Source organism: Hordeum vulgare, chromosome 2H (genome assembly GCF_904849725.1).
Source record: "Hordeum vulgare subsp. vulgare chromosome 2H, MorexV3_pseudomolecules_assembly, whole genome shotgun sequence".
NCBI classification, from domain to species: Eukaryota; Viridiplantae; Streptophyta; class Magnoliopsida; order Poales; family Poaceae; genus Hordeum; species Hordeum vulgare.
In genome coordinates, this window is record NC_058519.1 from 527,805,576 (window position 1) to 527,877,664 (window position 72,089).

Here is a 72,089-nt window from a genome sequence, read left to right on the forward strand (position 1 = left end):
CATTCACATTGATATCTATTGATGAGCATCTCCACAGCTCATTGATATGCCTAGTTGATGTGACCATCTTCTCCTTGTTTTTCTTGCAACCTCCACCACACTCCACACCACTTATAGTGCTAAAACCATGGCTCACGCTCATGTATTGCGTGAGAGTTGAAAAAGTTTGAGAAAGTAAAGGTGTGAAAACAATTACTTGGCCAATACCGGGGTTGTGCATGATTTAAATTCGTTGTGCAATGATGATATAGCATAGCCACACTATATGATTTTGTAGGGACAACTTTCTTTTGGCCTTGTTATTTTGATAGTTCATGATTACTTTGCAAGTTTGCTTGAAGTATTATTGTTTCCACGTCAATAGCAAGCTATTGTTTTGAATCTAATGGATCTGAACATTCACGTCACATAAGAGGAGTTACAAAGGACAGCTATGTTAGGTAGCATGAAAGCATCAAAAAATCATTCTTTATCACTTCCCTACTCGAGGACGAGCAGGAGTTAAGCTTGGGGATGCTTGATACGTCTCAAACGTATCTATAATTTTTCATGGTTTCACGCTGTTATCTTATCAACTTTGGATGTTTTGTTTACCTTTTATATCTTTTTTGGGACTAACTTATTAATTCAGTGCCAAGTGCCAGTTCCTGTTTCTTCTGTGTTTTTGACTCTTTTCGGATCTGATTTTGGAACAGAGTCCAAACGGAATAAAATCCCCAAAATGATTTTTTCCAGAACGGAATAAGATCGGGAGGCTTGAGGGCCAAGCAAGTGGGCCCACAGGGAGCCCACAAGCCCTGTTGCCGTGGCCAGGGGGGAGGCCGGCAACCAAGCTTGTGGCCCCCCTGGCGCTCCCCTGTCCTTGGTCTTTGGCCTATAAATTCCCTAAAAATCCAGAAAAAATAAGGGCGTCCACGAAAACACTTTTCCGCCGCCGCAAGCTTCCGTTTCCGCGAGATCTCATGTGGAGACCCTTCCTGGTGCCCTGCCGGAGGGGACTTTGGAGTTGGAGGGCTTCTTCATCAACATTATCGCCCCTCCAATGACTCGTGATTAGTTCACTTCAGACCTACGGGTCCGTAGTTAGTAGTTAGATGGCTTCTTCTCTCTCTTGAATCTTCAATACAAAGTTCTCCATGATCTTCATGGAGATCTATCGGATGTAATCCTCTTTGGCGGTGTGTTTGTCGAGTTACGATGAGTTGTGGATTTGTGATCAGATTATCTATGATATATATTTGAGTCTTTGCTGATTTCTTATATGCATGATTCGATATCCTTGTAAGTCTCTCTGAGTCTTGGGTTTTGTTTGGCCAACTAGATCTATGATTCTTGCAATGGGAGATGTGCTTGGTTTTGGGTTCATACCGTGTGGTGACCTTTCCCAGTGACAGTAGGGGCAGCAAGGCACACATCATGTTGTTGCCATCAAGGGTAACAAGATGGGCTTTGTCGTAGATATGAGATTGTCCATCTACATCATGTCATCTTGCTTAAGGCGTTACTCTGTTCTTTGGAGTTAATACAGTAGATGCATGCTGGATAGCGGTCGACGTGTGGAGTAATAGTAGTAGATGCAGAAAGTATTGGTCTACTTGTTTTGTACGTGATGCCTATAGATATAATCATTGCCATAGAAAATGTCACGACTTTGCGTGGTTCTATCAATTGCTCGACAGTAATTCGTTCACCCACCGCCTACTTGCTTTCATGAGAGAAGCCACTAGTGAACACTATGGCCCCCGGGTCTAATCACACCAATCGTTTCCACCTTCGCTTTTACTTTGCTTTGTTACTTTGTTGCTTTCAGTTCTCACTTGGCAAACAATCTATAAGGGATTGACAACCCCTTCATAGCGTTGGGAGCAAGCTCTTTGTGTTTGTGCAGGTACTTGTGATACTCCTTCACGGGATCGATACCTTGGTTCTCAAAACTGAGGGAAATACTTACCACCGCTGTGCTACATCACCCTTTCCGCTTCAAGGGAACACCAACGCAAGGCTCCAAGGCCACGGGGGAATCCTTTGCATATTTGCCTAGGAAGTCCCTAAAGGCTTAGCCGTAGCAGAAGGATTCCTGGTGCCGTTGCTGGGGAGAATCAAGACAAGAACAGTCTCCCATCAGCACGCTTGTTTCTGGCGCTGTTGGAAGGTCTTTTGTTGCAGTAGAAAAAGCCTAGCCTTTTGCCGGGTGTTTTGTTTCGTTATTGCCGCCATAGTTACCGGCTACCGGTGTTTGATTCCATAATGATCGCTCCTAACACATTCGGGGTTGTTATGGGGACCCCCTTGATAAATCGTGTTGTGTTAAGACTTGTCCGGCAGGACCCAACATTGGTGTTAATTTGCTAATCACTTAATAATAATCTGCATAGGGAATAGCTACGCCAAGGAATTAATCAACAACCCGGGCCAGTGCTCCTCGTCAGTGTTGGTCCAAATTGAGCACACTATGGGGCCACCACAGGGCAACCTGAGGTTTGGTATACCTGTAGTGTGACTCATCCGTCGTGTCATGAGACTGAGATACGCGGCTCTTATCGGGGTCGTCGACACGACGGGAGGTCGTGGTAGTTGCTACTGCAACTAAAGACCTTCCAACGGCGCCAGAAATAGGAGTGTTGCTTGATAGTCCTCAGCAACGGCACCAGGAATCCTTCAGCTGCGGCTACGCCTTAAGGGACTTCCAAGGCAAGTATGCAAAGGATTTCCCCCGTTGTTAGAGCATATATCTCCATATGTGGTTTTGGTAATTGATGACAATTCCTATGGACTAATGATTGCCTTAAGTTATATTTATAGGATTTGTCCATAGGCACTTCTTGAAGTCCATCTGTTGGGTTCAAGGAGTTTATATGATGACCAAGATGTTATTCAAGGTATTATCCAAAGAATGGTCATAGAAACACTAGGTTGATCAAGATCTCAGACAAAGAGTAAATCAAGATGATCAGCACACAAAGCGTATAAGATGTACCGAGAGGGATCAAGTGATCCCATGGTATGGTAAGCATTGTCCATTGCGTGTTTGTGTACTAACCCATGGCCTTTGTGAGACTCCTATGTGGGGGTTAGGTGTGCTTCCATTGGGCTTGCGTCAAAAGGAAGATCTCATACAACCCATGAAGGATGACGTCAAGTGGTGATCGTCATCAAGATTGTGGTGTGCAAGTTCAAGTGGATCAACACGAATATATCATTGAAACTATTGTCAATGATCATATGTTGATAAGGACAACCTCATGTGCTAACAAGGACAAGATCAAGATAACTATTCCTGAGCACTACATGCTTGATTCTTGTGGATGTTCACATGGTGGCCATGACAAGATCAAGATAAGCATTCTTGAGCACTTCATGCTTGATTCTTGTGGATGTTCACATGGTGGACAAATGGAGATGAATATATAAGCAAGGCTTTCCGCATTGTGTATGGGAAAGCTACTTGAAGACTTGATCATGTCTTGCTTTCAACTTGAGCCAAGAAGGAACAACAACATCAAGCTCAGGTGAAAGGGCTAACTCAAAGGTATCAGTTCCTTTGACGTTAGTGGTGCGGAGTGATGATCAGCGAATAAAAGTATACACTCAAGTATGGATCATCATTACTCTTTTATGATTCTTGAGTCCTTAGGGATCCCGCACTATTAAGAGGGGATCACAGGTTTTGCGATGAACTTGCTCAAACTACATCTTCACTTTCTTCTCAGACCACATCTCCACTGCTTTGCTGTTATCTGAAAACAGAACCAGTGCCTCGGACATCAGGCTCTCTCCGGACGTCCGAGGGCCGGACGACCGACTGCCTCGGAAATCCGGAATCCTATACCAGAGAAATTAGAGCCATATAACTCGGACTTCCGGCTCCCTCCGGATGTCCGAGGCCCGGATATCCGACCAACTTCGGAATTCCGGAACTTTGCACCACAGAAACACGAGCTCTTTAACTCGGATTTACGGCTCCCTCCGGACGTCCGAGGGCCTGACGTCCGACCCCCGTCGGAAATCCGGAACCTACCACCAGTAGAAGTTGAGTCGTATAACTCGGATTTCCGGCCTCCCGCCGGACGTCTGGTTGCTGTTCATTTCACAGTATTTTCAGCGATATCTACATGCCTCGGACGACCGACCCCTGTCGGATATCCGACACCTCGCGGACGCCCGGACTTCCCGAAACTGTCGGACGTCCGGACCGTGTGTGACTTAAAGTGTCCCCAGTATTTTCAGTGATACCTACAGGCCTCGGACGACCGACCCCTGTTGGACGTCCGACCCCTCGCGGATGCCTGGACTTCCGACAACTGTCGGACGTCCGGACCGTGTGTGTCTTAAAGTACCTCCAACGGCTGGATTTCACTCCACACTATAAATACCCCCTACCACTTCGTGAGATGGTAGCTCAACACAACATTATCCTCATAAGAACACACTTCTACCTCACACACATTTGCTCACTCCAAATCTTAGATCCCAGGAGCATTTGTGAGCCCCTTTGATAGTTGTTCCAATCAAAAGATAGATCGTCTCCCTCTCCTTCTCTCAACCCAAGCTATTTGTGATTTGAGCAAGTTTTGAGCATTCCCCGTGATCTTGTTACTCTTGGAGGTTGGAGACTCCTAGGCGGTAGGAGTTCTTCGGAGAGGAATCAATCCGTGTGATTTCCCCCGGAAAAGTTTGTGAGGGTTTGGAAGCCACCTCAAAGGCTTACCACTAGTGGTTGAGAAACACCTTCGTGGTGTTATCTCAAAGCGAGAATTGGGTGAGCCTTCGTGGCGTTGGTGTGCCTTCGTGGTAACATCCACCTCTCTAACGGTGACTAGCTTCCCTCCAAGGAAGTGAACATCGGGATACATCTTCGTCTCAGTGACCTTGGTTATCCTTAACCCTAACTCCTTACTTGTGGGTTACTTGTGTTATTTGAGCATACATACATTGCATATTGGTTGTGCTCATTATATTGTGTTGGCTATTTCTTGTACAAGATTAATCATTCAAGCATACCCTCTATATCCACACGTTCATGCTTGCAGCCCTTGATATATCGTGTGATATAGTGTGATCTACTATCTTGTGTTGTTCACCTACTTGTCGTGTGACATAGCTCAAGTAAGTTTGTGTAACTTACTTGTGCTTGTTAGTAACTGCATTGTGCCCATCTTGGTAGATCGTGTTGTTGATACACGTTGCAGTGCCTAGTGAATTTAGGATTTGTGCTTGACAAGTACCCTCTTAGTTTATTTCCGCATTATGTTCAAGCCAACTCTGAAGAAGTTTTTAAATAGCCTATTCACCCCCCTCTAGGCGTCATCAAGGTATTTTCAATTGGTATCAGAGCTAGGTCTCTCTTTAATTAGGTTTCACAACCTAGAGAGTATCGATGTCGACTATTGGATTAGTGCACAATGGCGTCTTTGACTTTGATGGCACAAATTATACGCTATGGAGAATTCGTATGCTTCATCACTTTCGGGCCATGGGCCCAAATACTTTACAAATTGTTCTTGTAGGGATTGCCGACAAGAAGGATGATGCATCTCCATCTACTAATGAAATGTATCTTGATTGTGAGGCTTTTCTTGCCATTCATCGAACCATAAGTCCTGAAGTGTTCAAGTCTATCTCGACTTGCAAGTCAGCTCATGAAGTTTGGACTAAACTTGAAGATATATATGGTGGGTCCAATCTTGATGAAGATGGTATTATGATGAAGGAGTTGGTGCATGAGCTATTCACTCTTTTCGATCTTAAAGAGTCCACCCCTACTTCCATATCCGATTGCTTGCACACCTCAGCATCTTCAATCTCACAAGGTAATGACATGGTGAGTGAAGAAATATATGTTGATGAAAATGTCATAGCCTCTATGGACACGAGCATATCTAGCACCACACATAGTGTAAATTATTGTGCTGATAGGTCATGCATTTCACCTAAAGATTCCTCGACAAATGTCTGTGGTGATATGCCTGCTCCCTCGTGTCCTCTTGATCAAAATATCTTGTTTCTCCCTAGTTGCTCTATGACTAATCATTTAGGGGAAATCAATAAATATGAAGTACTTTTGACTAATGAAGAATCTGATTCACCAAAAGAATCATCATCAACTCCTCCAGTTCACATGTGCCTCATGGAAAGAGGTAATAATGAGGTATCATCTTCCCTGTGCAATAACGATGATATTTGCGATGAGGATGATAATGATGACTTGACTGAAAATATCTATGTGATCAGTAAAGTTCTTCATAAAGCTAAAAATAACGCTCTTCAAAGGTTCCAATATGTTCTTGCTTACTTTGAAAATTGTAATGATTCACTTAATCATGAACAAGCTAAAAGTGAACAACTTGAACATGAACTTGAGAAGAGTCATCAAGCATGTAGAGACTTAAGATCTTCAAAAGGAGAGATTGAAGTTGCTCATGATAAACTTAAAAGGGATTTTGAGGTCCTTCTCCTTGGATGCAAGAATGTCAAGGGAGAGCTCGTCAAAACCTCTAAGATATTTGAGGAGCTTCAATCTACTCATGAGAAGTCTCTAATAGCTACTTACTCCTCTCATATTGTTGATGATACTTGTACATCTAACCCTATCTCTTTTGAAGTATCAACATTGAAGGAGAATGTTGAGCTACGTGCTCAACTTGATTTACTAACTAGCAATTATGGGAAGTTGGAAGAAAACCATGTAATGCTCACAAGCTTTCATGCCGATCTTCTAACATCCCATAATGTGCAAAAGTTAGCTCATGAGGCTATCATCACCAAGGTAACATCAAGCGAGCCTCATGTGGACAATGGCACTACTTCTAGTCAAAGTACTATATTTCCATGTGCTAGTCCTCGTAATTCATCTACTCATAATGTTGCTACCTCGTGTGAAGAATTACTTTCCTTGCCTTGTTGCTCTAACATTGAAGCTTACACTTCCTCTAGTACTTGCATTGATACTAACCGTGCAGAGGAAATCGAAGAACTCAAGGCCCAAGTCACTTCTTTGAAGAAAGACTTGGAACAGGGTCATGAAGGGATGTCCACACTCAACAACGTCCTGTGTGAGCAAACATCTCTGAATGACAAAAATGATGTTGGAGTAAACTCAAACAAGAACAAGAGGGGACTAGAACAAGTCAAGAATTTGGCCAAAATCATTTGCTTCAAGTGCAAAGTTAAAGGGCACCATGTTAGATCTAGCCCTCTGAAGACGAAGTCTCAAAGTCACAAGCAACAAGGGAAGCGGCCACAAAATCAATCACATATTCAACTACAAGTTGAAGGAAGGCCTCTTCCCAATAAGACCCAAGCCAACAGTCCCCGAGGTGAGAAATCAACTGGGAAGAAAGCAAAGGGTAGATGTTGCTACTTATGTCGTGAGAAGGGTCACGTCGCTTCATCTTGCACAAGAGGTAACTTATCCAACCCAATCACTATTGATGATATCTATTCCCTTGGGAAGGATAAGGTTGGAAATGTGTTTGCCAAGTTTGTTGGTACTCAAAATGGTGTCAAGAAAAGAACCATTTGGGTTGCCAAGCCTATTGTGATTAACCTCTTAGGACCCAACGTAGTTGGGGACCGATAAGCTCAAACTTGATCAATAGGTGACTATGGATGACATTAGAGACTTGGATATATAATGAAGAACTAAGGGGTATTCATCATTCATATTATCTCAAGCCAAGTCATGTGGATTATCAAGTTTCTATCTTATATCCAATGTGCCTCCTTACGGTAACTTATACTTAAACTGTTTACATTGTTAAGTGCTTGCCCCTTTGCATTTTGTGGTTTTGTACCTTGCATGCGTTTGTGTATGTTGTGCTTCCAACTTGCTTATCTTGAGTAATCGAGTATGTGTATGTTGGTTTGCACATCATGTACATGTGAGTCTTGTATTGAGCCTATTTGCATCTTGTCTGTATTTTTGTTGGCTCTTGTGAGAGATTAATGGATTATCCCATTGTGGGGGAGTGATGTGCTTTGCACACCTCACAATCCTATAAATGTGTATACATGGGGAATACCACTTAGTTTTGATGCTTCAAGATTATCTAGTGTCTATGTGGTATGTCTTAGTCATGAGAAATTCAAATCCTATATGGTCCATTAAGTATCTCTTGTTGGTTTTAATTTGCCACTTGTTAATGTTATTGGTTTATCACATTATGGGGGAGTAATATGCTATGTGCATATTAAAAACCTAGAAAATGTGTACATTTGACATATTGTCACTTAGTGTTGATATTGTAAATTATCATGTTCCTAGGTGGCATGTTAGCTCTACAAGTGTCATTTGCTTGCGTTTTATGGGTAAAGATGATCTTGGATATATTTGTGATCTACCAATGAGTATCATTTCAAAAATACTTCTTGTCCTTGACAATTGGTATTCCCATCATGTGATTGGAATTGCTAATCATCTTTACATTGGATTTTGTGTTTCGTTTGTCTTCCTTGCCTCTTATGAATCTATTTTTAACATGTCTAGTGTTTTTATAGATATAGAGAAAGTGATGATCCCATCGTGTGCGTTTTGTATTCAAATGAAAATTCTATATAATGCACGTCCCTTGGGGGAGCTATCCTATTCTCTTTAAAACACTCTCTTTATTCACCCATCATAAAATCATTTGATCCCCATCAAGTGTGTGTTGATGGGAGGCAAGTCTTGCTCTTTATTATGCTTTGTGCCATCATGAAAATGTGTAGAGGGCTTTGTTTGTTGGAACCTAGCTCTCTCTTGGAAACTAGATACCTCGTGTTTGTTTTCCTTCAATTGGGTTCTTGTTGTCTTCTATTTGGCATGTGTCAATGGATATCTCATTCCTTGAGGTATCTTTTAATTGATATCCTTCAAGTGATAGTTCTTTTGTTTTAGGATCTTATTATCACTTGATACCTTGTCTTTTGATGACTTATCAACTTTGTGTTGAGTTGATTTTTGAGAGTCTTGAGCATGCGCATCTAGCTACTATATACAACTTCTCTTGCTTGCTTTCCTTCTTTGACCCAGTACATAGGGGAAACTCCACCTTGTCATAAATTGGCTAAAGTGTGCATGAAATTCAAATTCATATCTATATGCACATATGTATGTGGAGTTTGTCCTATGTATTGCTGGTTTTCTAACTCTTTGGTCCCAATGAGTTTGGGCACCATTTTGTTTGTTTTGTTGTTCCAGGAACAACTGGAGATGCATCTTATTTCTACATCTTGATGCACTCTTTGGCAGTGAAGATTATTTTTTCCTCATCCTTGTCTTGATGAGGGTTTTGTCATTTTCAATTAGTATCCCTCCTCTTGACAAGGTTCTTACTTCCTATCTTCACAATGGGTTGTCACAAGCGTTGGTTCTTATTTTGTTCATTAGTAAGCTTGTGAACCCATTTTCTAGTATGTGTGTGTGGAATGATATGTCTTGCACTTTGCATCTCCTTTCATCAAGACTATGTCAATGAGTAATGCTCATCCTTATCTTAGTCTTCTCAAGTGCTTTGCCATGACTCATACACATTACTTTGTTTGAGCCTATTCTTAAGTTGCTTCTATTACATGTTGCTCAACCATTTGTTTTGTGCAATTGATATGCTTATTGTCTCATCTATCCTCTTGCACTCGTTGTGTGTCTTATAAATTTTGGAGGAGCAACGATCCTATTTTGTGCACCTGTGTCAAATACAAAAATCTCATATTAGTGCACAAATCATGGGGAGCTTCTCTAGTTTTTGATAAAGCACTATGTTACCTTTATGATAATATCTTTTATTCATGTGGTTTGAAGGACCATATGATTGTTTGTTCCATATGGAATCCTTTGATTGCTTGCCTCTATCTTTGTATGTCTTTGTGGCATACGATCCTTTTATTTGCAATCTTTGGGTCCTCAATATGGTTTGTTTTCCTCCAACTACTTATCATTGTATTTGTGTACTTTTCTGCACTCATTTGCTGAGAAGCACACACTTTTTGGAGGACCACCTACTATATTTGCTTTCTAAACTTTTCGTCCATTTTGGCAATCGATGCCAATGGGGGAGAAGTTTAGAGAGTTTACTTTGGATATGTTTAGAGGGTTTTGCTTTTATTGCGTAAGCATTTACATCTTGCTCACATGCATTATTACATTGTATGTGTGCGCTTGGTTATGCTTATTTCCTTATATAAACTCTCTTGAAGTGGTTGTCTTCAATTACCAAAATAGGGGAGATTGTTAGAGCATATATCTCCATATGTGGTTTTGGTAATTGATGACAATTCCTATGGAATAATGATTGCCTTAAGTTATATTTATAGGATTTGTCCATAGGCACTTCTTGAAGTCCATCTGTTGGGTTCAAGGAGTTTATATGATGACCAAGATGTTATTCAAGGTATTATCCAAAGAATGGTCATAGAAACACTAGGTTGATCAAGATCTCAGACAAAGAGTAAATCAAGATGATCAGCACACAAAGCGTATAAGATGTACCGAGAGGGATCAAGTGATCCCATGGTATGGTAAGCATTGTCCATTACGTGTTTGTGTACTAACCCATGGCCTTTGTGATACTCCTATGTGGGGGTTAGGTGTGCTTCCATTGGGCTTGCATCAAAAGGAAGATCTCATACAACCCATGAAGGATGACGTCAAGTGGTGATCGTCATCAAGATTGTGGTGTGCAAGTTCAAGTGGATCAGCACGAATATATCATTGAAACTATTGTCAATGATCATATGTTGATAAGGACAACCTCATGTGCTAACAAGGACAAGATCAAGATAAGCATTCCTGAGCACTACATGCTTGATTCTTGTGGATGTTCACATGGTGGACAGGACAAGATCAAGATAAGCATTCTTGAGAACTTCATGCTTGATTCTTGTGGATGTTCACATGGTGGACAAATGAAGATGAATACATAAGCAAGGCTTTCCGCATTGTGTATGGGAAAGCTACTTGAAGACTTGATCATGTCTTGCTTTCAACTTGAGCCAAGAAGGAACAACAACATCAAGCTCAGGTGAAAGGGCTAACTCAAAGGTATCAGTTCCTTTGACGTTAGTGGTGCGGAGTGATGATCAGCGAATAAAAGTATACACTCAAGTATGGATCATCATTACTCTTTTATGATTCTTGAGTCCTTAGGGATCCCGCACTATTAAGAGGGGATCACAGGTTTTGCGATGAACTTGCTCAAACTACATCTTCACTTTCTTCTCAGACCACATCTCCACTGCTTTGCTGTTATCTAAAAACAGAACCAGTGCCTCGGACATCAGGCTCTCTCCGGACGTCCGAGGGCCGGACGACCGACTGCCTCGGAAATCCGGAATCCTATACCAGAGAAATTAGAGCCATATAACTCGGACTTCTGGCTCCCTCCGGATGTCCGAGGCCCGGATATCCGACTAGCTTCGGAATTCCGGAACTTTGCACCAGAGAAACACGAGCTCTATAACTCGGATTTCCGGCTCCCTCCGGGCATCCGAGGGCCGGACGTCCGACCCCCGTCGGAAATCCGGAACCTACCACCAGTAGAAGTTGAGTCGTATAACTCGGATTTCCAGCCTCCCGCCGGACGTCTGGTCGCTGTTCATTTCAGAGTATTTTCAGTGATATCTACAGGCCTCGGACGACCGACCCCTGTGGGATATTCGACCCCTCGCAGACGCCCGGACCCTGTGTGACTTAAAGTGTCCCCAGTATTTTCAGTGATATCTACAGGCCTCAGACGACCGACCCTTGTTGGACGTCCGACCCCTCGCGGACGCCTGGACTTCTGACAACCGTTGGACGTCCGGACCGTGTGTGTCTCAAAGTACCTCCAACGGCTGGATTTCACTCCACACTATAAATACCCCCTCCCACTTCGTGAGATGGTAGCTCAACACAACATTATCCTCATAAGAACACACTTCTACCTCACACACATTTTCTCACTCCAAATCTTAGATCCCAAGAGCATCCCAAGAGTATTTCCCTCAGTTTGAGAACCAAGGTATCAATCCAGTGGAGGAGTATCTCAAGATCCTGCACAAACACAAAAGCTTGCTCCCAACGCTATGAAGGGGTTGTCAATCCCTTATAGATTGTTTGCCAAGTTAAAACTGAAAGCAACAAAGTAACAAAGCAAAGTAAAAGCGGAGGTGTAAACGATGGATGTGAATAGACCCGGGGGCCGTAGTGTTTACTAGTGGCTTCTCTCCTGAAAGCAAGTAGACGGTGGGTGAACAAATTGCTGTCGAGCAATTGATAGAACTGCACAAAGTCGTGACGATATCTATGCAATGATTATATCTATAGGCATCACGTCCAAAACAAGTAGACCGATACTTTCTGCATCTACTACTATTAGTCCACACGTCGACCGCTATCCAGCATGCATCTAGTGTATTAAGTCCATAAGAACAGAGTAACGCCTTAAGCAAGATGACATGATATAGAGGGATAATCTCAAACCAATGATAAAAACCCCATCTTTTTACCCTTGATGGCAACTACTTGATGTGTGCCTTGCTGCCCCTACTGTCACTGGGAAAGGTCACCACATGGTAGAACCCAAAACCAAGCACTTCTCCCATTGCAAGAATCATAGATCTAGTTGGCCAAACAAAACCCAAGACTCGGAGAGACTTACAAGGATATCAAATCATGCATATAAGAAATCAGCAAAGGCTCAAATATATATCATAGATAATCTGATCACAAATCCACAATTCATCGGATCTCGACAAAAACACCGCCAAAGAAGATTACATCAGATAGATCTCCATGAAGATCATGGAGAACTTTGTATTGAAGATCCAAGAGAGAGAAGAAGCCATCTAGCTACTAACTACGGACCCGTAGGTCTGAAGTGAACTACTCACGAGTCATTGGAGGGGCGATGATGATGATGAAGAAGCCCTCCAACTCCAAAGTCCCCTCCGGCAGGGCGCCGGGATGGGTCTCCAGATGAGATCTCACGGAAACGGAAGCTTGCGGCGGTGGAAAAGTATTTTCGAGGCTCCCCTGATTTTTTGATGAATATTTGGGAATATATAGGCCAAGGATCTAGGTCAGGGGGCGGCCAAGGAGGCCACAAGCCCTCACACCGCCGCCTCCCCACTGGTGGTGGAGTGGGAGCTTGTGGGCTCCCTGGAGCCCACGTGGCTTGGCCCAGAGGCCCCCTGATCTTCTTCCGTTCGGGAAAAAGTCATTTCGGGGTTTTTATTCCGTTTGGACTTCGTTCGAAAATCAGATCTGAAAAGAGCCAAAAATACAGAAAAAACAGGAACTGGCACTTGGCACTGAATTAATAAGTTAGTCACAGAAAAGATATAAAAAGGTACATAAAACTTCCAAAGAAGACAAGATAACAGCGTGAAACCATAAAAAATTATAGATACGTTTGAGACGTATCACTAGTCTTGTCTTACCTTAGCAACATATCTTGCGTATAGGAATCCCGGTGAAGCTTTGGTTCTCCCCAGAGTTGAGGTTTTCCTCTAAGGAATCTGACGAGGTCACGAGATTCATGATAGAGGATTACTTTGCGGCCCGTGATCGTTTGTGATGGACTAGTTGGAGCACCCCTGCAGGGTTTAATCTTTTGGAAAGCCATGCCCACGGTTATGTGGCAACTTGGAATATTTGTTAACATCCGGTTATAGATAACTTGAACATAATCTAATAAAATTGCCAACTATGTGCGTAACCGTGACTGTCTCCTTCGAAGACCTCTCTTCGATCGGGGACACGGTGGGGTTATGATTGACATAAGTAGGTGTTCAGGATCACTTAGTGATCAGCTAATCATCGATCGCTAGTATAGACCACCTTCAATACTTGCTCTACGTAAGTTAGCCACCATATATGCTTAGAACGCTACAACCTAAATACTCCACCTTCCTTACCTAATAACTTGACTAGTTCTGGCACCAAGGTCGTAGATTGCTGAGTCCCCGTGGCTCACAGATTCCTTCACAACACCAACAGGTTCCGGTACCCCCAAGACAGGTGATCCCGACGGCACGCAGCTGGCGTGGCAGTACGATGAGGAGAACGACCGCCTATACGTGAACTATCCAGAAGACTGAGGCGTGGTCGTGATCATGGGAAGCATGGAGGGTAGCATAATCATTTCTCATGTTTTGTAGTCCGTAGCGGAACTACCTTGTTTGGTTGCGTGATGTAAACTCTGATATTATGTATGAGATGGCAGTTGAATACCTAATTGTCATTCTGTTATTATGTATGTGCTATGTTACCGTGCTTGCGAAATGCTTAGATGCGCTTCTTTCCTCTTTGGGGCCTCGTTACCCTAAATCGGAAAGGACCGCATCTTAGTCGTTACAAGTTGGTAATTAGAGCCTTACAACCATAGGAGCCTTTGTGTGATCGTACTTGGCCGAGTCGGGTCTAGTAAAATGTTTTGAGTCTTAGTTATATCGGAGAGTAGGATTCTTTTTTCTCCTCTTCCATGCTTTGGTGAGGTTCCTGACTTAGGAAATATTAATTCTACTCCTCTTCTCGCTCAAATTTTTTTTAGGATCACGCGGGTATTTTTGAAATCTATATGATTTCGATGTGATGGAGTTCTGTCTTGGTACCTCCTGTCTGCCTTGATTTCTTCCGGGGAGTTGAGCTCCAGGGGATTCTTGTGCACATCGCCATCATTCAGATTTCTGAGTATCTGAGAACGAAGGATGTTCGTTATTGCTTCAATACTAGTAGTGGCGAGATAACCCTGATGTCCCTAGTACTGGTGCAGATTGTTCGGGAGTACTGCCATACTTTGTATCGTTGTGATCACGAGGGTCTATTGTAGATGAAGGTCCGAGATTCTGGTTATGTGTTGAGGATGTGATACAGGTGACGGGTTAGTATAGGAGTTGTGTGATATTACTCCTTGTATCCGTGTACCAGATTGCATGACCAGATATTTCGGGAATTCATAGGTGGGATATCAAGTAGTAACTTATAGGACAATCTTCCTATAGATGCATGGTGTGAGGTTGGGATTCGATATTTAGTGGGTATGTTTGTTCACGGTCGTCTTACAGCGGTTCTCGTTGTGTCTTAAAGAGTCCTTGTAGCTCGCTACGACTCGGGGATACTTCACAAGTCGTGTGCACTACCTTGCACAAGATGGCTACTGTAAATTCGAGCCCGTGCGATCTTATCCACGAAGATATCGGATGAAATCTTGATCATATGTTTGTTCCGAGCAGTTCTAGCTCATACTTGTTTGCAAGTGGTCTTAATCAGAATTTTGTTGACCGTCACTTTGAGGAAGCATTCTTACTATTTTGTTCTAGTGCAATTGCTATTATTCCTGTTCAGATATTCCTGTCATTTTGATTCAGCTATATCTTCAATTTATTCTCTGGGCTAATGTGTTGTCCGTCTTTAAAATGCTCCACCAACTTGTCAGAATCCAGGGCGTGAGGATGTGCCGCCACCACCTCCTCCTCCGGAGAATCCTCTTCCGCAGCCGCCTCCTCCTGTAGAGGCTTGGCAAGCGGTGATGGCTGCTACAAATGCAAACACTCAGATGCTGCTACAGTTGTTGCAAGAGAGGGCTAATCAGCAGCAAGGAAATTTCCAGCATGGTGGCAATCAGTTTGCTAATCTGAGTCAGTTCCTATCAAATCAGCCGAAGACTTTCACTTCCCGTGACCATCCGTTTTATGTTGAGGATTGGATCCGCGACATGAACAAGCATTTTGAGTGCAGCAATGTTCGTCCTGAGGATTTCGTCAAGTTTGCTACATTCCATCTGAAGGGGCAAGCACCTATGTGGTGGCAACAGTTGAAGGATTCCAGGGGTGCTAGAGTGATCACTTGGGATGAGTCCTTTCGTGACTTCAGATCCCACTACATTCCGTCCATCTTCATGGAGGAAATGCATGAGAAGTTCAGGCGCTTGAAGCAGGGTGGTAACTCCGTGTACAAGTACAACGTCGAGTTCCACGAGCTAGCCCGATACGCCTTGTAGGATATCCCTGATCAGAAGAGCAAGATTTATCAGTTCAGAGGTGGCTTGAAATAAGATTTGCAGTTAGCTCTCGCTTTGCACGATCCTGAGGAGTTCGATAAGTTCTACAACTTAGCTCTCAGGGCTGAGAAAGCTTTGCTCAGGGTGGAGAATTCTAAGAAGCGCTTTAGAGATTCCAGCTCCTCTTCCTCTACTCAGGTGGTTCAGAAGCAACAGAAGTTTTGGGTGTCCCCTCCTCCTCCTCGGCACACACAGTAGTTCAAGTATTCTGGTGGCCGTGGTTCTTCCCACCCACCCAACCCAGTCTTTTAGCAGAGATTCCAGCAACAGAAGCAAGGGCCTCCTCAGACACAGTTTCGTCAGCCAGCAGAGGTTACTTGTCACAAGTGTGGGCAGAAAGATCAGTATGCCAACAAGTGCACTTCTCAGCTCCGTCTGCCGCCTCTTCCTCCAGGCAAACCTCCAAGCAATGCTCTCGTGAAGTTCAACCCCAGGTCAGCTCGAGTCAACATGGTGAATGCGGTTGAGGCAGAAAACTCGTTAGATGTGATCATGGGTAACCTCCTCGTCAATGATATTCCTGCTAAAGTGTTGTTTGATTCTGGTGCATCGTATTCTTTCTTGTCATATCCTTCTGCGGCAAAGCATGATTTCCATCTTCAAGAGTTGGCTAAGTCTTTGGACATTGTTTCTCCGGGTATGCTTATGAGTTCTGGCTTCTCCGTATGTCTTGGGAAATTCCGACATTGATTTGATACTTGGTATGGACTGGCTGGCCATGAACAAGGCATCGATTGATTGTGAAGCTAAAGAAGTGAATCTTACTCACTCTTCGGAGGACATGATTATATTCGCGGCGTGCGATGATACAATCCGTCTGTTCTCGTTGAATGAAAAGGGTGAGATTAATCCTATTTCGCAAGTCCCAGTGGTCTGCGAATATGAAGATGTGTTTCCAGAAGAGCTGCCAGGAATGCCTAAGCACCGAGAAGTTGAATTTGTCATTGAGCTTGAAGCAAGTACTGAGCCTGTGTGCAAACGACCATACAAATTGGGACGAGAAGAGTTGAAGGAACTTAAGAGGCAACTCGATGAGCACGAGCGTTTGGGTTTGATAAGACTGAGCACGTCTCCGTGGGGCTGTGGAGTTCTATTTGTCAAGAAGAAGGATGGCATAGACCGACTGTGTGTCGATTACCGTCCATTGAACAATAAGACAATCAGGAACAAGTATCCATTTCCGAACATAACTGAGTTGTTCGAACAGTTGAAAGGGCTAAGATCTTCTCCAAGCTCGATCTCAGAATGGGCTATCATCAAATTCGCATTCGCGAAGAGGATATTCCGAAGACTGCTTTCAGGACTAGTTTTGGCTCGTATGAGTATACGGTCATGTCTTTTGGTATGGCAAATGCTCCTCCGACATTTTGTCGATTGATGAACTACATATTCTCTCCGTTCAAGAATGACTTCGTCTTGCTCTATCTCGACGACATTCTGGTCTTTTCTGAAACTGAGGAAGAACATGAAGAACATCTCAGATTAGTGCTTGATAAGCTGAGGGAGTACAAATTGTATGCCAAGTTTTCCAAGTGTGAGTTCTGGCTGAAAGAAGTCGTCTATCTTGGTCACATTATCTCTACCGAGGGCATCAAAGTTGACCGTCGAAGGTGCAGGCCATTGTTGAATGGGAGCCTCCGCAGAATGTGAAGCAGCTTCGAAGCTTTCTCGGGCTTGCAAGCTATTGTAGAAGGTTCGTTGAGAACTTCTCCAAGATTGCTAAGCCGCTCTCAAGTCTTCTTCAGAAAGGTGTGAAGTATGCTTGGTCTCCAGAGTTTCAGTTGGCCTTCAACACACTCAAAGAGAAGCTCTCCTCTACTCCAGTCTTGGTTCCTCCAGATGATTCCAAGCCATACCAGGTGTTCTGCGATGCCTCTCTTCAGGGCCTTGGTGCAGTTCTGATGCAAGAGAAGAAAGTGGTTGCTTATACCTCCAGGCAGTTGAAGCCAGTGGAGAAGAATGATCCTGTGCATGATCTTGAGCTAGCAGCTGTGGTACACGCTCTGATGACTTGGAGACACCTCTTGTTGGAACGAAAGGTTGAAGTGTTTATCGATCACAAGAGTCTCAAGTACATCTTCACTCAGCCTAACCTGAATCTCCGGCAAACTCGTTGGGTGGAAATGCTCCAAGATTTTAATCCGAGTGTTGAGTACACGCCAGGCAAAGCTAATGTCACGGCAGATGCATTGAGCAGGAAAGCTTACTGCAACAGTCTTATTCTGAAACCTCTCCAGCCTGACCTTTGTGAGTCTTTCAGGAAGCTCAACCTTCAGTTAGTACCTCAGGGATTTCTTGCAAACCTTCAGATCTCTCCTACCTTGGAAGATCAGGTCCGAGCAGCACAACTTCTTGATGTAATGGTGAAGAAAGTCAAGATTGGCATGGCAAAGGGTCTTCCCAAATATAAGTGCTTCAGTGTTGATGCGAGAGACACGTTGTTGTTTGAGGATCGTCTTGTCGTTCTGAAAGGTGATCTCAGAAAGGTAATCATGGAAGAAGCTCATAACTCCTTGCTCTCAATACATCCAGGAGGCTCCAAGATGTATCAAGACTTGAAATAGACCTTCTGGTGGACTCGCATGAAGCGTGAGATTGCTCAGTTCGTAAATGAATGTGATGTATGTTGAAGGGTGAAAGCAGAGTATCAACGTCCAGCAGGTCTTTTGCATCCTTTGCCCATTCCTGAGTGGAAGTTCGACCATATTGAGATGGATTTCGTCACCGGGTTTCCGAAGCCCAAGAAGGGTAATGATGCCATCATCGTCGTCATCGACAAGTTGAGTAAAGTGGCTCATTTTCTTCCAGTCAAGGAATCCATTTCGGCAGCTCAACTTGCAGAGTTGTACACTTCCAGGATTGTGTCTTTGCACGGCGTCCTATGATGATTTCTTCGGATCGCGGAAGTATCTTCACTTCCAAGTTCTAGGACTCTTTGCAGTCTGCGATGGGCACGAAGATACGCTTCAATACAACTTTTCATCCTCAGACTAGTGGTCAAGTGGAGCGAGTTAATCAAGTTCTTGAGGATATGATGAGAGCCTGTGTTATCTCTTTTGCATGAAGTGGGAGGATTGTCTGCCTTTTGCTGAGTTCTCGTATAACAAAAGTTATCAAGCTAGTTCTGGCAAAGCTCCGTTTGAAATTCTCTATGGCAGGAAGTGTCGTACCCCGCTCAACTGGTCCGAGACCGGCGAGCGTCAGATTCTTGGGAATGACTTGATAGAAGAAGCTGAGGAGATGTGTCGGGTCATTCGGAACAATCTCAGAGTAGCTCAGTCCCTTCAGAAGAGCTATTATGGTAGCAAGCATCGTGACATGTCTTATGAGCTCGATGACTTCGTCTATCTCAAGGTGTCGCCTATGAAGGGTACGCAGCGCTTTGGCATCAAAGGCAATCTTGCGCCTCGTTTCGTGGGCCTGTTCAGAATTGTTGGCAAGAGAGGCGACTTTGCGTATCAGCTTGAGCTCCCGTCAAACTTTGCAAATGTGCATGATGTGTTCCATGTCTTTCAGCTCTGGAGGTGCTTCAAGACCCCCGAGCGCACTTTTCATCTTCAAGACATCGACCTTCAAACCGACCTATCTTATCGTGAGCATCCAGTTGCGGTTCTCGGGGCGACTGAGCGCAAGACCCACAACAAGACTGTCAAATTTCTCAAAGTGCAGTGGTCACACCATTCCGATAAAGTGGCTACTTGGGAACGCGAGGACCACCTCCGTTCTGAATTTCCGGATTTCTTTCAGTCTTAGATCTCGGGCCAAGATCTTTTCGTAGTGTGGGAGAGTTTGTAATGCCCCAAGAGTGTATCTTTCCCTATTTGGAACCTTATCTATGTGGGTCCACCTTGTCATGGATATGAGAGCTCAATGCATATGATTTCATGTGTGTCACCTTGTTTTGTTTTCCCTTTGCATGCATGCATCCCATCCATCCCATGTCTTGTGTTTGTGCCTTTGTGAATCCACGTGTGTTTGTGGTGTGATGAATATGTCATGTGATGATAGTGTATGTGAGTGATGGAGTCGTGTAATTGCTAGTAGGAAACTATGTGGTTTGCATAGGCTTCAAAACCCTCTTCCTCTCTTTTATCTCATGGTAATGTTTCTCTTGCCCTATCCCTATTTCAAAAATGTCCATGATTTAGTATATTTTGTGGTGATTGTGACGATGTGTAGTTGCTGTTTTGAACCAAGTTTTAAAGGTGCAAATATTCACAAAACAGATCAAACACATTCTGTTTTTGTAAATATTTAGTTGCTCCAAAAATCCCTTTTCTATTTTTGTTAAATAGGTCATAATTCCTTATGACCAGGGGTAGGTTTGCTTTATTTTTAGCTTCTTCAGATTTGCCTAGGTAATATTTTTCCTTTCTCCGTTTGTTTCTAAATAGAAACCTCCAGGAGTCTTTTCTCTTACCAGGCACTAGATGGGCCACCTCCTTCCTCCCGAGGCCCATCACTCCTCGCTGTCCCCCAACTAGAGCCCAAGCGGCACGACTACCTTCTTCCTGACGCCGTCCCCCCAGTGCACACGCTTTCCGTCAGCAGCAGAGAGAGAGTGAGCACGCTATGAGGGCTCACGGACGTCGAGGCCCTCTTATAGCCTCGACGTGCGTGCGTCCTTTCCCTAGGGTTCCTCCCTTTCCCCTCCTAGCGTCGCCACCTCCCTCCATCTCTCCTTCCTCCCAAGGTAAGCTTCTGTAGATCGGTAGCAGAGAGAGATCAGAAGAGCGTCGCCTTCGTCCACCGCGCGTTTGTCGTCTCCGGCGCCGGCCACCATGTCCGGGAGCTTGGGGAAGGTGCCCGCGCTCCATTCCCGTCGTCGTTGAGGTCGGGGAGCGACCACAGCGACGGGCAGGAGCTCGTCTTCGGCGCTAACCCGACGATCTCCTTCCTCTACGTCAGTTCTGCTTCAGGCCATCGTCAAGGCGTCTTCGTTCTTCTCCAAGCGATTCCTTCTTCGCGATCGGCCCCCTTCTCCATCCCCTAGGTGAGCTAACTCTCCTCCTCCCTTCCACCTCGTTAGATCGGCCTAGGGCTCGTCGCCGTGCCTCTGTCCCAAGAGGAGTTCGACAGATGTGTGCATGTGTGTTCTGTGTAGTGCGTGCTCGGGCTTACGCATAGTAGTAGTGCCGTAGTGGTAGGTTAGTTAGTCCCCGCGGCGCAGCAGCAGCAGGGGATGCTCTGGTGGCGTTGCTGCCGTCGATGTCTCTGTGTGTTAAGAGCAGAGCATCTTGTTGCTCGTGGTAGATTACCTAGTAGTACCCCTCTATTTAGTCAAGTCTTCGAGGCGTAGCGTAATGGTACATATCGTGTGTGTTGATGTGAGGGCGTGTGTTCGAGTCCCAGTTTTGCCCCCCTTTTTAATTCCTGTTTCTCGGCACAGTAGCATGCAGTAGCTGCAGTTGCTCTATAACCTGCTTATCCCCTTGTTGCTGTTGAGCAAAGAGGTGCAGTAGAGTGGTGTTGCTGTTGTGTGTGTTAGATGGGGGGTCCAGGGTCCGAATCCCTCCCCTGTCCTTTTATTTTTTTTGTTGCAATGCTTCTCAGTTTTTCTTTGCTTGATTATACAGATGCTGTGGTAGGATTAGTCCTTTTGTGGTATTATTTTTTTAGCTCACATCAGCATGTTGTCCATAGTGTAGTTGCTAGTATGTTTGAGATGCATGTGTAGGTAGAATGCACTTGTGTTTTGTGAGCGAGATGCCATGGTAGATATGTGTGGTGAAGGTTTGTATGTATTTTTATGTGTGTTCTAGCTCTTGTAGATGTGTGTGGTGTGTATCCATGTGCATGGTGATGAACTTGTGCACTATGTTGTGCAAGTATGTGATGTGAGTGTGTGTGTGTGGGTTCCCCCCTCACCTACCTTGTGTATATGTAGGTGCTCTTGTCATGAGTGTGTGGTGACCCACACATGCCCAAGGATTGGTGAGCCTTGGATGTGTACATGTGCTAGCTTGTGTGTGTAGGAGTAGAATGCATGATGTGGGTGTAGTTAGTTGTGTGTTCTATTTAGCATGTGTAGGTGCTTATATGCATGTGCTTGATGCATGTGAGTGTGTGGTGGTGTGCTAAGGCACATGAGCATGAGGTCTACCCCTCATGTGCACCATTGGTGTTGTGGACATGTGCAAGAGCATGTACAAGTGATGAGCTAGTGGAAGCACATGTGATGATGCACTATTCACTCCATGTGATTCCATGTAGGTTTTCTTTTCAAGTTTGTGCCCAATTATTCTATGCAAGTGCCTATGTATTATATATGTTTTTGGGGTATAATCATCCCCGAAATCCATTGGTGAAGTCAGTTTTGCCTTTGGAACACTTTTTGGGAATGTCATATTTCAGGTTTGTTCTATGTTTGGAGCTTGGTTCCATGAGATGTGGTGAGCCCAAGAGGTTGATTCCTTGTTGTGGCATTAGAGGGTGACCCCCTCTACCACATGTTAGTTTTGTTTCATGCTTAGTAGTTCCTATGTGAAAGTTGTGCCTAGTAAAAGTGGGCATGTGGCTGAAATTCCAGTTTAGTGAAAATCTGTGATTTTCACTAAGTCTGAGAATCTGCTTATATTTTCTTCTCCTGTTGTTGTGCTTGTAGAGGTCCATGTGTTGGGAATCAGCCCCTGCTATCAACTGGAAAGTTGTAGCTTTTGTGTTTGTCTAGCTCTCTATAAATTTTCATTCCATTTGGAGTCATGTAGATATTGTTTTGGGTGCTGTCAAAATGCTTCAGAGCATAAACAGCTAGTGAGAATCTGGAATTTTCACTAAGTCCCTGAAAACTGATATTTTTGGCCAAGTTAGCAGATGTGTAATTTTTTGTGTGAAACTCCTTTGTATTATATTTTTGCTTGTGCTTGTAGTAATTTTGAATAGCTTCTGCCACATATCCTATTTGGCATATTTGGGTGGCTGTAGGTGCTTTGCATGTAGCCCTCAAACTGCTATGATGCTGTTTATGGCAGATTGTATAGTTTTGATGTTTTGATGCTTGTGAGTGCACAGATGATGTTATGGTGATATTTCTCTGCACCACCCCATCCATTCTTGTTTGTTTTATGTCTTGGCAACCTGGGAATACCAGAAGTATGCCATTAAAGTGTGTTGTGATGATTTTGAGACGTAGGACTTCATTTCTTGTTTCGTTGTTTCCCGTTGATCCGTAGCTCCGTTCATAACGTTCTTTATATGTTTTTGCATCGTTTTCGCGTGACGCATCTGTTCATGTAATCCTCATGCATGTCAAGATAGCTGAGAGTTTAGTTCTGTCCAGGAACTTATATTTTCTTCTCATGCTTGTTCTAGTGACTAGAATAGAGATGCATGTTCATTTTCATCTCATGCATCATGTGCTTGTTGCATCTTGTTGTGCTGTTGTTCATTGGATGCTATTTTTATGTTGGTTAGCACCGGGATCGGAGAACGAGTACGTGGATCCGGGAGAGTACGCGCAGGACTAACAAGAGCAGTTCCAAGCTGAGGACATCACACGCAAGATGATATGACCTTGATTCCATCTCTAGACTTGTTATGCTAGATTCACGTTTCCTTCGTCATATGCTCGCTGCCTACCACTGAAATAATTGCCTCGTGATATTGCCATGAAACCCAAAAACTTTTCCCTTCCTAGCGAATCTTGAATGGCTAAGTAGGCTTTGCTCAGCTACTAATGTTAGCGTTGCTAGTTGCAGGTGCAATTGTCTCATGTGATAACATGAGTTTGATATCATCATATTAATTCTGTTATTTAATTAATGCACCTATATACTTGGTAAATAACGGAACGCCTAGCCTTTTGCCGGGTGTTTTGATCCATTATTGCCGCTATAGTTACCGGCTACCGGTGTTTGATTCCATAATGATCGCTCCTAACACGTTCGGGGTTGTTATGGGGACCCCCTTGATAAATCGTGTAGTGTTAAGACTTGTACGGCAGGACCGAACATTGGTGTTAATTTGCTAATCACTTAATAATAATCTGCATAGGGAATAGCTATCCCTAGGAATTAATCAACAACCCGGGCCAGTGCTCCTCATGAGTGTTGGTCCAAATTGAGCAGACTATGGGGCCACCACAAGGCAACCTGAGGTTTGGTATACCTGTAGTGTGACTCATCCGCCGTGTCGTGAGACTGAGATACACGGCTCTTATCGGGGTCATCTTCACGATGGGAGGTCTTGCTAGTCTTGTCTTACCTTAGCGATATATCTTGCGTATAGGAATTCCGGTGAAGCTTTGGTTCTCCCCAGAGTTGAGGTTTTCCTCTAAGGAATCCGACGAGATCACGAGATTCGTGATAGAGGATTACTTTGCGGCCCGTGATCGTTTGTGATGGACTAGTTGGAGCACCCCTGCAGGGTTTAATCTTTCGGAAAGCCGTGCCCGCAGTTATGTGGCAACTTGGAATATTTGTTAACATCCGGTTATAGATAACTTGAACATAATCTAATAAAATTGCCAACTATGTGCGTAACCGTGACTATCTCCTTCAAAGACCTCTCTTTGATCGGGAACACGGTGGGGTTATGATTGACGTAAGTAGGTGTTCAGTATCACTTAGTGATCAACTAATCATCGATCGCTAGTATAGACCACCTTCAATACTTGCTCTACGTAAGTTAGCCACCATATATGCTTAGAACGCTGCAACCTAAATACTCCACCTTCGTTACCTAATAACTTGACTAGTTCTGGCACCGAGGTCATAGATTGTTGAGTCCCCGTGGCTCACAGATTCCTTCACAACACCAACAGGTTCAGGTACCCCCGAGACAGGTGATCCCGACGGCACGCAGCTGGCGTGGCAGTATGATGAGGAGAACGACCGCTTGTACGTGAACTATCCAGAAGACTGAGGCGTGGTCGTGATCGTGGGCAAGCATGCAGGGTATAATAGTCATTTCTCATGTTTTGTAGTCCGTAGCGGAACTACCTTGTTTGGTTGCGTGATGTAAACTCTGATATTATATATGAGATGGCAGTGGAATCCCTAATTGTCATTCTGTTATTATGTATGTGCTATGTTACCGTGCTTGCGAAACGCTTAGATGCGCTTCTTTCCTCTTTGGGGCCTCATTTCCCTAAATCGGAAAGGACCGCATCTTAGTCGTTATAGTAGCTCTTCACTCGGAGAAGTTTTTTAACTTAGGCGAATCTGGTTCACGGCTAAGCTCTTGAGTTAGAGGGTAGCTCTTCACTCGGAGAAGTTTTTTAACTTTGGAGAATATTGTTCGCGGCTAAGCCCCCGAGTGAGAGGGTAGCTCTTCACTCGGAGAAGTTTTTTAACTTAGGCGAATCTGGTTCGTGGATAAGCCCCCGAGTGAGAGGGTAGCTCTTCACGAGAAGTTTTTTAACTTAGGCGAATCTGGTTCTTGGCTAAGCCCCCAAGTGAGAGGGTAGCTCTTCACTTGGAGACGTTTTTTTAACTTAGGCGAATCTGGTTCGCGGCTAAGCCCCCGAGTGAGAGGGTAGCTCTTCACTCGGAGAAGTTTTTTAACTTAGATGGATCTGGTTCGCGGCTAAGCCCCCGAGTGAGAGGGTAGCTCTTCACTTGGAGACGTTTTTTTAACTTAGGCGAATCTGGTTTGCGGCTAAGCCCCCGAGTGAGAGGGTAGCTCTTCACTCGGAGAAGTTTTTTAACTTAGATGGATCTGGTTCGCGGCTAAGCCCCCGAGTGAGAGGGTAGCTCTTCACTCGGAGAAGTTTTTCAACTTACGCAAATCTGGTTTGCGGCTAAGCCCCCGAGTGAGAGGGTAGCTCTTCATTCGGAGAAGTTTTTTTTAACTTAGGCGAATTTGGTTCACGGCTAAGCCCCCGAGCAAGAGGGTAGCTCTTCACTCGGATAAGTTTTTTAACTTAGGCGAATCTGGTTCGCGGCTAAGCCCCCGAGTGAGAGTGTAGCTCTTCACTCGGAGAAGTTTTTTTTAACTTAGGCGAATCTGTTTTGCGGCTAAGCCCCCGAGTGAGAGGGTAGCTCTTAACTCGGAGAAGTTTTTTAACTTAGGGGAATCTGGTTCGCGGCTAAGCCCCTGAGTGAGAGGGTAGCTCTTCACTCAGAGTAGGTTTTTGAACTTAGGCGAATCTGGTTCGCGGCTAAGCCCCCGAGGGAGAGGGTAGCTCTTCACTTGGAGAAGTTTTTTTTAACTTAGGCGAATATGCTTCGCGGCTAAGCCCCCGAGTGAGAGGGTAGCTCTTCACTCGGAGAAGTTTTTTTAACTTAGGCGAATCTGGGTCGCGGCTAAGCCCCCGAGTGAGAGGGTAGCTCTTTACTCGGAGAAGTTTTCTAGACCGGAGTCAACAAATATATTGCAGTAATCAAAGCTTCTGGCAAGTAAATTGCTTTAGGGAATCTTGTTCATTACATCAAAACAGTCATAAACCAGGCATAGAAACGCTTAATCAAGTCTCCATTCCATGCTCGCGGCTCGTCGATCATCTTCTCCAAATTGTAGAGTCTGTATGCTCCGTTGTTCAGCACCTTGGGGACGATGAAGGGTTCTTCCCAGGCGGGGGCCAGCTTGTGCGGTCTCTGCTGATGCACTCGGAGCACCAAATCGCATGTTTGAAATGTCTGACTCCTGAGGTGTCTTGAATGGAACCGTCACAAGTCTTGTTGGTAGATCGTTAATCGAATCAGAGCCATCTTGCGCTCCTCCTCCAAGAGATCGACTCCATCCTGTCGGGCTTGTTCAGCTTCGGCTTCTGAGAAGAGCTCAACTATGGGTGAATTGTGAAGTAACTCACTCGGAAGGACAGCTTCTGCACCGTACACGAGAAAGAATAGAGACCGCCTAGTCGACCTGTTCGGGGTCGTTCTGAGTCCCCAGAGCACAGAGGGTAACTCGGTGACCCAAGCACGTGCAGTGTGTCCAATATCCCGCATGAGGCGAGGTTTTAACCCGTGAAGTATGAGTCCATTTGCTCGTTCAGCTTGGCCATTTGTTTGGGGATGAGCAACAGATGCGTAATCCACTCGGGTTCCTTGGTTGGAGCAAAAACTCTTGAATTCATCCGAGTCAAAGTTCAATCCATTCTTAGTGATGATGCTGTGTGGAACTCCAAATCTGACAGTGATTTCTCTCATGAACTTGATTGAAGTGCATGCATCTAGCTTTTTGATTGGCTTGGCTTTTATCCACTTGGAGAATTTGTGGACTGCAACTAGCAAATGAGTGAATCCACTCTGCCTGTACGGAAGGGCCTGACCATGTCCAAGCCCCACACAACAAAAGGCCATATGAGGGGGATTGGCTTTAGAGCAGATGAGGACTTGTGCGATTAGTTGGAGTAGAATTGACATCCTTCACAGCGGTCTACAAGCTCCTTGGCCATTTCACCTGCATGTGGCCAGAAGAATCCAGCTCGGAATGCCTTAGCAACGATGGCTTTGGAGGATGCATGATGACCAGAGGTTCTCGAGTGAATTTCCTCCAAAATCAGTCGGCCTTCCTCATGGGAAATGCACCGCAGAGCTACGCCAGACACACTTTCCTTATAGAGCTGATCTCCCATGACCGTGAAAGCTTTTGATCTGCGAACAATCTGCATAGCATTGTCTTCATCTTCGGGCAGTTCTCGCCTCAGGATATATGCAATATACGACACTGTCCAAGCGGGCGTGACCACTCGAATCTCCATGATCAGATCGACAACTGCTGGGATTTCAACTTTAGTCGGATCAACAACACTTGTAGGCTGAGGAGGTTCTTCAGTGAATGGATCTTCTTGGACCGAAGGGGTGTGTATGTGCTCCAAACAAACATCACTGTGCACAATTTTCTGAGTGGATCCGATTTTTGCCAATTCATCTGCAGCTTGATTCTTCAATTGAGGAACGTGATGAAGTTCCAAACCTTCAAACCTTTTCTCAAGTTTTCTTACTGCGTTGCAGTATCGAGCCATAGCAGGGTTTCTCACATCCCACTCTTTCATTACTTGATTAATCACTAGATCCGAGTCGCCGTATATCATCAAGCATCGGACGCCGAGTGAGATGGCCATACACAACCCATAGAGGAGGGCTTCATACTCTGCCCCATTGTTAGAGGAATCAAAGTGAATCTGCAATACGTAACTGAGCTAGTCGCCCTTCGGGAATATAAGAACTACGCCTGCACCAGAACCACTCAGAATCTTTGAGCCGTCAAAGAACATAGTCCAGTGTGCCGAGTGAGTAGGGGCTGGTTGTTGTTGCTCCACCCATTCATCCATGAAATCTGCCAGAGCTTGAGATTTGATGGCTTTCTTGGCTTTGAACTTTATGTCACAATATAATAGCTCCATTGCCCATTTCGCCACTCGTCCCGATGGATCCCGATTGTGAAGGATTTCTGACAATGGGGCATCGCTGACCACATACACCAAGTGATCTTGAAAATAATGAGCTACCTTCTTTCCAGTCATGTAAATCCCATAAAGAAGCTTCTGATAATGGGGATATCTCTGCTTGGAAGGAGTAAATACCTCAGAAACATAATATACGGGGCGCTGAATCTTGTAAGCCTTGCCTTCCTCCTCTCGCTGGACTGTCAGGACTGTGCTAACAACTAGATTTGTAGGCGCGATGTATAAGAGGAGTGGCTCTTTGCTGTACGGAGCAACAAGAACCGACTGGGTGGATAGCAGAGTCTTTAACTCGATGAATGCAACTTCTACTTTGGGAGTCCACTCGAATGTATCTGGCTTCTTCTTGAGTCCGTATAATGGTAAGGCTTTCTCTCCGAGTCGAGATATGAATCTGCTTAATGCTGCCAAACATCGTGTAAGCTTCTCAACGTCGTGCACTCACACACGGCTTTTCATTAGGACAATTGCTCCGATCTTTTCGGGGTTAACATCGGTTCCTCGTTCGGAAACGAGAAAACCGAGTAACTTACCGTTGGGGACTCCGAATGTGCACTTGGCTGGGTTGAGCTTGATGTCGTACCTTCGAAGGTTGGCGAATGTTTCAGCCAAGTCAGTCAAAAGGTTAGAACCTTTGCGTGACTTGACTACGATATAATCCATGTATTCTTCCATGTTCCGACTGATCTGCTCGAGGAGGCATTTCTGAATCATGCGCATAAAAGTGTCTCCTGCATTTCTGAGACCGAATGGCATAGTGATGTAGGAGAAGCACCCAAACGGGGTGATGAAGGCTGTTTTTATTTCATCTGGGCCATACAGACGGATCTGGTGGTACCGAGAGTAAGCATCTAAAAAAGACAACCGCTCACATTGGTACCCAAAGTCGACAATCTAATCTATGCGGGAGAGTGGGAAGTGGTCTTTCGGGCAGACCCGATTGATATGCTTGAAGTCGATGCACATTCAGAGTGACTTGTCCTTCTTAGGCACCATGAAAACATTCGCGAGACACTCGGACTGGTAAACCTCGCGAATGAACTTGGCCTCTAGGAGCTTAGCCACTTCCTCGCCGATTGCTTTCCTTTTCTGCATGGCGGACCAACGCAGATGTTCTTTGACAGGTCGAGCTTTGGTGTCGACCCTCAGTCGGTGCTCAGCCAGTTCCGTGGGTACACCAGGCATGTTATTGGGCTTCCATGCGAAGATGTCCCAGTTCTCACAGAGGAACCGGATGAGCTCGGCTTCCTATTTAGGGTCAAGAGTTGTTGAGATGCTGGTTGGGGCAGTGGTAGGATCCATCGGGTGGATGCTGACTTTCTTGATTTCGCCTGCCGACTAGAATGCAGACTCAGAAGCTGGCTTCTTTGAGCACATCAGCTCGGCGAGATCTGCTGTCTGCCGGTACTCATCAAGCTTTGCCATTGCCATCTGCTGATCGGCGATCTTGGAGCCCTGCTGCAAACATTCTTGTGCTCTGTGCCGATTGCCAGTGATGGTGATGAGTCCCTTCGGCCCTGGCATCTTCATCTTCAAATAAACGTAACATGGTCGGGCCATGAAACGTACATATACTGGACGACCAAGTATGGCATGGTAGGCACTCTGGAAGTCTATGCTACGGCGACAGAAACCTTTCTGTCACCGCTTGAGCTTGCGTTGGTTTTCCCTTGAAGAGGAAAGGGCGATGCAGGACAGGAGCAGTAAGTATTTCCCTCAGTTGAGAACCAAGGTATCAATCCAGTAGGAGAATCGCGTCAAGTGCAGAGTACCTGCGCAAACACAAAAGAGCTTGCACCCAACGCTATAAAGGGGTTGTCAATCCCTTCAAGATTGATTGCAAAGTGAGATCTGAAGGCGGAAAGTGCAACGAAGTAAAAGTGTAAGGCTGAAAATATGGTGTGGAGTAGACCCGGGGGCCATAGTGTTCACTAGAGGCTTCTCTCAAAATAGCAAATATTACGGTGGGTGAACAAATTACTGTCGACCAATTGATAGAACCGCGCAAAGTCATGACAATATCTAAGGCAATGATCATACATATAAGCATCACGTCCGAGACAAGTAGACCGATACTTTATGCATCTACTACTACTACTCCACACATCGACCGCTATCCAGCATGCATCTAGTGTATTGAGTTCATGACGAACAGAGTAACACCTTAAGCAAGATGACATGATGTAGAGGGATAATCTCAAACCAATGATGAAAACCCCATGTTTTTACCCTTGATGGCAACAATACGATACGTGCCTCGCTACCCCTTCTGTCACTGGGTGAGGTCACCGCACGGTATGAACCCAAAACCAAGCACTTCTCCCATTGCAAGAATCATAGATCTAGTTGGCCAAACAAAACCCACAACTCGAAGAGAATTACAAGGATATGAAATCATGCATAAGAGAGATCATAAGAAACTCAAATAAGATTCATAGATAATATGATCATAAATCCACAATTCATCGGATCTCGACAAAACATCGCAAAAGAAGATTACATCGGATAGTTCTCCATGAAGATCATGGAGAACTTTGTATTGAAGATCCAAGAGAGGGAAGAAGCCATCTAGCTACTAGCTATGGACCCGTAGGTCTATGGTGAACTACTTACGCATCATCGGAGAGGTCATGGTGTTGATGAAGAAGTCCTCCGTAACCGAATCCCCCCTCCGGCAGGGCACCAGAACATGCCCCAGATGGGATCTTGCGGAGACAGAAGCTTGCGGCGGCGGAAAAGTATTTTCGATGATCTCCTGATTCTTTCTGGGATTTTATGGAATATATAGGCGCAATACCTAGGGAAGAGGAGGTCCAGGGGCCCACAAGCCAGGGAGGCCCGGCCTCCCCCCTGGCCGAGGCTAAGGGCCTTGTGGGGTCCCTGGGGACCCCCTGCCTTGGTTCTCAATTCTCCCGATCTTCTTCTGTTTCGGGAAAAACAAATTCGCGGATTTCATTCCATTTGGACTCCGTTTCAAATATTCCTTTGAAAAGTGTCAAAAACACAGAAAAAACAGGAACTGGCACTTGGCACGGAGTTAATAAGTTAGTCCCAAAAAAGATATAAAAGGCATACAAAACATCCGCCTCAGTGACTCTTCCCCTCATTACAGAAGCACTTAGTCTCGGGTTTGGGTTTATTCTTGGGTCTCTTCACTAGTGCAGAAACGGTTTTGCCGTTTCACGAAGTATCCCTTCTAGCCCTCGCCTTTCTTGAAACTTAGTGGTTTTACTAACCATCAACTATTGATGCTCCTTCTTGATTTCTACTTTCGCAGTGTCAAACATCGCGAATCGCTCCAGGATCATTGTATCTATCCTTTATATGTTATAGTTCATCACGAAGCTCTCACAGCTTGGTGGCAGTGACTTTGGAGAACCATCACTATCTCATCTGGAAGATTAACTCCCACTTGATTCATGTGATTGTCGTACTCAGACAATCTGAGCACACGCTCAACGATTGAGCTTTTCTCCTTTACTTTGTGGACAAAGAATCTTGTTGGATGTCTCGTACCTCTTAACAAGGGCACAAGCATGAAATCACAATTTCATCTCTTTAGAACATCACTTATGTTCCGTGACGTTTTAAAACGTTTTCGGCGCCTTGCTTCTAAGCCATTAAGTATTTTGCACTGAACTATCGTGTAGTCATCAGAAACGTGTATGTCGGATGTTCATAGCATCCACAGATGACGCTCGAGGTGCAGCACACCGAGTGGTGCATTAAGGACATAAGCCTTCTGCGCAGCAATGAGGACAATCCTCGGTTTTACAGACTTAGCCTGCAAAGTTTTCTACTATCAACTTTCAACTAAATTTTCTCTAGGAACATATAAAAACAGTAGAGCCATAGCGCATGCTACATCGTAATTTGCAAAGACCATTAGACTATGTTCATGACAATTAGTTCAATTAATCATATTACTTAAGAACTCCCACTCAAAAATTACATCTCTCTAGTCATTTGAGTGGTACATGATCCAAATCCACTATCTCATGTCTGATCATCACGTGAGTCGAGAATAGTTTCAGTGGTAAGCATCTCTATGCTAATCATATCAACTATACGATTCATGCTCGACCTTTCGGTCTCATGTGTTCCGAGGCCATGTCTGCACATGCTAGGCTCGTCAAGCTTAACCCGAGTGTTCCGCGTGTGCAACTGTTTTGCACCCGTTGTATGTGAACGTTGAGTCTATCACACCCGATCATCACGTGGTGTCTCGAAACGACGATCTGTAGCAACGGTGCACAGTCGGGGAGAACACAATTTCGTCTTGAAATTTTAGTGAGAGATCACCTCATAATGCTACCGTCGTTCTAAGCAAAATAAGGTGCATAAAAGGATTAACATCACATGCAATTCATAAGTGACATGATATGGCCACCATCATGTGCTTCTTGATCTCCATCACCAAAGCACCGGCACGATCTTCTTGTCACCGGCGCCACACCATGATCTCCATCAACGTGTCGCCATCGGGGTTGTCGTGCTACTCATGCTATTACTACTAAAGCTACAACCTAGCAAAATAGTAAACGCATCTGCAAGCACAAACGTTAGTTTAAAGACAACCCTATGGCTCCTGTCGGTTGTGGTGTTTGCGTAAGTAAGATGCGATCCTACTAGATACCCATGGTCACCACGTAAAACATGCAACAACAAAATTAGGGGACGTCTAACTTGTTTTTGCAGGGTATGCTTGTGATGTGATATGGCCAACGATGTGATGTGATATATTGGATGTATGAGATGATCATGTTGTAATAGAAAATATCGACTTGCACGTCGATGGTACGGCAACCGGCAGGAGACATAGGGTTATCTTTATAACTAACGTTTGTGCTTGCAGATGCGTTTACTATTTTCCTAGGATGTAGCTTTAGTAGTAATAGCATGAGTAGCACGACAAACCCGATGGCGACACGTTGATGGAGATCATGGTGTGGCGCCGGTGACAAGAAGATCGTGCCGGTGCTTTGGTGATGGAGATCAAGAAGCACGTGATGATGGCCATATCATGTCACTTATGAATTGCATGTGATGTTAATCCTTTTATGCACCTTATCTTGCTTAGAACGACGGTACCATTATGAGGTGATCTCTCACTAAAATTTCAAGACGAAATTGTTTTCTCCCCGACTGGGCACCGTTGCTATAGTTCGTCATTTCGAGACACCACGTGATGATCGGGTGTGATAGACTCAACGTTCACATACAACGGGTGCAAAACAGTTGCGCACGCGGAACACTCGGGTTAAGCTTGACGAGCCTAGCATGTGCATACATGGCCTCGGAACACATGAGACCGAAAGGTCGAGCATGAATCGTATAGTTGATATGATTAGCATAGAGATGCTTAGCACTGAAACTATTCTCGACTCACGTGATGATCGGACTTGAGATAGTGGATTTGGATCATGTACCACTCAAATGACTAGAGAGATGTACTTTTTGAGTGGGAGTTCTTAAGTAATATGATTAATTGAACTAATTGTCATGAACATAGTCTAATGGTCTTTGCGAATTATGATGTAGCTTGCGCTATAGCTCTACTGTTTTTATATGTTCCTAGAGAAAATTTAAATGAAAGTTGATAGTAGCAAACTTTGCAGACTAAGTCTGTAATACCGAGGATTATCCTCGTTGCTGCGCAGAAAGCTTATGTCCTTAATGCACCACTCGGTGTGCAGCACCTCGAGCGTCGTCTGTGGATGCTGTGGGCATCCGACATACACGTTTCTGATGACTACACGATAGTTCAGTGCAAAATACTTAATGACTTAGAAGCAAGGCGCCGAAGACGTTTTGAAACGTCACGGAACATAAGTGATGTTCTAAAGAGATGAAATTGTGATTTCATGCTTGTGCCCTTGTTAAGAGGTACGAGACCTCCGACAAGATTCTTTGTCCACAAAGTAAATGAGAAAAGCTCGATCATTGAGCGTGCGCTCAGATTGTCTGAGTACGACAATCGCTTGAATCAAGTGGGAGTTAATCTTCCAGATGAGATAGTGATGGTTCTCCAAAGTCACTGCCACCAAGCTGTGAGAGCTTCGTGATGAACTATAACATATAAAGGATAGATACAATGATCCTTGAGAGATTCGCGATGTTTGACACTACGAAAGTAGAAATCAAGAAGGAGCATCAATAGTTGATGGTTTGTAAAACCACTAAGTTTCAAGAAAGGCAAGGGCTAGAAGGGATACTTCGTGAAACGGAAAAACAGTTGCTGCACTAATGAAGAGACCCAAGATTAAACCCAAACCCGAGACTAAGTGCTTCTGTAATGAGGGGAACAGTCACTGAGGCGGAGCAACCCTAGATACTTGGTAGATAAGAAGGCTATAACACCGGAGCAATACTTTGTGTGTATCAAACGTTGCAACGTAACTGGGTGACTATAAAGATGCTCTACAGGTATCTCCGAAGGTGTTCGTTGAGTTAGTATGGATCGAAACTAGGATTTGTCACTCCGTGTGACGGAGAGGTATCTCGGGTCCCACTCGGTAATACAACATCACACACAAGCCTTGCAAGCAATGTGACTTAGTGTAAGTTGCGGGATCTTGTCTTACGGAACGAGTAAAGAGACTTGCCGGTAAATGAGATTTAAATAGTTATACAGATACTGACGATCGAATCTCAAACAAGTAACATACCGAAGGACAAAGGGAATGACATACGGGATTATATGAATCCTTGACACTGAGGTTCAAACGATAAGATCTTCGTAGAATATGTAGGATCCAATATGGGCATCCAGGTCCCGCTATTGAATATTGACCGAGGAGTCTCTCGGGTCATGTCTACATAGTTCTCGAACCCGTAGGGTCTGCACACTTAAGGTTCGACGTTGTTTTATGCGTATTTGAGTTATATGGTTGGTTACCGAATGTTGTTCGGAGTCCCGGATGAGATCACGGACGTCACGAGGGTTTCCGGAATGGTCCGGAAACGAAGATTGATATATAGGATGACCTCATTTGATTACCGGAAGGTTTTCGGAGTTACCGGGAATGTACCGGGAATGACGAATGGGTTCTGGGAGTTTACCGGGGCGGCCCACCCACCCCGGGGAAGCCCATGGGTGTTTAAGGTGCTGCACCAGCCCTTAGTGGGCTGGTGAGACAGCCCAAGAGAGGCCTATGCGCATAGGAAAGAAAATCAAAGAGGAAAGGAAAAAAAAGAAGGAGGTGGGAAAGGGAAGAAGGACTCCACCTTCCAAACCAAGTGGATTTCGGTTTGGGAGGGGGAGACCTTCCCCCTTGGCTCGGACGACTCCCTTGGGAGTCCTTGGACCCCAAGGCAAGTCTCCCCCCTCCTCCTCCTGTATATAGTGGGGTTTTAGGGCTGATTTGAGATAACTTTGCCACGGCAGCCCGACCACATATCTCCACGATTTCACCTCTAGATCGCGTTTCTGCGGAGCTCGGGCGGAGCCCTGCTGAGACAAGATCATCACCAACCTCCGGAGCGCCGTCACGCTGCCGGAGAACTCTTCTACCTCTCCGTCTCTCTTGCTGGATCAAGAAGGCCGAGTTCATCGTCGAGCTGTACGTGTGCTGAACACGGAGGTGCCGTTCGTTCGGCACTAGATCATGGGACTGTTCGCGGGATAGTTAGCGGGGCGGATCGAGGGACGTGAAGACGTTCCACTACATCAACCCGCGTTCACTAACGCTTCTGCTGTACGGTCTACAAGGGTACGTAGATCACACATCCCCTCTTGTAGATGGACATCACCATGATAGGTCTTCTTGCGCGTAGGAAATTTTTGTTTCCCATGCGACGTTCCCCAACACGTAGCGGAACTACCTTGTTTGGTTGCGTGATGTAAACTCTGATATTATGTATGAGATGGCAGTGGAGTCCCTAATTGTCATTCTGTTATTATGTATGTGCTATGTTACCGTGCTTGCGAAACGCTTAGATGCGCTTCTTTCCTCTTTGGGGCCTCGTTCCCTAAATCGGAAAGGACCGCATCTTAGTCGTTACAGTAGCTCTTCACTCGGAGATGTTTTTTAACTTAGGCGAATCTGGTTCGCGGCTAAGCTCTTGAGTTAGAGGGTAGCTCTTCACTCGGAGAAGTTTTTTAACTTTGGAGAATATTGTTCGCGGCTAAGCCCCCGAGTGAGAGGGTAGCTCTTCACTCGGAGAAGTTTTTTAACTTAGGCGAATCTGGTTCGTGGATAAGCCCCCAAGTGAGACGGTAGCTCTTCACGAGAAGTTTTTTAACTTAGGCGAATCTTGTTCTTGGCTAAGCCCCCAAGTGAGAGGGTAGCTCTTCACTCGGAGACGTTTTTTAACTTAGGCGAATCTGGTTCGCGGCTAAGCCCCCGAGTGAGAGGGTAGCTCTTCACTCGGAGAAGTTTTTTAACTTAGACGGATCTGGTTCGCGGCTAAGCCCCCGAGTGAGAGGGTAGCTCTTCACTCGGAGAAGTTTTTTAACTTAGACGGATCTGGTTCGCGGCTAAGCCCCCGAGTGAGAGGGTAGCTCTTCACTCGGAGAAGTTTTTTAACTTAGGCAAATCTGGTTTGCGGTTAAGCCCCCGAGTGAGAGGGTAGCTCTTCACTCAGAGAAGTTTTTTTTAACTTAGGCGAATTTGGTTCACGGCTAAGCCCCCGAGCAAGAGGGTAGCTCTTCACTCGGATAAGTTTTTTAACTTAGGCGAATCTGGTTCGCGGCTAAGCCCCCGAGTAAGAGTGTAGCTCTTCACTCGGAGAAGTTTTTTTAACTTAGGCGAATCTGTTTTGCGGCTAAGCCCCCGAGTGAGAGGGTAGCTCTTAACTCGGAGAAGATTTTTAACTTAGGGGAATCTGGTTCGCAGCTAAGCCCCTGAGTGAGAGGGTAGCTCTTCACTCGGAGTAGTTTTTTTTAACTTAGGCGAATCTGGTTCGTGGCTAAGCCCCCGAGGGAGAGGGTAGCTCTTCACTCGGAGAAGTTTTTTTTAACTTAGGCGAATCTGCTTCGTGGCTAAGCCCCCGAGTGAGAGGATAGCTCTTCACTCGGAGAAGTTTTTTTAACTTAGGTGAATCTGGGTCGCGGCTAAGCCCCCGAGGGAGAGGGTAGCTCTTTACTCGGAGAAGTTTTCTAGACCGGAGTCAACAAATATATTGCAGTAATCAAAGCTTCTGGCAAGTAAATTGCTTTAGGGAATCTTGTTCATTACATCAAAACAATCATAAACCAGGCATAGAAACGCTTAATCAAGTCTCCATTCCATGCTCGCGGCTCGTCGATCATCTTCTCCAAATTGTAGAGTCTGTATGCTCCTTGTTCAGCACCTTGGGGACGATGAAGGGTCCTTCCCAGGTGGGGGCCAGCTTGTGCGGTCTCTGCTGATGCACTCGGAGCACCAAATCGCATGTTTGAAATGTCTGACTCCTGAGGTGTCTTGAATGGAACCGTCACAAGTCTTGTTGGTAGATCGTTGGTCGAATCAGAGCCATCTTGCGCTCCTCCTCCAAGAGATCGACTCCATCCTGTCGGGCTTGTTCAGCTTCGGCTTCTGAGAAGAGCTCAACTATGGGGGAATTGTGAAGTAAATCACTCGGAAGGACAGCTTCTGCACCGTACACAAGAAAGAATAGAGACCGCCTAGTCGACCTGTTCGGGGTCGTTCTGAGTCCCCAGAGCACAGAGGGTAACTCGGTGACCCAAGCACGTGCAGTGTGTCCAATATCCCGCATGAGGCGAGGTTTTAGCCCGTGAAGTATGAGTCAATTTGCTCGTTCAACTTGGCCATTTGTTTGGGGATGAGCAACAGATGCGTAATCCACTCGGGTTCCTTGGTTGGAGCAAAAACTCTTGAATTCATCCGAGTCAAAGTTCAATCCACTCTCAGTGATGATGCTGTGTGGAACTCCAAATCAGGCAGTGATTTCTCTCATGAACTTCACTGAAGTGCATGCATCTAGCTTTTTGATTGGCTTGGCTTCTATCCACTTGGAGAATTTGTGGACTGCAACTAGCAAATGAGTGAATCCACTCTGCCTGTACGGAAGGGTCTGACCATGTCCAAGCCCCACACAACAAAAGGCCATATGAGGGGGATTGGCTTTAGAGCAGATGACGACTTGTGCGATTAGTTGGAGTAGAATTGACATCCTTCACAGCGGTCTACAAGCTCCTTGGCCATTTCACCTGCACGTGGCCAGAAGAATCCAGCTCGGAATGCCTTAGCAACGATGGCTTTGGAGGATGCATGATGACCAGAGGTTCCCGAGTGAATTTCCTCCAAAATCAGTCGACCTTCTTCATAGGAAATGCACCGTAGAGCTACGCGAGACACACTTTCCTTATAGAGCTGATCTCCCATGACCGTGAAAGCTTTTGATCTGCGAACAATCTGCATAGCATTGTCTTCATCTTCGGGCAGTTCTCGCCTCAGGATATATGCAATATACGACACTGTCCAATCGGGCGTGACCACTCGAATCTCCATGATCAGATCGACAACTGCTGGGATTTCAACTTTAGTCGGATCAACAACACTTGTAGGCTGAGGAGGTTCTTCAGTGAATGGATCTTCTTGGACCGAAGGCGTGTGTATGTGCTCCAAATAAACATCACTGTGCACAATATTCTGAGTGGATCCAATTTTTGCCAATTCATCAGCAGCTTGATTCTTCAATTGAGGAACGTGATGAAGTTCCAAACCTTCAAACCTTTTCTCAAGTTTTCTTACTGCGTTGCAGTATCGAGTCATAGCAGGGTTTCTCACATCCCACTCTTTCATTACTTGATTAATCACTAGATCCGAGTCGCCGTATATCATCAAGCATCGGACGCCGAGTGAGATGGCCATACGCAACCCGTAGAGGAGGGCTTCATACTCTGCCCCATTGTTAGAGGAATCAAAGTGAATCTGCAATACGTAACTGAGCTAGTCGCCCTTCGGGAATATAAGAACTACGCCTGCACCAGAACCACTCAGAATCTTTGAGCCGTCAAAGAACATAGTCCAGTGTGCCGAGTGAGTAGGGGCTGGTTGTTGTTGCTCCACCCATTCATCCATGAAATCTGCCAGAGCTTGAGATTTGATGGCTTTCTTGGCTTCGAACTTTATGTCACAATATAATAGCTCCATTGCCCATTTCGCCACTCGTCCCGATGCATCCCGATTGTGAAGAATTTCTGACAATGGGGCATCGCTGACCACATACACCGAGTGATCTTGAAAATAATGAGCTACCTTCTTTCCAGTCATGTAAATCCCATAAAGAAGCTTCTAATAATGGGGATATCTCTGCTTGGAAGGAGTAAATACCTCAGAAACATAATATACGGGGCGCTGAATCTTGTAAGCCTTGCCTTCCTCCTCTCGCTCACATTGGTACCCAGAGTCGACAATCTAATCTATGCGGGAGAGTGGGAAGTGGTCTTTCGGGCAAACCCGATTGATATGCTTGAAGTCGATGCACATTAAGAGTGACTTGTCCTTCTTAGGCACCATGAAAACATTCGCGAGACACTCGGAGTGGTAAACCTCGCGAATGAACTTGGCCTCTAGGAGCTTAGCCACTTCCTCGCCGATTGCTTTCCTTTTCTGCGTGGCGGACCAACGCAGATGTTCTTTGACAGGTCGAGCTTTGGTGTCAACCCTCAGTCGGTGCTCAGCCAGTTCCCTGGGTACACCAGGCATGTTATTGGGCTTCCATGCGAAGATGTCCCAGTTCTCACAGAGGAACTAGATGAGCTCGGCTTCCTATTTAGGGTCAAGAGTTGTTGAGATGTTGGTTGGGGCAGTGGTAGGATCCATCTGGTGGATGCTGACTTTCTTGATTTCGTGTGCTGACTGGAATGCAGACTCAGAAGCTGGCTTCTTCGAGCGCATCAGCTCGGCGAGATCTGCTGTCTGCCGGTACTCATCAAGCTCTGCCATTGCCATCTGCTGATCGGCGATCTTGGAGCCCTGCTGCAAACATTCCTCTGCTCTCTGCCGATTGCCAATGATGGTGATGAGTCCCTTCGGCCCTGGCATCTTCATCTTCAAATAAACGTAACATGGTCGGGCCATGAAACGTACATATGCTGGACGACCAAGTATGGCATGGTAGGCACTCTGGAAGTCTATGCTACGGCGACAGAAACCTTTCTGTCACCCCTTGAGCTTGCGTTGGTTTTTCCCTTGAAGAGGAAAGGGCAATGCAGGAGAGGAGCAGTAACTATTTCCCTCAGTTGAGAACCAAGGTATCAATCCAGTAGGAGAATCGCGTCAAGTCCAGAGTACCTGCGCAAACACAAAAGAGCTTGCACCCAACGCTATAAAGGGGTTGTCAATCCCTTCAAGATTGATTGCAAAGTGAGATCTGAAGGCGGAAAGTGCAACGAAGTAAAAGTGTAAGGCTGAAAATATGGTGTGGAGTAGACCCGGGGGCCATAGTGTTCACTAGAGGCTTCTCTCAAAATAGAAAATATTACGGTGGGTGTACAAATTACTGTTGTCCAATTGATAGAACCGCGCAAAGTCATGACAATATCTAAGGCAATGATCATACATATAAGCATCACGTCCGAGACAAGTAGACCGATACTTTATGCATCTACTACTATTACTCCACACATCGACCGCTATCCAGCATGCATCTAGTGTATTGAGTTCATGATGAACAGAGTAACGCCTTAAGCAAGATGACATGATGTAGAGGGATACTCTCAAACCAATGATGAAAACCCCATGTTTTTACCCTTGATGGCAACAATACGATACGTGCCTCACTACCCCTTCTGTCACTGGGTGAGGTCACCGCACGGTATGAACCCAAAACCAAGCACTTCTCCCATTGCAAGAATCATAGATCTAGTTGGCCAAACAAAACCCACAACTCGAAGAGAATTACAAGGATATGAAATCATGCATAAGAGAGATCATAAGAAACTCAAATAAGATTCATAGATAATATGATCATAAATCCACAATTCATCGGATCTCGACAAACACACCGCAAAAGAAGATTACATCGGATAGATCTCCATGAAGATCATGGAGAACTTTGTATGGAAGATCCAAGAGAGGGAAGAAGCCATCTAGCTACTAGCTATGGACCTGTAGGTCTATGGTGAACTACTCACGCATCATCGGAGAGGTCATGGTGTTGATGAAGAAGTCCTACGTAACCGAATCCCCCCTCCGGCAGGGCACCAGAACATGCCCCAGATGGGATCTTGCGGAGACAGAAGCTTGCGGCGGCGGAAAAGTATTTTCGATGATCTCCTGATTCTTTCTGGGATTTTATGGAATATATAGGCGCAATACCTAGGGAAGAGGAGGTCCAGGGGCCCACAAGCCAGGGAGGCCCGGCCTCCCCCCTGGCCGAGGCTAAGGGCCTTGTGGGGTCCCTGGGGACCCCCTGCCTTGGTTCTCAATTCTCCCGATCTTCTTCTGTGTCGGGAAAAAAAAATTCGCGGATTTTATTCCATTTGGACTCCGTTTCAAATCTTCCTTTGAAAAGGGTCAAAAACACAGAAAAAACAGGAACTGGCACTTGGCACGGAGTTAATAAGTTAGTCCCAAAAAAGATATAAAAGGCATACAAAACATCCAAAGTTTGACAAGATAATAGCATGAAACCATAAAATATTATAGATACGTTGGAGACGTATCAGTCTACCACTTCGAACGTGAGTTTCTCCTTGCGGAAGTTGTTGTCAGAGCCAAAGACGACATCTAACGCGATCTGGCCGAGTGATTTGGTCTTCTTCCCTGGGATCACTCTGTGAAACTGCATATTGCTGTCGCTGAGCTTGGACATCGAAATGCCCACCCCCTTGAGAGTGTCGGCGTACATGATGTTCAAACACTCCCTCCATCCATCAACACCTTGTGGAGTCGAACTCCTTCTACCACTGGGTCGACAACAAGAGCCTGACGTCCCGAAGTGGGGACATGGGTCGGGTGATCTGACTGATCGAATGTGATGGTAGTCTATGACCACTTGAGATACTTTGGGGCGGAAGGAGTTGCTATGTTGACCTCTCGGTTGACCACTTTCAGTCGACTCTTGCTTTCGACATAAGAAAAGATCATCAGAGTGGCATGAACCTTTGGGAAGGGGTCTTCTTGTTCTTCGTCCTCTTTCTCTTGGTCTTTCTCACTCGACTGATCCTCTCCAAATCTTTGGATCAATAGCCTGCACTGCCGGGTGGTATGTTTAGGCACTATGGTGTTGCCTTCTTCATCTATCTTCGTGTGGATTGCACACGGCTGATGAAGGACATCTGGTCCCGACTGCTTCTTGAATTTCTTGGGGCGGGGGGGGGGGAATTGGCTCTTGGCCTTTCCCTTGAATTTTCCCGCACCCAGAGCGGCTGCTTCTGCCAGCGGTGTGCGCTCCACCTTGTGCTGCTGCTTCCGGTTCATCTCTGTCGACTGCTTTGCCTTTGCTGCTGCAGAGGCGGTCTTTGCTCCCTCTTGAGCTTGTGTTGGTTTTTCACTTGAAGAGGAAAGGGTGATGCAGCGCAGGAGCAGTAAGTATTTCCCTCAGTTTGAGAACCAAGGTATCAATCCAGTAGGAGAATCGCGCCAAGTCCAGAGTACCTGCCCAAACACAAAAGAGCTTGCACCCAACGCTATAAAGGGGTTGTCAATCCCTTCAAGATTGATTGCAAAGTGATATCTGAAGGCGGAAAGTGCAACGAAGTAAAAGTGTAAGGCTGAAAATATGGTGTGAAGTAGACCCGGGGGCCATAGTGTTCACTAGAGTCTTCTCTCAAAATAGCAAATATTACGGTGGGTGAACAAATTATTGTCGAGCAATTGATAGAACCGCGCAAAGTCATGACGATATCTAAGGCAATGCTCATACATATAGGCATCACGTCCAAGACAAGTAGACCAATACTTTCTCCATCTACTACTATTACTCCACAAATCGACCGCTATCCAGCATGCATCTAGTGTATTGAGTTCATGACGAACAGAGTAACGCCTTAAGCAAGATGACATGATGTAGAGGGATAAACTCAAACCAATGATGAAAACCCCATCTTTTTTACCCTTGATGGCAACAACACGATGCATGCCTCGCTTCCCCTTCTGTCACTGGGAGAGGTCACTGCACGGTATGAACCCAAAACCAAGCACTTCTCCCATTGCAAGAATCATAGATCAAGTTGGCCAAACAAAACCCACAACTCGAAGAGAATTACAAGGATATGAAATCATGCATATAAGAGATCAAAATAAAATCAAATAAGATTCATAGATAATCTGATCATAAATCCACAATTCATCGGATCTCGACAAACACACCGCAAAGAAGATTACATCGGATAGATCTCCATGAAGATCATAGAGAACTTTGTATTGCAGATCCAAGAGAGAGAAGAAGCCATATAGAAGGTCTATGGTGAACTAATCACGCATCATCGGAGAAGTCATGGTGTTGATGAAGAAGCCCTCCGTATCTGAATCCCCTCCGGCAGGGCACCAGAACGTGCCCCAGATGGGATCTTGCGGAGACAGAAGCTTGCAGCGGCGGAAAAGTATTTTCGTGGATCTCTTTCACAGTTTTGGAATTTTTCTAAATTTATAGGGGGAAGAGGTAGGGTAGACAAGCCACAGGGGGCCCACAAGCCTGCTAGGCGCGGGCCCCCTGGCCACGCCCAGGGCGCTTGTGGGGTCCCGTGGTGGCCCCTGCCTTGGTTCTCAAGTCTCGTGCGTATCTTCTGTTCCGGAAAAAAATCTTTTCGGAAGTTTTATTCCGTTTGGACACCGTTTAAAATCCTCCTCTCAAAAGGGTCAAAAACACGGAAAAAGAGGAACTGACACTTGGCACTGAGTTAATAAGTTAGTCCCAAAAAAGATATAAAAGGCATACAAAACATCCAAAGTTTGACAAGATAATAGCATGGAACCATCAAAGATTATAGATACGTTGGAGACGTATCAAGCATCCCCAAGCTTAACTCCTGCTCGTTCTCGAGTAGGGAAGTGATAAAGACTGAATTTTTGATGTGGAATGCTACCTAGCATAGTTGTCCTTTGTAACTTATTTCATGTGACATGAATGTTCAGATCCGTAAGATTCAAAACAATAGTTTGCTATTGACATGAAAACAATAATACTTCAAGCAAACTAGCAAGGTAATCATGAACTTTCAAAATAACAAGGCCAAAGAAAGTTATCCCTACAAAATCATGTAGTCTCACTATGCTCCATCATCCTCACACAACTAATTTAAATCATGTACAACCCCGGTATTGGCCAAGTAATTGTTTTCGCACTCTTACTTTCTCAAACCTTTTTGAACTCTCACGCAATACATGAGCGTGAGCCATGTGTATAACACTATAGGTGGAATAGAGTGTGGTGGTGGTTGGGAGACAAAAAGGAGGAGATGGTCACTTTGACTCGGCGTATTAAAGGGCTATGGAGATGCCCATTAATAATATCAATGTGAATGAGTAGGGATTGACATACAAAGGATGCACTAGAGCTATAAGTATGTGAAAGCTCAAACAGAGAACTAGTGGGTGTGGATCCAACTTGCTTGCTCACGAAGACCTGGGGCAATTTTAAGGAAGTCCATCATTGGAATATACAAGCCAAGTCATAAAATAAAGATTCCCACTAGTAAATGGTGGTGCCAAAACGAGAGGCTCTCAATCATGAAGAACAGGGTGCTTATTATGAAGCACAAGTGTGGAAAGATATAGCAGCATTGTCCCTTCTCTCTTTTTCTCTCTTCTCTTTTTTTGGGCTCTTGGGCCTCTTTTTCTCTCTTTTTATTGTTGTGGGCAACTTTGGCCTCTTTTTTTTATTTCCTCACATGGGACAATGCTCTAATAATGACGATCATCATACTTTTATTTACTCACAGCTCAAAGCTTAGAACGATGATGACTCTATAGGAAATGCCTCCGGCAGTGTATCGGGATGTGCAACGATCTAGCTTGGCATATGACGTTGAAACATCTCGCTAGCTATCTTACGATCATGCAATGGAAATATGAGAGTGACATCACAAGTCATGAGACGGAATGGTGGGAGTTGCATGGCAATATATCTCGGAATGGCTATGAAAATGCCATAGTAGGTAGGTATGGTGGCTGTTTTGAGGAAGGCATATGGTGGGTTTGTGCACCGGCGAAAATTGCGCGGTACTAGAGAGGCTAGCAATGGTGGAAGGTGAAAGTGCATCTATACCATGGACTCACATTAGTCATGAAGAACTCACATACTTGTTGTGAAAGTTTTTATTAGTAATCGAAAGAAAGTTCTAAACGCATACTCCTAGGGAAAGGGTTGGTAGGTGTTAACCATCGTGCGATCCCGACCGCAACACAAAGGATGAAAATCAATAGATCAATTATGCTCCGACTTCCTAACATAGTGGTTCACCATACGTGCATGTTACGGGAATCACTAAGTTCAACACAAGTATTTCTAGATTTACAACACCCTACTAACATAACTCTTAATATTACCAAATCCACGTCTCAAAACTAATTGAGAGGAATCAAACTTCTCTTTCTACTCAATGCACATGAAGATTGAATTTTTTGTATCCTCTTTGGCTACCTATCATCTTTGGGACTATTTTCATAGCACAAACCAACTACCAAGTCACGCACCGCATGCTCTAAAAGATCTATGTGAAGCACATAGAGCAAAATTATCTAGCTCAAAAGATATAAGTGAAGCACGATGAGCATTCTAGAAAATTCACGATGAGTGCATGTCTCTCTCAAAAGGTGTGCAGCAAGGATGATTGTGACACAAAAAAAAGAAAAGAGTCCTATGATACAAGACGCTCCAAGCAAAACACATATCATGTGGTGAATAAAAATATAGCTCCAAGTAATGTTACCGATGGATTGAAGACGAAAGAGGGGATGCCTTCCCGGGGCATCCTCAAGCTTAGGCTTTTTGGTGTCCTTGAATTTGGCTTGTGATGCCTTGGGCATCCCCAAGTTTGAGATATTTCCACTCTTTATCCCTTTGTCCATGAGAACATCACCCAAAACTTGAAAACTTCACAACACAAAACTTAAACAGAAACTTCTGATATCATTAGCACAAGAAAACAAACTACCACCTCTTTAGGTACTGTAGCAAACTCGATTTCTATTTATATTGGTTTTAGATTGCTGTATTCTCACTTTTCCATGGCTAGTACCCCCGATACTATCCATAGTTTTATCAAAACAAGCAACCAACTCAACAAAAACAGAATCTGTCAAAAACAGACGAGCCTGTAGAAATCTGTATACTTCATATACTTCTGGTATCTCAAAAATTCTGAAAAATTACGAAAGCCTGGGAAAAAGGCATATAAACCAGAATAAAAAAGAATCAACTCAAAATCTATTTCTGAATAAAAATGACAAATAATCTCGTGAGCGAAAAGTTTTTGTCTTTTTCCAGCAGGATCAAACAACCATCACCAAGACTAGTCATAAAGGTTTTGCTTGGCTCAAACACAAAAAGAAACACAAAAGACACAATCATAACAGAATTATGATGGTGTGTACGCAACAAAACATAAAGAAAAAGATAAATTCATTCGGTTGCCTCCCAACAAGCGCTATTGTTTAACGCCCTTAGCTAGGCATAAGGCGATAGAATCACGTATCGTCATCTTTGGTGCTCAAACCATAAGTAGCGTGACCACTCATCATCTTAAGGTCTTCATATTTCTTACTATATGATTCACCACTATTTTTAGGAACAATAAAAGGCTAAGTGGCCTTATTGTCGGCAAAATTTGGAGTATTCTGCACAGCGACAAAAGCGGAACCCAAGTTGGTTATAACATCCTCTAGTTTGCCAATCCTAGCGGAATCATGACCTAGTTTTCGTTAACTGTGGGTTCCTTCTCCTTTAAATTTTTCAAAACCATTCCCACCTTGGATCCGCACTGAGTGATTTGATTGTGGATCTTTTTATCCAAATTCTCAATGAGTTCGATCGTAGCAACTTTATTTTAAATGACGTCCAGCCTACGCATCACATGTTCCAGAGTTAAGGTAGTTCCATTAACCATGAGTGGGGGTGAGCCTACCAAATTTATTACAACTCCATAAGAATCAATGGTATGTCTACCCAAGAAATTTCCGCCTACGATGGTGTCAAGAATATACCTATTCCAAGGAGAAATACCCACATAAAAACCGCGAAGCAGGACGGTAGTAGATTGCTTACGAGTAGATCTACTCTAAGCATTGCAAATCCTATACCAAGCGTCCTTTAAGTTTTCTTTCTCATTTTGCTTGAAATTGAGAACTTCGTTCTTGGGAGTATCGTTCGAAGCGGTGGGTCTAGCCATGAGAACAAGTAGACTATCCCACACAAACGAACAGAAAGCAAGCGAGAGAAAAGGGCGAACGAAAAAGGCAAACGAAAAAAGCAAATATTTTTGTAAATTTTTGTTTTTCAGAAGTGGGGGAGAGGAAAATGAGAGGCAAAAAAGTAAATACAAGAGTTGAGTTTGCGACACTTACTTGGATGAGTTCTTGACTTGATCCTCCCCGGCAACGGCGCGAGAAATCCTTGTGCTGCCTTTTGAGCTTGCGTTGGTTTTTCCCTTGAAGAGGAAAGGGTGATGCAGCACAGGAGCACTAAGTATGTCCCTTAGTTTGAGAACCAAGGTATCAATCCAGTAGGAGAATCGCGCCAAGTCCAGAGTACCTGCGCAAACACAAAAGAGCTTGCGCCCAACGCTATAAAGGGGTTGTCAATCCCTTCAAGATTGATTGCAAAGTGAGATGTGAAGGCGGAAAGTGCAACGAAGAAAAAGTGTAAGGCTGAAAATATGGTGTGAAGTAGACCCGGGGGCCATAGTGTTCACTAGAGGCTTCTCTCAAAATAGAAAATAATACGGTGGGTGAACAAATTACTGTCGAGCAATTGATAGAACCGCGCAAAGTCATGATGATATCTAAGGCAGTGATCATACATATAGGCATCACGTCCGAGACAAGTAGACCGAGACTTTCTGCATCTACTAATATTACTCCACACATCGACTGCTATCCAGCATGCATCTAGTGTATTGAGTTCATGACGAACAGAGTAACGCCTTAAGCAAGATGACATGATGTAGAGGTATAAACTCAAACCAATGATGAAAACCCCATTTTTTTACCCTTGATGGCAACAACATGATGCGTGCCTCGCTGCCCCTTCTGTCACTTGGAGACGTCACCGCACGGTATGAACCCAAAACCAAGCACTTCTCCCATTGCAAGAATCATAGAACAAGTTGGCCAAACAAAACCCATAACTCGAAGAGAATTACAAGGATATGAAATCATGCATATAAGAGATCAGAAGAAACTGAAATAAGTTTCATAGATAATCTGATCGTAAATCCACAATTCATAGGATCTCAACAAACACACCACAAAGAACATTACATCGGATAGATCTCCATGAAGATCATGGAGAACTTTGTATTGAAGATCCAAGAGAGAGAAGAAGCCATCTAGCTACTAGCTATGGACCCGAAGGTCTATGGTGAACTACTCACGCATCATCAGAGAGGTCATGGTGTTGATGAAGAAGCCCTCCGTATCCGAATCCCCCCTCTGACAGGGCACCAGAACATGCTCCAGATGGGATCTTGCGGAGACAGAAGCTTGCGGCGGCGGAAAAGTATTTTCGTGGATCTCTTTCGTAGTTTTGGATTTTTTCTGAATTTATAGGCGGAAGAGGTAGGGCAGATGAGCCACAGAGGGCCCACAAGCCTGCTAGGCGCGGCCCCCCTGGCCGCACCTAGGGGGCTTGTGGGCTCCCCTGGTGGCCCTGCTTTGGTTCTCAAGTCTCATGCGTATCTTCTGTTCCGGAAAAAATCTTTTCGGAAGTTTTATTCCGTTTGGACACCGTTTAAAATCCTCCTGTGAAAAGGGTCAAAAACACAGAAAAAACAGGAACTGACACTTGGCACTAAGTTAATAAGTTAGTCCCAAAAAAGATATAAAAGGCATACAAAACATCCAAAGTTTGACAAGATAATAGCATGGAACCATAAAAAATTATAGATACGTTGGAGACGTATCGGTCTTCTTCTTCTCCATTGGCATAGCAGGTTGCTATCTCCATCATCTTGCTCACAGACATATCTCCCGTCCGACCAAACTTCAAGTACAACTCTCAGTACGTGACACCTGCTTTGAAAGCGCAGAGTGCCTGATGCTCGGTGACGTTCTCCATCGTGTGGTGGAGAGTGGTCCAGCGCTGGATGAAATCACGCAAAGAATCACACGGCTTCTGGATACAATGTTGTAGCTCAGAGAGACCAGCAGGGCGCTTGCAGGTGCCCTTGAAGGTCTTGATGAACACTCGGGCCAAGTCTGCCCAGCAGTATATGCTTGATGGAGCTAGTTGATTCAGCCAGGCACGGGCCGAACCATCCAACATCAGGGGCAAGTGCTTCATTGCAACGTCGTTGCCGCCGCCGATCTGAACTGCCACTCGGTAATCATCTAGCCATGTTTCTGGCTTGGATTCTCAAGTGAACTTGCTTATTCCGACCACCAACCTGAAGTTGGGGGGCATATCAGCGGAGCGGATTGCTCGGCTGAAACACTCGGGGCCGGAGATGACAGAGCCACTTCCACTCAGACGATCACCATCATATCCATCACGATGGGCTCGGCCTATATCAAGTCTCTTCTGAGTGAGATAGTCGCTTACATCACGCCTTTGGTCGCGGTCATCTCCCACCGATCGCCTTTCGTCGTTGCGCCGGGGCGCGTACGAACCACTCCGTGGAGGAGAGCGTGAAGGATGGTGATCCTCACGATTGAACCGGGGGGAAGAAGATTCCGCCCCTGGTCTTTGTGTTAATCTTCTCGATGATCTCCTCCTCTACGACGTTGGGGAGAACCTGGGCTATAAACCGACCGAACTATGTCTGCTCGGACGGAATTGTTGTGCAGTTTGTTGTGAGACTGAGAAACAGTGGAATTCTGCTGCTATGTCGCCTGCATGAGGGCACATATCTGCTACACCCCTCTGCCCGCTTCTGAATTTGACGGCTGGATGGAGTGTGCAATCCTTGCAGCCGCAGCCAAGTTGAGGACAGGCGTGCGGAATACCTCGATGTTGTCATGATGAGAACGCCGACCGGATGCTGGAGGGCATGGATGATGATGCGCACCCGAAATCTCTTTAGTTTCCTGCTTGTCCCGATTGGTCCTTGGCGGGCTCCCGTGTGAGCCGGCCATGAAGATCTCTGCCACAGGGCTGCAACTCTTGCACTCGGAAGTAGAGCCTGATGGATCTATCACCTAGTGAGATGTAGCACATGGAGGTGCAGCAGGTTCGATGGCCGCCACCTGCGGCAAAGATGCTTGACGCCTGAGTGCATGACGCACCCAACGCTAAAGCCGCGAGCGAAAGGATCGCTTGTTGCGACGTGTGATGGGGAGCACAGTCGACGGCGGAGTCGACGGTTGGCGAAGTAGAACTCCGCACGAACTAGCGCGAAAGAACGTTGCCCCGTGAACTGGAAGCGCCTCGACATCGAGAGGCGCCTGCCGAAGCCATGTTGAATCGTCGGCGACGAAGACGAGTGTGCCGAACACGACCTCCTGACCCAGGCACAAATCACCGCTGAAAGACATGGTGAAGGAGAAAAAACGCAAACTTGCCGGAAGTCGCCTAGACGCCTGCCCCACAATGGGCGCCAACCGTCGTGGATATAAGTCTGATAGTAGATGTGTAGGGTATGAAAGTAGAGGACAGAGTCCTAGCTATGACAAGGTTTTATGAGTTCAGGCCCCTCTGCGGTGGAGGTAAGAACCCTTCGTCTCAGTGCTCTGGAGCTTTTGTGTCGAGTGGAATACAGGTGTTACCGAATGCGAACCCTTGTGCCAGAGGGGAGGGGTGGCTTATATAGAGTGCGCTGCCCCTCATAAGTATCCAGCCTTCAAGGGTGCAATAAGTGAGATTGAATGCGTACGTTACAGGTAACATATGCCATAAATGACATTAACTACAGTAGTCTAATGTCTGACCGTTAGCCTCGCTGGAGTGGCTTCTGGCCTTCTATGTCGACTAGCTTCTGGTCTTCACCGAGTGGAATCCAGTCGTCGAGTATAAGATAATCCTCCGAGTGGTTCTCTACCGAGTGGACCAGAGGTTGTCTTAATCCAGTTGGTAGGTAGCTTGTGATCCTCAAGCTAATAATGAGGTGCCCTTGGGTAGGACTTATAGGTCATGCATATGACCCTGCCCTAGGGATATAAGCCCATCAACCCGGCCGCTCGCGACTCCTCTTGCAGAGCAAGTTGACACATCTCAATATTATGTTGCGTCTGCTGTTGGTAATGAACGCATCCCAATGCCCAAAATGAGCCCTCTGAGCTAGTCCCACCTCGTCACAAGAGAAAAATTGCTCCCGAAGTTGATGCTTCTGCTTTCGACTGACGGAACTTCCAACTTTGAGTCGTTGAGGTCAATCCGGTGGCTTCACAAGGTCTAGGAGGATATTGATGATGATGAGACGAAAGAAATGGACGTTGAATCAGCCGGCGAGGAAGATTGAAGGCGGGTCCACAACAACCCACCTAGCAAAGAAACTAGCCCCAAGAATTTTTGTACCAAAAAATCTTAAACGTTTAGCAACGCCTGATGTGAGTTTGTAATAGGGGTAGCGGAAACTTCTCAGATGTTTTTCCGTGCCATCGTGCATGTTGGCTCGTACTCTGCTTGCTATGGTAAAACTTGTCATGACATTCTGTCATCCTGATCCTTTTATTGAAATGCTTGTCTTTGCTTAGCTTCGGATATTTGATCGAATTTTGAAATAGACAAGAACAGGTTGTCAAAAAGACTTTTCGTAGAGTCCAATGAATTTTTCCACAATGTCGTTTGTGAAATCATATGGTTTAAACTAGTCATGATATGATCACAGTTTTATGACCCGGTTATTCATGATGACCCTGCAAATGATGCTGGTACCTGAAAGATTAAGACGTATTGCCTTTTGAAATGAAATTTCTCACAACATTGTTGTAAAAAATGTGTGATCTTGAACTGGTTATGGTGTGTCTGCAGTTGTCATAACCCGATCGTTTATGATGAACCGAATAAAAATAGTGCTTGTCCCTGAAAAAGTAGGATGTAATATTGTGCAAAAAAATAATAAAAAATTATGCATAGGCCGGCTCAGTGAGACACAATAAAAAGAGACCGGCTTTTGAGGCTCAAGTCCTACTTCAATGAGGCTGGTATGATAACCCATGGTTTATCCTAGTTGAAAGGATCGATATGGTTGACTAGAGGGGGGGGGGGTGAATAGGCAACTACCAAATTTTAGCTTTCATAACAAATTAGCATTAGCAACAAAAGGTTCTCTATGTGAACAACTGATACGTCCCAAACGTCTATAATTTCTACTTGTTCCATGATCTTTTGGGTGACATTGTTATATGTGTTGCTACACTTTTATATCATTTTACACATATTTGGACTAACCTATTAACTCAGTGCACCCAGTGCCAGTTTCTGTCTGCTGATGTCTATTTTGCAGGGGCTTTTACACAATTTTTGGAAGCCCAAAAAATCCAAAAAAATATATAAAAAATCAGCAAAACACAAGCTTCTGGATCACGGAAGGAGGGCCAGAGGGGGCCAGGGGCCTCCTAGGTGGCTTGTTGGTGCGGCAAGGCCCTAGGCCGCGCCAGGAGGTCGCTTGGGTGGGTCCCAACTCCTCCGGTGCCGTCCTTTGTCCTATATTTAGAGACCCGAGAGGAAACCCTCGCAGACTTTCTGGAATCGCGAATTTCTCCATCATTCTGCCGCCGCAACGCTTTCGAGATCGGGAGCGTCACGAGACCTCTTCCCGGCACCCTACCGGAGGGAGGATTGACCTCCGGGAGCTTCTCCACCGCCATGGACGCTTCCCGGACGTGCCGTGAGTAGTATTCCTTGGACCATGAGTCCATGAACAGTAGCTATGTGATGTCTTCTCTCCAATCTTGTGCTTCAATGGTTAGTCCTTGTGAGCTGCCCTACACGATCAAGGCATCTATGTAATTCTCTTGCTATTGCTATGGTCGGTTTGTTGGGATCCGATGGATTATGAGATTATGTTCAGATTGTTATGAGTTATATATTCGATTATCCTTTTATATTATGTTCCTTAGTGATTCATGCATGTTCTCCATTACTATTTATTGCTTTGGCCGAGTAGTAGATTGTAACTCCAAGAGGGAGTGTTATGCATGATTGTGGGTTCATGCCCCTCGATGTCTAGCTTGAGTGACAGAAACATGAGACTAGGGGATGTGCTTGTTGCTACCAGGGAGAAAACAACGGTGCTTGTGACCACGGTTGCAAGGATTGTTTACCTTACGCATAGTTCGTTAATGCAGTTGTCCGCTGCTTTGAGTTTACACTTTGGGTGGGGCTCGCAACTTAATACCGGAGAGATATTCTGGATAGATATCTCAAGGTGGATGATTAGTAAGTAGATGCTGTTGAATAGACGGTCTACTTGTCTTGGTGTACTGCCCATTACTATTGAACCTCTAACTATCAAGGAGCATAATTAGCATTGTGGTGCGATCATAATTCTGGCAATTCCCAACTGTGATTTGTTTACCCAAGCATAGTTGTTTATCGTATTTTGGGAGAGAGACATCACTAGTGAATATCATGTGACTCCGGTCCATATCACCATCATTGGTTACATCTCCATCATTTATCGCTTTCATTTACTTTTCTGTTGCAATCACTATTACTTTCCCGCTTGTGTTTTGATCCTTTGCAAACTAGAAGGCCGGAGAGATTGACAACCTCTCTGTACTCGTTGGGAGCAAGGTTATTTGTTGTGTGTGCAGGTCCACGTCTTTTGCTGACCATGATAGGAGACACCTACTTGTTGAGCCTAGGAGTCCTCTTGGTTCGATAAACCTTACAGTCTCCGTGTAAGGGAAATTTGCTGCTGGCTACATCTGCACCTTCCACTTGGGGTAACCAACGAGGGGCGAGAAGTATATCTATCAACTCGTCATCAAGCGGATTTCTCGCACCGATGCCGGGGACTCGAGTCTTCAAGATAGGGGAGTTGCACGCTATCTTTTACCTTTGCTTTTTAGTCTTGTTAGGTTGCTTGCTAGTTTTTGCTTTAGAGTCTTATACCAAAAAACACAAAAAATAGTTGCTTTGTTCTTGCTTGCTGCTGCTGCTATGGGTTCCACTGAAAACACCAAGTTGTGTGACTTCACTAGTCACAACAACAATGACTTTATCTACACTCCTATTGCTTCTCCCGCTAGTGGAGCCACGTCCTATGAGATTAAACCTGCTTTGCCGGTGCCGGAGATGAAAGATCACTTCTCCGGTGCCAAAGATGATGCTGCCTTGCACTTGAACAATTTTGTTGAGCTCTGTGATATGCAAAAATATAAAGAAGTAGATGGTGATATTGTTAAACTTAAGCTTTTTCCTTTTTCCTTGAGAGGAGAAGCTAAAATGTGGCTTCAATCTTTGCCTAGGAATATCATAGGTTCTTGGGATAAGTGCAAAGATGCTTTTATTGGGAAGTATTACCCGCGTGCTAAGATTATCCAGTGGAGGAGTAACATTATGAATTTCAGGCAATTGGATAATGAACATGTTGCTCAAGCTTGGGAACGTATGAAATCTCTTGTTAAGAATTGCCCTACACATGGTTTGACTACTTGGATGGTTATCCAAACTTTCTATGAAGGATTGAACTTTACCTCGCAGAATCTATTAGACTCGGCTGCAGGAGGAACCTTTATGTCAACTACACTTGGTGCTGCCACAAAGCTATTGGATGAGATGATGACAAATTATTCTCAATGGCACACCGAGAGAGCTCCAACACGTAGGAAGGTTAACTCTGTTGAGGAGATCTCCTCCCTTAATGATTAGGTTGACATGATCATGACTCTACTTACTAAGAAAGCTCCTATTGATCCTCATGATGTTCCTTTAAATTCTTTCATTTCTCAAGAAAGAGAGCAAGTGGATGTTAATTTTATTTCTAGGAACAACTTCAATAACAATGCTTATAGGAGTAATTTTGGTAGCAATCCTAGACCGTTCCCATCCAACAACTATGGGAACAATAACAATTATTCTAGCAGCAAAAACTCCACTTCTGAATTAGAGAGAATGTTTAAGGATTTTATCACTTCTCAAAAAGCCTTCAACAAGAGTGTAGAAGAGAAATTAGAAAAATTAGATAGCCTCTCTTTGAAGGTGGACAACATAGCTCATGATGTAGAGATGCTTAAAATTAGAACTTCCCCACTTGAGGAAAGGAACACCACACCCATGAATGCTATCCAAGTCCAAATTAATGAGAACGTAAGAATGCTAGCCAAACTTAAAGAGAGATGGGCTAGAGAAAAGGAAGAGGACGAGAGAATCAAGAGCCTTCCTACACACACTACCATTGCTACTATACAAGTTGTTGAGGATCTCAAATCTTTTAGCACCCATCGCACTCCTAGTCCCAGTGGGCCTATTAATGGTGATGCTAATACCTCAACTATCGGACAAGAAGGTCTTATGAATTTAGAGACTACCAAAAGAATTAGCTTAGATGACACTACTACCACTTTAATTAATGGTAGTAACCTTGATTTTGACAATTGTAATCTCTCTGAAGTTATCACCTTTTTGCAAAGAATGGCTAAAGACCCCCACACTAGTACAATCAATATTGCCTTCACCAAGCATATTAACAATGCTCTTATCAAAGCTAGGGAGGAGAAGCTCAAGCTAGAAACTTCTATTCCTAGGAAACTAGAAGATGATTGGGATCCTATGGTCAAAATAAAATTGAATAATATCTCTTGCTTTGCTTTGTGTGATGTTGGAGCTAGTGCTTCCGTTATGCTCAAAAGAATATATGATATGCTTGATTGGAAACCTTATGATCCATGTTCTTTTGGTGTTCGTCTTGTTGATTCTTCCATAAAGAAACCTTTAGGGAGAATTGATGATGTGCTTATTATTGTCAATGATAATTATGTGCCCGTTGATTTTCTTATTATGGACATTGAATGTGATCCTTCATGTCCAATTATTTTGGGACGTCCTTTTCTCCACACCGTTGGTGCTACCATTGACATGAAAGAGGGAATTATTAAATTCCAATTTACTCTTAAAAATGGAACTGAACACTTCCCTAGAAAGAAGATTAAGTTACCTTATGAGTCCATTACTCGGGCAAGTTATTCTTTTGGAGTTGATAACACTTGATCTTCTTGCATTATGCCTAGCTCAAAGGCATAAAAGAAAGCGCTTGTTGGGAGGCAACCCAATTTGTTTTTACTTTCTGTTTTAGTGTTCCTGATGCTTGTTACTACTGTAGCAACATCATTGTATCTTTATTTTTAAGCTTTGTGCCAAGTTATAGCCTCTGATTGCAAGAAAGTTCAAAAATTGTGACATGCTGTCGAGAAACAGATTCTGTTTGCTTGACGGAAAAAATCGCCAAAAATCACGAGATCATCTTTTTGATCTGAAGTTTTTCACAGCATGCTCTATATAATTTCCTTTCTGGCAAATGTTCTGAGTTTTTTGATTTGAGTTGTAGAAGTGCCCTGAATAAATTATTTACTACCCGTTGTTATGTTTTTCACAGATTCTGCCATGTTTTGCATTTCCATTGTTTTGCAAATCCTAAGCTTACTTTTTATTTGCAAAAACCTTTTGGCAATCATGAGAAGCAGTAGGTTTTCATGAAAATATTTATTTCCAGCAGGTAATGAATTATTTTATTAAGGGTACTAACCACTCTAATCAGCTTATGATGAGTTTCGTATGAAGGGAGTATTCAAGTATGCGATGGGAGATGATGAAAGAAGATACGGGAGTGTCAAGCACTCAAGCTTGGGGATGCATGCAACCCAAGAAATATTCAAGGAGACTCAAGCGTCTAAGCTTGGGTATGCCCCCGTGCATCCCCTTTTCTATCAACAATCATCAGTTCGTCGATCTCCATGCCATATTTTAATCACTTCATATGATATGTGCTATGCTTGGAGCATCCCGCTATTTACTTTTTAGTTTGTTTTAGTTTTGATTGTTGTTCATAACAATTCGGAACCTAGCCTACCTTGTTTGGGAGACAAACACGCTCCATTCCACTCTAGAACACAACATAGGTTTTCATGCTTATCTTTTATGTGTGTTCTTTATCTTTACATAGCTACTGTCATGCTTAGCTCTTAGTTTTCATGCTTATCTTTTTAAGAGCTTTTATTTAGGTTGCTTATGGAACTCTCTTGAGTTATCATGCTTATCTTGTTTAGAGAGTTGGCTCATTGGACTGAGTTGTGTGTCTTGCATGGAGTAGGTAACTGAGGTTGCTATTTAAGTATAGTAGTAACTTGCAATAGTTTTGAGGTATTGATTTGAGTAATGTTTGGACTATTGGTGCCAAGAGCTTGAGCCTATTAGTGATAGGTGTCGTATTTTGGGAAATCTGTGTGCTTTTCAAAAACTAAAATTAGTTGAGAACTCTAGCTACTAAATTGATCGCTAACCTCTGGAGGGGTTGGAATATATAGAGTACCCTCACGTTACCATGAGTCGAGGATGCGCAAGGATAACCAAACCCCCAAACACTCCTCCTCGGGGTACTTGTCTCTTTGTGAATTTCCTAACTAGATAGAGAGTTGCCGATAATAAGTGTATGAGTTCTTCAGACTAATGCGAGTATTCGATTGTTGGCACTTCCACCACCCATATTTTGCTAGCCTCTTCGGTACCGTGCATTGCCCATTGAGAGTTGGTGCAAACTCCGCCGGTGCATCCAAATCCATGACATGATACGCTCTGTCATACATAAGCCTCATTATATCTTTCCTCAAAACAGCCACCATACCTACCTACTAAGGCATTTGCATAGCCTTTCCGACATACATTCCCATGCAACATCCACCATCTCATGACTTGGTCTTCATGTCATACATGCTTTTTCTTGATCGAGGAGCCGCATGCTAGTTAGGCCTTCCCCTTACTAGTGCTACATGACGTGCTAGTATCATTGCATATCCTACTACACTGGCAGAGGCATACATTTGCATACATCATGCTAGTTTTCAGTTGTCTTTAAGTTGAGTACTTCTTACAAAGTGTGATGATTTTTCTTTTTATTCATGTAAAACATAGAGTGTTGCCTGCTACTGCAACAAAAGGCCTTCCAATGGCGCAAGAAATAGGTGTGTTGACGGCACCATGAATCCTTCTGCTATGGCTACGCCTTAATGGACTTCCTAGGCAAATATGCAAATTATTTCCCCCGTGGCCTTGGAGCCTTGCGTTGGTGTTCCCTCGAAGCGGAAAGGGTGATGTAGCGCAGCGGTGGTAAGTATTTCTCTCAGTTTGAGAACCAACGTATCGATCTAATGAAGGAGTATCACAAGAGCCTGCACAAACACAAAAAGCTTGCTCCAAACGCTATGAAGGGGTTGTCAATCCCTTATAGATTGTTTGCCAAGTGAGAACTGAAAGCGACAAAGTAACAAAGCAAAGTAAAAGCGAAAGTGGAAACGATAGGTGTGAATAGACCCGCGAGCCGTATTGTTTACTAGTGGCTTCTCTCATGAAAGCAAATAGATGGTGGGTGAACAAATTACTGTTGAGAAATTGATAGAACCGCGCAAAGTCATGACGTCATCTATGGCAATGATTATATCTATAGGCATCACGTCCAAAACAAGTAGACCGATACTTTCTGCATCTACTACTATTACTCCACACGTCGACCGCTATCCAGCATGCATCTAGTGTGTTAAGTCCAAAAGAACAGAGCAACGCCTTAAGCAAGATGACATGATGTAGATGGACAATCTCATATCTACGACAGAGCCCACCTTGTTACCCTTGATGGCAACTACACGATGTGTGCCTTGCTGCCCCTAATGTCACTGGGAAAGGTCACCACACGGTAAGAACCCAAAACCAAGCACTTCTCCCATTGCAAGAATCATAGATCTAGTTGGCCAGAAAAAACCCAAGAATCGGAGAGACTTACAAGGATATAAAATCATGCATATAAGAAATCAGCAAAGACTCGAATATACATCATAGATAATCTGATCACAAATCCACAATTCATCGGATCCCGACAAACACACCGCCAAAGAAGATCACATCGGATAGATCTTCATGAAGATCATGGAGAACTTTGTATTGAAGATCCAAGAGAGAGAAGAAGCCATCTAGCTCCTAACTACGGACCCGTAGGTCTGAAGTGAACTACTCACGAGTCATTGGAGGGGCGATGATGATGATGAAGAAGCCCTCCAACTCCAAAGTCCCCTCCGGTAGGGCATCGGGAAGGGTCTCCAGATGAGATATCGCAGAAACGGAAACTTGCGACAGCGGAAAAGTATTTCCGTGGATCCCTTGATTTTTTTTTCTGATTTTTAGGGAATATATAGGCGCAAGATCTATGTTAGGGGGCGCCAGGGAGGCCACAAGCCCGCCCACCGCCGCCCCCTGGTGGCGGAGTGGGGGCTTGTGGGCTCCCTGTAGCCCTCCTGGCTTGGCACACAAGCCCCCTGATCTTCTTACGTTCGGGATAAAATCATTTCGGGGATTTTATTCCATTTGGACTCCGTTCCAAAATCAGATCTGAAAAGAGCCAAAAACGTAGAAAAAACAGGAACTGGAACTTGGCACTGAATTAATAAGTTAGTCCCAAAAAAGATATAAAAGGTACATAAAACATCCAAAGATGACATGATAACATCATGAAACCATCAAAACTTATAGATACATTTGAGACGTATCAAGCATCCCCAAACTTAACTCCTGCTCTACCTTGAGTAGGGAAGTGATAAAGAATGATTTTTTGATGCTTTCATGCTACCTAGCATAGATGTCCTTTGTAACCCCTCTTATGTGACGTGAATGTTCAGATCCATTAGATTCAAAACAATAGTTTGCTATTGACGTGGAAACAATAATAATTCAAGCAAACTAGCAAGGTAATCATGAAGTTTCAAAATAACAAGGCCAAAAGAAAGTTATCCCTACAAAAGCATAGAGTCTGGCTATGCTCTATCATTATTGCCCCGGTATTGGCCAAGTAATTGTTTCACACCTTTACTTTCTCAAACCTTTTCAACTCTCATGCAATACATGAGCGTGAGCCATGGTTATAGCATTATAGATGGTGTGGAGTGTGGTGGAGGTTGCAAGACAAAACAAGGAGAAGATGGTCACATTAACTAGGCATATCAATGAGCTGTGGAGATGCTCATCAATAGATATCAATGTGAATGAGTAGGGATTGCCATACAAATGATGCACTAGCACTAAGAGTATGTGAAAGCTCTTAAAGAAAACTAGTGGGTGTGCATCCAACTTGCTTGCTCACGAAGACCTAAGGCAATTTTGAGGGAGCCTATCATTGGAATATACAAGCCAAGTTATATAATGAAAATTTCCCACTAGCTATATGGTGGTGACAAAACGAGAGACTCTCAATCATGAAGATCATGGTGCTTAATATGCACAAGTGTGGAAAAGTGGTAACATTGTCCCTTCTCTCTTTTTCTCTCATTTTATTTTTATTTTTATTTTTTTGGTGGGCTCTTTGGCCTCTTTTTTTTGCTGGGATTCTTTGGCCTCTTTTATTTCCTCACACGGGACAATGCTCCATCAATGATGATCATCACACTTTCAGCTCAAAACTCAGAGCAACGATGACTCTATATGGAATGCCTTCGGTAGTGTACCGTGACAATGATCTAGCATGGCATAGACATTAATGGAAACATCATGCTAGCTATCTTACGATCATGCAATGGAAATGTAGACGTGATGGCACATGTCATGGTGGTAGTTGCATGGCAATATATCTCGGAATGACTTCGAAAAAGCCATAGTAGGTAGGTATGGTGGCTGTTTTGAGGGAGGCTAATGTTGGGTTTTGTGCACCGACGAAAGTTGCACGGCAATAAGAAGATAGTGCTGGTGGAAGGTGAAAGTGCATCTAAACCATGGACTCAACATTAGTCATGAAGAACTCATATACTTGTTGCAAAAAGTTTTATTAGTAATCGAAACAAAGCATTCAACGCATACTCCTAGGGGAAGGGTTGGAAGGTATAAACCATCGCGCGATCCCGACCGCCACACAAAGGATGACAATCAATAGACTAATCATGCTCAGATTTCATCACATAGCGGTTCACCATACGTGCATGCTATGGGAATCACTAACTTCAACACAAGTATTTCTAGATCCACAACAGCTTACTAGCATAACTTCAATATTACCAAAACCACAACTCAGAACTAATTGAGATGAATCAAACTTCTCTAACTATTCAATGCACATGAAGGTGGAAGTTTTCGTATACCTTTGGATAACTACCCCTTTTGAGACTACTTTCAAAGCATAGATCAACTACCAAGCCATGCACCGCTGTGCTCTAAAAGATATAAGTGAAGCACATAGAGCAAAAGTATCTAGCTCAAAAGATATAAGTGAAGCACATGTGAGCTGAATTGTCTACCAAAAGATATAAGTGAAGCTCAACAAAATCACGGTGAGTGCATGTCTCTCTCTCTAGGTGTGCAGAAAGGATTATTGTGACACAACAAAAATAAAAGACTCCTACGATACAAGACTCTCCAAGCAAAAACACATAACATGTGGTGAATAAAAATATAGCCCCAAGTAACGTTACCGATGGATTGAAGACCAGAGAGGGGATGCCTTCCCGGGGCATCCCCAAGCTTAGGATTTTACGGCATCCTTGAATATCTTGGTGTGCCTTGGGCATCCCCAAGCTTGAGCTCTTGCCACTCTTTATCTCTTTGTCCATAAGAACTTCACCCAAAACATGAAAACTTCACAACACGAAACTTAAACAGAAACTCGTGATAACATTAGTATGAGAAAGCAAACCACCACTTCCTTAGGTACTGTATCAAACTTAAATTCTACATGTGCTGTTGTTGGGTTACTGTATTTCCAATCTTCCATGGCTAATACCACCCGATACTATCCATAGTTTCATCAAAATAAGCAACCAACACAACAAAAACAGAATCTGTTAACAGCACACCAGTCTGTAGCAATCTGTATATTTAGTATACTTCTGGTACTTACAAAATTCTTAAAAATTACGACAGTCTGAATAATTTCCGTATCAATCAGCATGAAAAAGAATAAACTCAAAAGCTCTTACAGAAAAAATGAAAATTCTTTTTGTGAGCAGAAAGTTTCTGTCTTTTCCAGCATGACCAAACGATCATCCCCAAGACTAATCATAATGGTTTTGCTTGGCACAAACGCAAAAAGAAACACAAAAAACACAATCACAACAGAATTATGAAAGTGTGGAAAACAAAAAACAGAAAGAAAAAGGATAGATTCGTTGGGTTGCCTCCAACCAAGCGCTTTTGTTTAACGCCCTTAGCTAGGCAAAAGGTGATGGAATCACGTATAGTCATCTTTGGTTCTCAAACCATAAGTAGTGTGATCATTTATCATCTTAAGATCTTCATATTTATTGGATGACTCATCACTAGCTTTAGGAACAAAAAAAGACTTGACGATCTTTTTGAGAGTGAGATTTGGAGTATTTTGCACAACGGCAAAAGCGGAACCCAAGTTGGTTATGACATCTTCTAGTGTGCCAATTCTAGAAGAATCATTAACTATAAGTTCCTTCTCCCTTAAATTTTTCAAAACATTTCCCACTTTGGATCCGTACTGAGTAATTTGATTGTGGATCTTTCTATCCAAACCCTCAATAAGTTCAACTGTGGCAATTTTGTTTTCAATAGCGTCAAGCCTTTGCATCACGTGTTCCAAGGTTAAGGTAGTTCCATTAACCATGAGCGGGGGTGAGCCTACCAAATTCATGATAGCTCCATAGGAGTCAACAGTATGGCTCCCCAAAAAATTTCCCGCCTACAATGGTGTCAAGGATATACCTATTCCAAGGAGAAATCCCAACATAGAAACTGTGAATAAGGACGGTAGTGGATTGCTTACGAGTAGATCTACTTTGAGCGTTCAAATCCTGTACCAAGCGTCCTTTAAATTTTCTTCCTCATTCTGCCTGAAATTGAGAACTTCATTATCAGGAGTATCGTTTGGAGTGGTGGGTCTAGCCATTGATGGACTATGTCACACACAAACGAGCAGGAAGAGAGAGAGAGAGAGTGAAACGGGCAAAAGAAAACGGCAAAGGAGAAAGGAAAATGAAAACGGCAAAGGAGAAAGGCAAATGAAGTCGACAAATGTGAAGTGGGGGAGAGGAAAACGAGAGGCAACTGGCAAAAAAGTAAATGCAAGAGATGAGTTTGTGAGACCTACTTGGATAGATCTCTCCTTCCCCGGCAACGGCGCCAGAAATACTTCTGCTACTACAACAAAAGACCTTCCAATGGCACAAGAAATAGGTGTGTTGACGGCACCAGGAATCCTTCTGCTACGGCTACGCCTTAAGGGACTTCCTAGGAAAATATGCAAAGGAATTCCCCCGTGGCCTTGGAGCCTTGCATTGGTCTTCCCTCGAAGCGGAAAGGATGATGTAGCACAATGGTGGTAAGTATTTCCCTCAGTTTGAGAACCAAGGTATCGATCCAGTGAAGGAGTATCACAAGAGCCTGCACAAACACAAAAAGCTTGCTCCCAACGCTATGAAGCGGTTGTCAATCCCTTATAGATTGTTTTCCAAGTGAGAACTGAAAGCAACAAAGTAACAAAGCAAAGTAAAAGCAAAAGTGGAAACGATAGGTGTGTATAGACCCGGGGGCCGTAGTGTTTACTAGTGGCTTCTCCCATGAAAGCAAATAGACGGTGGGTGAACAAATTACTGTCGAGCAATTGACAGAACCGCGCAAAGTCGTGACGTCATCTATGGCAATGATTATATCTATAGGCATCACGTCCAAAACAAGTAGACCGATACTTTCTGCATCTATTACTATTAGTCCACACGTCGACCGCTATCCAGCATGCATCTAGTGTATTAAGTCCAAAAGGACAGAGTAACGCCTTAAGCAAGATGACATGATGTAGATGGACAATCTCATATCTACGATAGAGACCACCTTGTTACCCTTGATGGCAACTACACGATGTGTGCCTTGCTACCCCTAATGTCACTGGGAAAGGTCACCACATGGTAAGAACCCAAAACCAAGCACTTCTCCCATTGCAAGAATCATAGATCTAGTTGGCCAGAAAAAACCCAAGACTCGAAGAGACTTACAAGGATATCAAATCATGCATATAAGGAATCAACAAAGACTCAAATATATATCATAGATAATCTGATCACAAATCCACAATTCATCGGATCTCGACAAACACACCGCCAAAGAAGATTACATTGGATAGATCTCCGTGAAGATCATGGAGAACTTTGTATTGAAGATCCAAGAGAGAGAAGAAGCCATCTAGCTACTAACTATGGACCCGTAGGTCTGAAGTGAACTACTCACGACTCATTGGAGGGGCAATGATGATGATGAAGAAGCCCTCCAACTCCAAAGTCCCCTCCGGCAGGGCGTCGGGAAGGGTCTCCAGATGAGATCTCGCGGAAACGGAAGCTTGCGGTGGCGGAAAAGTATTTTCGTGGATCCCTTGATTTTTTTCTGATTTTTAGGGAATATATAGGCGCAAGATCTAGGTCAGGGGGGCGCCAGGGAGGCCACAAGCCTGCCCACCGCCGCCCCTGGTGGTGGAGTGAGGGCTTGTGGGCTCCCTGTAGCCCTCCTGGCTTGACCCACAAGCCCCCTGATCTTGTTTCGTTCGGGAAAAAATGATTTCAGGGATTTTACTCCGTTTGGACTCCGTTCGAAAATCAAATATGAAAAGAGCCAAAAATACAGAAAAAACAGGAACTGGCACTTGGCACTGAATTAATAAGTTAGTCCCAAAAACGATATAAAAGGTACATAAAACATCCAAAGATGACAAGATACCAGCATGAAACCATCAAAAATTATAGATACGTTTGAGACGTATCATTGCCCTTAAGTGAGGAAAAGATCCCAAAGTGGACAAAACAAAAGATCCCAAAGAGGAAAAATGAGAGATAAAAAGAAAGAGCCAAAGAGGCCACAAAAAAAATAAAAATAAAAGATAAAAATAAAAAACAAGAAATAAAAAGAGAGAAGGGGACAACACTACTGTTCCTTTTGAAAGATCCACCCTCGTACTCCATTGCTATATTAGTACTACATGGAGATTATCATTCATGCATAACTATGTGGGGACCCTTACACTATAGAACTTGGTTTGCATATTCCAATGATGAGCCTCCTCAACTAAGCTCTAGGTCTTCATGAGCAAACAAGTTGGATGCACCCCCACTAGTTCCATTGGAGAGCTTACCTTAGCTCATATGTGCATCCGTTACATGGCAATCCATACTCCTCACATCATATCTATCATTTGGCTTTCTCTCGCCTATGGTTGTCCTCATTGATGTGAGCCTTTCACACTTTTTTGTCTTCCTTCCCCATCATTATTCTATTTTCCATACTAAGTGCCAACATATCTTGCTTACTCTCATCCATTGCATGAGTGCTCAAAGTCGAAAGGGAGAGGATCATTTTGACTTGTGCCTGACTAGTGGTCTAGGGATGAGTCAAAATAAGAATCTGAAGGACACTAAGTGCAAGGTTTAGTAGATTGAGTTCTCAATTAAAACAAAATATTTTATGATCTCAACCCATCTCCCACTTCTTGCACGCAAGCACCATTTGGAGACATTCGAGTCACGGACAACGAGAGCTCTTGCACGTTTATGTTCTTACTTTGCTAAATTGAATACTAGATATAGACTCTTGCTTGTTATTGTCTTGACTCTAATGGCATATCTTACTTGCTTTAATTTGAAGTTCTTATATGTGTGTTAGCATGTCACCACATAAATTATTGTGTTATCATTTATCTACTCGAGGACGAGCAGAAATTAAGCTTGGGGATGTTGATACGTCCCAAACGTATCTATAATTTCTGCTTGTTCCATGATCTTTTGGGTGGCATTGTTATATGTTTTGCTACACTTTTATATCATTTTACACATATTTGGACTAACCTACTAACTCAGTGCACCGAGTGCCAAATTCTGTCTGCTGATGTTTATTTTGCAGGGGCTTTTACCCAATTTTCCGAAGCCCCAAAAAATCCAGAAAATATATATAGAAAATCAGCGAAATAGAAGCTTCCGGATCACCGAAGGAGGGACATAGGGGGCCTAGGGGACTCTCAGGCGGCCTGTTGGTGTGGCCAGGCCCTAGGACGCGCTAGGAGGTCTCCTGGGTGGATCCCACCTTCTCTGGTGCCCTCCTTTGGCCTATATTTAGAGTCCTGGGAGGAAACACTCATAGCCTTTTTAGACTCACAAATTTCTCCATTGTCCCGCCGCCGCAGCGCTTCCGAGATCGGGAGCGTCAGGAGACCTCTTCTCGGCACCCTGCCGGATGGAGGATGGACCTCCGGGAGCTTCTCCACCGCCATGGACGCTTCCCGGACGTGCCGTGAGTAGTCATCCTTGGACCATGAGTCCATGACCAGTAGCTATGTGATGTATTGTCTCCAATCTTGTGCTTGAATGGTTAGTCCATGTGAGCTGCCCTACATGATCAAGGCATCGATGTAATTCTGTTGCTATTGCTATGCTCGGTTTGTTGGGATCCGATGGATTATGAGATTATGTTCAGATTGTTATGAGTTATATATTTGATTATCCTTTTATATTATGTTCCTTAGTGATTCATGCATGTTCTCCGTTGCTATTTATTGCTTTGGACGAGTAGTAGATTGTAACTCTAAGAGGGAGAGTTATGCATGATTGTGGGTTCATGCCCCTCGATGTCTAGCTTGAGTGACAGAAACATGAGACTAGGGTATGTGCTTGTTGCCACGAGGGAGAAAACAACGATGCTTGTGACCACGGTTGCAAGGATTTTTTACCTTACGCATAGTTCGTTAATGAAGTTGCTCGTTGCTTTGAGTTTACACTTTGGGTGGGGCTCGCAACTTAATACCAGAGAGATGTTCTGGATAGATATATCAAGGTGGATGATTAGTAAGTAGATGCTGATGAATAAACAGTCTACTTGTCTTGGCGTACTGCCCATTACTATTGAACCTCTAACTATCAAGTAGCATAATTAGCATTGCGGTTCGATCATAATTCTGTTAATGGCCCAACTGTGATTTATTTACCCAAGCATAGTTGTTTATCGTCTTTGGGGAGAGAGACATCACTAGTGAATATCATGTGACCCCGGTCCATATCACCATCATTGCTTACACCTCCATCATTTACCGCTTTCATTTACTTTCCGTTGCAATCACTATTACTTTCCCCCTTGTGTTTTGATCCTTGGCGAACTACAAGGCCGGAGAGATTGACAACCTCTCTGTACTCGTTGAGAGCAAAGTTATTTGTTGTGTGTGCAGGTCCACGTCTTTTGCTGACCAGGACAGGGGACACCTACTTGTTGCGCCTAGGAGCCCTCCTGGTTCAATAAACCTTACAGTCTCCGTGTAAGGGAAATTTGCTGCTGACTACATCTCCACCTTCCACTTGGGGTAACCAACAAGGGGCGAGAAGTATGTCTATCAACTCGTCATCAACAACTAGGTGAGCAACCTATATGATGCTAGCCACAAGGATAACAAGTGCAAGCAATGAATTCACCACAACAATTACAAGTACAAGGTAAAGGTAAGAGATAACCGCAAGTGGAACCGGTGGAGACGAGGATGTGTTACCGAAGTTCCTTCCCTTTGACAGGAAGTACGTCTCCGTTGGAGTGGTGTGGAAGCACAATCCTCCCCAAGAAGCCACTAGGGCAACTGTATTCTCCTCATGCCCTCATACAATGCGAGATGTCGTCAATCCACTATTGGTGCCCTTGAAGGTTGGGGCTATCTCCACACAAAGCTTGGAGTCTCACAACTAGACCACGAAGCTTTACCACAATGGCATGTGGCTTCGAGGTCACCTCAACCGTCTAGGGTGCTCACACACCCAAGAGTAATAATATCCGCATGGTATTAGTGGGGGGAATCAAATATCCTTTGGTGGAAGTGTAGATCAAGGCCCTCTCAAGCAATCCCTAGAAAATCAACAAGTAAGATTGGTTAGGGAGAGAGATCGGGCGAAAGTAAGCTCGTGGAGCAACAATGGAGCTTAGAGAGGTTGAAGGTGAGCTCCTTGAGGAAGAAGATGCCTTTATATAGTGGGGGGCTCAGATCCAACCGTTACCCACCCACCACAATAAAAGACAAGCGGTACTACCGCACCCGAGAGCGGTACTACCGCTCTGTATCCCACCAACCACGGTAGTACTGAAATACTACCGTGCCTACTACTGCGGGTGGAAAAGTATGCGAAAAAGTCCGACGGAGCGGTAGTAAAAAAATACTACCGCACTGAGGGAGGTAGTACCGCCCTTGGAGCGGTAGTAAAAAATTACTACCGCACTGAGGGCAGTAGTACCTCTGTTGGAGCGGTAGTAGAAAATTACTACCGCTATGCCAGCGGTACTACCGCTGACACCAGCGGTACTACCGCTCGCCTTTTTGCATAGAGAATAAATATGGGTAAGGAGCTCCATTGTATCCCAAAGAAAGTGGGTGCACTAAGTGCGTACGTGATGATTCCTCCCAAACCTTTCAGGCGCGGACCCCCTATTAATAGAACGGCTTTCCTACGACTCAAAACCACCAAAGATAAATGTAGAAAGCGACCGTCTTCGAGAGACTCCGAGGGGCATCGAATTGTCTTGGGCCTAGATATGAATAATCTAAAATGCTAAATTCACATGATTAATCCGCACAACTATTGTCATCAACCACTAAAACCACTTTGGAGAAATATGCCCTAACAATCTCCCCCTTTTTGGTGGATTGATGACAATGCAGGATTTGCACATAAGGATATAGATAAGGCATATGCAAACTCCAAAATGTATAAACTAGAGACTAGCTACCCCTAGATATGTGCATACCAACACACAACCAAAGAGAGAACACTCCCCCTAGATTTTATAGACTAAGCCATCCTTGCTACATAAATGAGTAGACAAATATAAATGGAAGCATGGCATAGCATGTGAGCATGAGGATACAGGCACAAGATAATATGACTCACAAGCTATTAATAAGATAGATAATAATGAGACAAAGGATAGGGAAGATATAGCATATGTCTCACACCATATGATAAAGTCTAACGTCTCATAGTCTCACCCATAAAGCAAAGGCAAACAGCGAAATCAACTAAAGTTCTACAAACCAAATAACCATGAAAGCGAGAAAACGAGCAAATCCTACACTCTCTCCCCCTTTGGCATCGGAACACCAAAAAGGCAGAGAGGACACCTACGACATAGGTGGTAGCTTGAACTGGAGAGAATAAGGTCATCAGTCTTCGGTCTCCTCCTGAACATACTCCTCATCTGAGTCATCATCGGTCTCCTCCTCAGACGCAACCCACTACAGCTGGTGCTTCTCCATCCACTCAGCCTCCGGGGTGATCTCGCTCTCAGAACCACTAGAGATGTGCAGATCAAGCTTCCTCATGATCATATTGTCACACTGGCGACTCTCCTTCTGAGCAACATGGGTCTTGTACTGTCCCTTGGCTTGCATGCAGAACAATGTCTTCATCCTGTCGGTGAGCCTTTTCGCCCATTATGACTCAACATAGGAAGGCATACGTGACTCTGGAGCAGCCTCATCCTTAGCAGCAGCCACATCCTCATATGAATCCCTAGCGGCGGCAGGTGTAGTGGAGGTGTTACTCAACACCTGGAAATGCCTTGGCCAAGTCATCTTGATGAAGTAGAACAGGCAAGGACCGTAGATTGGGACCTTACGGTGGAAGACCGTGGAGTATAGCTCGCTCCATAGAACATGAGAGACATCAAGAGGTTCAGAGGGGCAAGTCTGCCCCTTCTAACACATGAGGAGCATATCTACTAGGTATGAGTGAACCTGGTCCTTGTTGCCAACTCTGGGAAATAGGGTGTTGCGAAAAATGCGGTGCATCACATCCAGGAAGTGGTTCATAACATAGGAGACCTCACCAGATGGAGTGTGCTTCATAATGTAATATGGGAGCAACTTCTCCTTGGAAGTAGCCTAAGGCTTGGCATGTGGGCGCAGGCCAATAGGATGATGAAGCCCCTCATCCCGGACATGTAGTAGGTCCATGAAATCCTTCCATGTAGTAGTTAGCAGTGCTCCATTTGTCAGCCAGATCATGGTGCGTTCATGATCAGTGTGAAAGTGAACCGTGGCGAAGAAGTGAGCCACTATCTCATAATCAAAGCCTTGCTGAAAGGTGATGAGCTCCTCAATCTAAAGCTGGTCCACCAGAGATAGCACCTCCCCAAAGTAAGCAAGGTCTCTCTTCAGATGATTGAGATCAATCCACTGCACATGAACATACATATTCTTCTTTGTTTTGATGACATCTTAAAAGATAAGAAACTGGTCTCTATTCCCGAACATTTCACCTCCAGGGAACTGTTCCCTATTACTGTCGTAGGGATTGATTATGCGACGCTGTTGAAACTCAGCTAGTGGCATGGTGTTCCAGTTAACTGTGTTCTTGGGCTTCTGAGCAGTCTTCTTGAAGCTGTGCTTGGGTGCATTAGAGCCTTCGGGAAGATCTGAGGAGGGACGCTTGGAGCTGGCACCTCGAGGAGGGTTAGAGCACCTAGAACCACCACCCATGACACGCAAACAACAAACACAACACGTAGGACAAAAAACGTCAAGGCAAAGATCAAGAATGACCGGAAGATCCAAAGAAAAGAAAGAGTAATGTGTGTGCAAGAGTGGGAGTGGTAGTACCGCCATTGGAGAGGTAGTAAATTTTTACTACCGCTCATGTAGTGGTAGTACTGCTGCTCGAGCGGTGGTACTGCTGCTCGAGCGGTAGTAAAATTTTACTACCGCTCTAACATCGATAGTACCGCTGCCCAGCGGTAGTACCGCTCCAGGAGGGGCGGTAGTAGCGCACGGGAAGCAGAATCCCAGATCTGACAGGTGTATGTACCCAAAAACCTCGAATCCTAGGAAATAAAACCTCAGATCTAGAACTCCTTAGCATCCCTACACATAAGAACTCCTACTGCATGATACCATACTAACCAAGAACTCCCCAATTCCCAATCCCTCGAGGAAACGATGCCATGAGGAAACAAAACGAAGACATGCCCCTAACCCTAGATTTAATCACAAAACAAGCAAAAAATACAGGGAGGAGGGGCAGTACTGAGATCCATGGCACGTGGGAGAGAATCCTACCGGTCAGAATTGGAGAAAGATGGTCGGAGATGGAGATCCAGCGATCCCCTTGGGCAGCTCTTGGAGAGAGGAGAGAGAAAAAAGAGGAAGAACTCGGGGTGAATGGGCATAGGGGAAAGAAAACTGCCTCCCCTGCCCTTTAAATACCCCCGAGGTCGTGGCGGCGCTGTAGTACCGCTGTCATCGCGGTAGTACTGCTTGGCAAGCGGTAGTACCGCTCTCCTAGCGGTAGTAAAAATTTACTACCGTGCTGGGGGTGGTAGTACCGCTTACCGCCCCCAGCACGGTAGTAAATTTTTACTACCATGCTGGTGGCGGTAGTACCGTGCACTTTTCGATAAAAACAACCTAACAATAGCTCTACTCCCCACCATAATAGAAAGATCTTGAACAATGCCAGTGAATCAAACAAGAGAACAAGAAGACCTAAAAAAATAAGAAGCAACACCGAATATCCTGA